The sequence below is a fragment of the Punica granatum genome, chromosome 2 (genome assembly GCF_007655135.1).
Source record: "Punica granatum isolate Tunisia-2019 chromosome 2, ASM765513v2, whole genome shotgun sequence".
NCBI lineage: Eukaryota > Viridiplantae > Streptophyta > Magnoliopsida > Myrtales > Lythraceae > Punica > Punica granatum.
The window spans coordinates 13,263,951-13,336,039 of NC_045128.1; the positions used below are offsets into that span (position 1 = coordinate 13,263,951).

General features: G+C 41.0%; 3 protein-coding genes and 2 non-coding genes across 5 annotated transcripts; 2 read left to right on the plus strand and 3 right to left on the minus strand.

The window, feature by feature from the left end:
- The first annotated feature begins 4,238 nt into the window (after positions 1 to 4,238).
- On the plus strand, positions 4,239 to 6,074 carry LOC116194468 (putative GATA transcription factor 22). The gene is made up of 3 exons (XM_031523281.1): positions 4,239 to 4,520; positions 4,811 to 5,167; positions 5,281 to 6,074. Exons 1-3 carry the CDS (start codon positions 4,344 to 4,346, stop codon positions 5,644 to 5,646), a joined length of 900 nt encoding a protein of 299 aa, XP_031379141.1. The 5' UTR covers positions 4,239 to 4,343; the 3' UTR covers positions 5,647 to 6,074.
- A 12,770-nt stretch (positions 6,075 to 18,844) lies between these two features.
- Positions 18,845 to 18,951, minus strand: LOC116198296. The gene has a single exon (XR_004155235.1). It is a non-coding gene; the product is annotated as a small nucleolar RNA R71 (small nucleolar RNA).
- An 8,237-nt stretch (positions 18,952 to 27,188) lies between these two features.
- LOC116198297 lies at positions 27,189 to 27,295 on the minus strand. The gene has a single exon (XR_004155236.1). It is a non-coding gene; the product is annotated as a small nucleolar RNA R71 (small nucleolar RNA).
- Positions 27,296 to 27,385: 90 nt separating this feature from the next.
- On the plus strand, positions 27,386 to 29,281 carry LOC116193685. Its single transcript, XM_031522427.1, has 5 exons — positions 27,386 to 27,544; positions 27,906 to 28,158; positions 28,272 to 28,371; positions 28,531 to 28,757; positions 28,902 to 29,281. Exons 1-5 carry the CDS (start codon positions 27,386 to 27,388, stop codon positions 29,279 to 29,281), a joined length of 1,119 nt encoding a protein of 372 aa, XP_031378287.1.
- A 13,119-nt stretch (positions 29,282 to 42,400) lies between these two features.
- Positions 42,401 to 49,083, minus strand: LOC116194383. Its single transcript, XM_031523195.1, has 2 exons — positions 46,851 to 49,083; positions 42,401 to 44,071 (listed from the first exon to the last, which is right to left on the minus strand). The coding sequence occupies exon 2, from the start codon at positions 44,067 to 44,069 to the stop codon at positions 42,579 to 42,581; it is 1,491 nt and encodes a 496-aa protein (XP_031379055.1). The 5' UTR covers positions 44,070 to 44,071; positions 46,851 to 49,083; the 3' UTR covers positions 42,401 to 42,578.
- Positions 49,084 to 72,089: the final 23,006 nt, after the last annotated feature.

The following is a 72,089-nucleotide window of genomic DNA, read 5'->3' on the forward strand; positions in this document are numbered from 1 at the left end:
TAAATTTACATTAGTTACGTTTTATAATAATTAAACAGTACTGAATTTGAGAGAGAAACTCTAGATTGTTAATCATCCTTTGATCAGCGTCAAGATCCTCAGAACCAAGTTCGTTTGTTCTCTGTTTGGGACAGACTATTCTCTGCGGCTTCTTTTTCAATGAACCTCTCTTTCCTCTCTTTACAGTGATCGCAGCTTTTAAGCAATTCGTTGTTTGTCTAATGAGAACTTCTAAGCATATAAGGAGAAGGAGACAAAATGAGAAAAAATTCTCATAACTTCATGTAGGAAATCACATTGATGAAAGAATTTTCAATTCTCATCTTTAAAAGAATTCTGTGTTCGATTATACCAATAGGGTAATAACTGAGATCAAATAATGATAAGAGAAAATTGCAGAAAAGGAAAAAAGAAAAGGCGTTTATAACCACAAGGATGCCGCTTTAACGACAATATGAAGATCCTGTAGTGGTGGCGCATTTTACTTGCAATATAAAAGTTTGAAAATCACCGACGCAGCTTGGTTTAAGTGATTCGGTACTTGTTCCCCTTACACAAGGCCACGAGTTCGAGTCTTGCGAATGGAGAAAATCAACACTGGGAGAGTTTTATTCCTTAATGGACCGATGTAGCTCCACTGAATTAGTCGGGGGACCATTGTATTTTCAGATGCCTAAATACATACAAAAAGAAAAGTTCAAAAATTTCTCAAAGTAACTCATTAGCAGAGTGAGGATGATATCTGAACGGACGTTGATAGCAGTCAACAACTGCGAACGCATGGTAATCTCATCCAGAGAAAAAACGTCTTTCCTTTCTTACAATATTCTATCAAAATTATATGCCAGAATCCAATAAATCAACTCCAAGCTAGGGGGAAGCCCTATTTGGTTGGATTAAACGAGTGAAGAAATAATGATGTTTTCTCATTGTTGTTGCGAGTTGTAGCTAAAGCCAGGCTCATTCTTTGGTCAAGAGAAGGACCAAAAGAAGGACCTACCTAGCTCAGCCCCATTTATACATATATAAAAGAGATATAATACATACATATATATAACTACACAAAAAGAAGTAATTTCACAAAATTTTTGTTAGGGATGGTGAAAGGATTTCATAATTTTCAAGAGGACAGATGAAAAGGGGTTATGGGAAGAGGTGGCAAAAACTGTCTCTTGCCTGCAAAAGCACTCAATGACTTTTGGCAATACCAAGGTGGCACATTATGTCCCCATGCAAAATTCTCCTCTCTCTCTCTCTCCCCCGTGAATGCTTCATTCCTTATTTTCCATGTATTGATTCATAATTCTTTATGTTATTTATTATGGGTATTTAATTTTAACCTTCAAGTGTTACGTAATAGGAGGCCCACGTTCGTTTTACATTATGATGCCATATTAGCACCTTGAGAACTTTGGAAGCCTTTTATTAACCGATCATTCATTTTCCTGTATTAGCTATAGAAAGAGTTAATACCCAATAATGAATTTTATAAATATTCTCCAATAAATTTAAATAAATGCTTGCATGTATCTCCCATTTGATGAATTTTTCTTTTTTATCTCGTCTCATTCTTTCAACATATCGTCCACTAATTGAAAATCGAAAAACGCTCACACAATGCACGGGTCACATGACTAATTTATTATTGTGCGAATGTATCTAGTCTTTTACTTGCCCAACACGTGAGTTATAGCTTGAGCTGATACCACGATAATGAAAACATAAATAAATTCATATAGTGCATGGACTTTACCTCATTTTAGGAAGTATTGATCCAATGTAAAACAAAACTGAATGCCATATACATACCGCAAGCATATTTTTTTTTTAATGAAACCATAAGGTAAACTTAGTTTATTAGCTGTGATTAAACCCCATGGCCTTGAAATGCGTTTAATCATTTTTGAATCCCTTCATAACAAATAAAGTTCCCTCATTGACAGTAAAGTTTGCCAATCGATCCAAGCATATATATGCATTATGTTTGTTGTAGAATACCTATGTATGCTGATATATCACAATTTTAAATTAAATATGTAATGTTTGGTACTTATACAAAGAAGGATCACTTTCACATGTCAACTAGGAGTGTCCCTGTCCGAATATTTTTTTTTTTATGATACTCGGACCCTATCCTGTAATGAACATGTTTCAAGAGTTTGGAATTGCACCCTACCCTGTTAAGTCTTGGAACGGGAAACTACCTAGAACCTATATTATACCACATGTTTCGAGTACCCTGTTGGAACTTGTAAATCTTTTTGTCTCGTTAAATAAAACAAAAAATGTTTCATTCATAATCAATAATCACGCAAAACAGAATATCGACATAGAATTTATATTAATCCATGATACATCTACAACAAAGGAATAATATGTCTTATCAATCTATCCACAAAACTAGACATCCGTAATATGATCAGGTCTCACAGAGGTTGTCGAACCAAAGCTGCCGACGATAATGAATGCGAAACTTCCACCGCGAGAGAGAGAGACAAAGAGGGAAAGAAAGTAAAGTAAAATGAACAAATATATCTGAATATAACTTGGAAAAATTATTATTGAGTCCGGGTACCAGTTTCGATTCCGGTTCTGGGTATCCTATATGCAGGAATCAAAATCCGTTTTCATCGGTTTCTTATTTTAATACCCGGATCCTACCTTATTTTCAATACGAACTACCCGGACTCTATCCTAACGTGTAGGTTTCGACCGATTTCAGATATACCCGATATTCGTACACATCCCTAATGTGAATATGAAGAATATTACCGATAAATTAAGAACTTTATGGCTATATATTGAACTACAGAGATAAAGTATGAAACAATAGGATGTACTTGAGCAAGAGCCAATCGAGGTAAATATGGGAAATTCTATACAACGCAATTATTATCTGGCGCGGTCCCTTTTTCTTTCTTCTTCTTGTTTTTTTTTTTTGGGTAGAGGTGCAGTCACTTTTTAACTATGTTAAATTCCTTTATATGTATCAACGTGGGTTAATTTCAAGTAATATGATATTTGTTCCTCTAAAAGCTCAAGAGTTCGAGTACGGCGAAAGAGAACATTCACCTCTGAGAGAGTTTTACTCCCTTAACGATCAAACTCGACTCGAATTAAATTAGTCAGAGCCCATTACACTTTTGGATATCATGGTGCACACTTGAAAAAGAGAAAAAATCTTTCATCTATATATATAAAACTGTATCCCCATAATAAATAGGGTTTAAAAAATAATTTTATATAATATAAGATTATAAAGGTAAATGTTTAAATAAACAATTATAAATGTATTTACAATTAGGTTGAATTAGTAAATGCATATAAATCATTAAATACTTAATAATTTTATTTTTTTGCTAAATTACTTAATAATTTTATTATGCAAGTACATTCTTAACTTAAAATATATAATCTCAAAATTTATTTATAAAAAATATAATATTTAATATAAATATCTATAAAAAATATAAAATAAAAATTTATTACATGCAATAAGTATGTTTAAATATTGAACACTGTTGAATAGTAATAGATAAATTTATTTAAAATTATTAATTATTAAAATAGATTATTTGCACTTTTCTTTTACAAACTACATGGAGGTCATCTATTACAATATTTTAGCATTTGATATTTAAGAAAATGTAATATATTTTCTAAGTAATATCATTTTCTTCATCCATATTTGGTATCATAATTCATTTCCAACTATTCTGAATTTGTTATTATATGCATTAATATTTGAATGCTTTCAATTTAAAAATATATATAACTTAATGAAAATTTCAATCGTAATGTCAAATTTTTTAAAAATTTATCTAAAAATAACAACTCGTAACCCGTACAAGAACACAAAAACAAGAGTAATTCGCACACTCATCAATGAAGAATAAGTTTGCACACTGTAATGCTTATTTTCATTTAAGCAAGTATAAGACAACCATGAGATTTCTCCCGCAACAACTCCGGACTTTCTCGTGTGATGTAAAAATCAAAGAACTAGTTAGTCATTCAACCGTTCTGGAACACAAATACAGTAATTACACATAATAGAATTACCCGGCTTCAGTAGCTAGCTAGGGTTTTGACATATGAGAAGTGACAGGTCTTGTAAAAAAATGTACTATTTTTTCTTTTTCCTTCTGGTCTTGTCCCTTTAACTGATGAGTTTGGCTTTTTGTAGGATCATGTGACTATGGCTGTATTTTCTCTCTATATATGAGTCCATATAGATTTGGTTTCTTTTTGCTTCTCTCTGATCCCTTTTCCTTTGTCTTTCCTAATTAGTTCTTCCTCCACCTTTATAGGAAAACACTAAGCCAATTCTCTTCCTTTTCTTAATGAATCCAAGTTATCACTTAAACCCGCCTTCGACTTTTGTCGATGAGCTTAACCTAGTTCAACCTTTATCTGCTTCATCATCCTATTCCTCGGGTTGCACTTTCTTCAGCTCAGGTCGTCAAGATCTCGGTGGACCTTGCCACCAGGAAATACAATCCCCACAATATCGGCCAGAGGTATATAATATATTGTTTCTCTATACTCTCTTGAAGGTTATGTATCCTAACAGCAATTTTAGAAGCTATTCATTAAAAAAAAAAAAAGAAGCTATGATCCATTTCTCCAAGATTTCGCAAATTCAAAATATTCTTCAATCCATTTTTCATCGATTTGTGTAAATGATCACAGAAAGGTTATTTATATGAATACTCGAGATCTTGAATGCAATTCCTCAGTCTCCAACCCTTCTTCGTATTGATATGAGATGATAAGCTAGTATCCTCACAAAGGACTTCATGATCACCAGGTTGCATCGAATAATTATGAGAGGGACACGACTTGTTTCAGTCCATTTCAGAAAAAAGAAGATAGGACTGAAGATCAAGAGGATCACGATGATCACAATTCACAGAAGTGGCTGCCTTCAAAAATAAGGATCATAAGGAAGATGATGAGCTCAAATCAAGCCGGTGGAAATCGTGTGGCTGTGAATTCAGCTCACAAATTCGAAGATCAGAAGAAAATTCCGTCGCCACCAGCAGTCGAATCCGATACAAGTACCAAAGGCAGCTCCTACAGAAACACCGACAGCACTGTTAGGGTTTGCTCTGATTGCAACACAACCAAAACCCCGTTGTGGAGGAGCGGTCCTAGAGGTCCAAAGGTACATGGATCTTCTTTTCTGTCATTGCGTTTTCCTTTCTGAAATTTTTACCCTGAAAGTAATAAAATTTAATAGAATTATTAGTGAAATCAATCTCGAAATTATTTGTGCAGTCGCTATGCAATGCTTGTGGAATTAGGCAAAGGAAGGCCCGACGAGCCTTGGCAGCAGCAGCAGCTGCAGTGGCAAATGGTACAATTAATCCTCCAGCCACTCCATCCATTAAGATCAAGGTGAAACGCAAAACTAAGAGACAGAAAAATGACAGCAGCAATGGTCCTCAGTTCAAGAAAGGATGCAAGAACAAGCTGCCTCGAAATTCTTCTCCAACCAAGAAGATCAATAATTTTTGTTACGAGGATTTCACTTCGAGGATACTGAGCAAGCACTACTCAGCATACCAAGGGGTGTTCCCTCAGGACGAGAGGGAAGCGGCGATCCTCCTGATGGCTCTATCGTATGGTCTTGTTCATGGATGAGGAAATACATACTTTGAAGTCGTTCCTCGGATCAATCGATATAATTCAGGTTTCTAATGGTCATGTTTACCATGTAATACGTGTGGTTAATAATCCTCTTAGATCAAGTTTCAATAATGATCGATTTCTTGTGTGATTGATGAGATTCTAGGACAAACTTTTTCTCAATAATGTTTTATTAGTTCCTCCCCGATTGGCTAGTTGAGGTGTTTAGAACTAGGATAAAATGTGGCGAGTGAGCATGTGAATTGCTGCCTAGCTAAGAGCAGCTGGGCAACAAGTGGATGTATCACGTGGAGCCATACAGAATAAGAAGATAGTAGAATAGGACGCTAAGGAGTGATGAGACGATTGTACTTTTACGTCTAATATTATACAATTTTTGTCCAAGTTGAATAATATATATATGGTCCAGCGCTTGTCTCCTTCATTCGCCTCCAAGTTTAATTATCATCTTTCGTCTGTATAATTCTCATTGTTCTCATTCTGGACAAGTCTTTTCTTATAGTCGTGTGGAGTGTCAAATGGTGATAAGACTTTTGCTTCTCTGCAATAAGGTCACATCGTATGATATAGAAGATTTGGGCTGTATATATATTTCGCACAACAGATCGTGCATGTGATAGCTCATTCCAGATATAATGTCCAATATATAAATTCAAAGTTACGTTTGGGCTTAACTTTGTGCAATGTGGAAACGTCCCTTGTTGGATTGTTGATGATGGGTATTTGGTTCTGTCAGGGTTGTCCTGTGTGATGTTAACTAGGCATGGGTTCTACAGAACCAATTGTGTCAGGTAAATATGCTTGGGGCTCGCAGGGTTAATAGAGAGGACACTTAAGACTGCATAACCAAGAGATTCAAATGCATAACGGTTGGAGAATAATCTTTAAGGCGTCCAAGGGATTTGATAATTAACTGGAAACCTGAGATTGTGTGAGTTGGCTGATCATCAAATCTAGGGTTGGTGATAATTCAAAGCTAGGGTTTGACAGCAAACCTGAGATAGGGTTTTTGAGGGTCACAGCAGTCATCAGACTCCAATGGATGATAGTAACTCTTGTCGCACACATTGTCCTATTAGATACTCTTCAATCTTGAGGCATCCCAATGAGCGGCAGCTCTCTCTCTCTCTCACGAATACAAGTTTGGCCAGATACTCATCTCTGATCATCCATTGGTCCCGGGTCCTGATCATTGGCTCATCGTGGTACCGAGAAGCCACACACCGAGAAAGACATTATTCATTGGTCAATGGTATATTTGTCCAGGCCATGAGAAGGAAAGTCCAGAATTTGAGGATAATCATGAAGTCAAAACAGAACCTATACGGGACTAATTGCTCTAATATGATTTCATTAGCAAATAAGGGGTCGTCAAAGATGGTAAAAGATGCATTGTGCATATTAATTTGTTCGATTTAACTATAAGAAATTTATACACTTATTTATGTCCACACATAAAGGGCTTCATAATTAGAATTAATGCAATCAAGATAAAATGGCTTTTCTTCTCTCTTCCCTCTTTTGAAGAGAGAAAATCCTCTCTAATTGCTTTTGCATGGGAAAAATCTCTTCTGAATTTGCGATTGTTGCATTCAAAATTGAAGGGATTTCTCTACGATACTTCAATCCGTTTTGAGATCAGTCGATTTCTACAATCATTTAATCTTGCAAAAGATTGAGTTAGAGTATTTCGCTGCTATGGAGAATCATGCTTGTGCGCCAGCAACTCGCCCAGGAATTGTAGGAGCAGAATCAATTTGTGCACATGATGCACCAATTGCATCTTCAAATACTTGCAATTCATCATATGCCATAGGAGATTTCCTTAGAGGATCATGGCGTGAGGTCCTATTTGGTTCCTAAGCCAAAAACTACTCTCAAGTTCTACGAAGCAATGACAATTGATGGGCGTTGAGTTGTCGAGCCACCAAAAAGCGGACGTCGTAACAATTAACTATTTTCACAAGACTGTCCTAGCTGAGTACGCAGTGAAACTAAAGAACAATTATAATATGTTGATTCACGCACAAATGCCAGAAAACAATCTTGTATAACCTGTTAATTCTACGAATACCAGGGAATATAGGCATAAAATTCGTTGATTCAATCAATGCCGAATTTGGGATAATAGAGAAAATACTCTCTTGAAATTTTATTCATCAAAACTAAATTATTTTAGCCCTAGGGCTTACATCGCTTAAATAGGAAGAAACAAAATTGTAACAAAAGAAATAAACTATTTTATGACAAAGAAATAAACTATTTTAGGGAATTGCAATGAAAGAAATAAACTTTTTCATAAAATATGCAAAAACACTCAAATAACATAAAATTGTCTGTTTGAGGCCCCAAAATTTCCCGTTTGGCTCCAGATGTTGTTTCCCTCGAGACAGGGTCGTCAAAATTTTTTTTTCTTGAGATACCGATTTGCCACGTCTTCTGCTGCATCATTCTCCCATGGGAGGAGAGAATTCGCCCTAGGAGTCCAAAGATAAAATTATCCACACAAACATATACATCTTCCATACTTGACCGGAAACCGATGTCAGCCCATGCTCAAGAACGGATTATTGGAAAAAATCCTGACTCAAAATACTCTGCTGCAGTGATTGGTTCGATAGAGACATCTGACATCCTCGTCCTCATTTGTTGATTCGAGGGACGGTACTTCTCAATTTCCTGCTTCAGCCTCGCCTCCAAACGAGAAATTTTGGGGTCTCAAACATACAATTTTATGTTATTTGGACGTTTTTGCATATTTTAGGAAAAAAATTTATTTCTTTAGTTGAAATTCCCTAAAATAGTTTATTTCATTTGTCCTAAAATAGTTTATTTCCTTTGTTGCAATTTCGTTTCTTCCTATTTAAGCGATGTAAGCCCTAGGGCTTAAGTAGTTTAGTTTTGATGAATAAAATTTCAAGAGAGTATTTTCTCTATTATCCCAAATTCGGCATTGATTGAATCAACGAATTTGATGCCTATTCCCTGGTATTCGTAGAATCAACACCTTTCCTTTCTGAATAACGAGAATCCTTATTCGATTAACCCAAAATATATCAACTTGAATACGGGTTGCTTGAAGGGTAGATAAGTCATAGACTTCTCGCATCATTCTCCTCCGCTTGTGAAAAGGTCGACCTCGAGCTTTAGAGGTGTTGTAGATGCCAACCAGAACATGTTGTCGACTTCCTCCTATTGTTGGATCTTCAATAGATATGGGTCAGATTTCCACATGTACCAAATTCGACATTGGTAGTATCTTCGGGATCTCCTCTTCCAATGATAATTCCTTCATGCTCAAAAGTTGCATATCTTCTAATTTTGAATAATCTTTTTCTCTAACTCGAGTTCTCCTTCCTTGTTAAGACCATCAATCTCCTTCACATCTCCTTCGTCAATCTTTTGCAGAACTTCCATCTCGATATTGTCGTTCTTCTCAGAGACTTCCTTAGTTTGCTCCTCCTTTCGGTCGACTGGCTCCAGTTTCTTGTCTTTCTTAGGGATTTCCCTTCTCGAAACATTACTCTTCTTGAAGATTTCCTCTTCTATTGCTGGGCCAATCTTTAGCTTTGTGTTAGGATTTATCTTTTTTCCTTTCATTGTGAAGTTAATCCATACACTCCTCGTATTCCATGAAAAGAAACCTCGTCTTTAGAAATCGCTTCATACACCTCCATGTAAAAATTAGCTCTTTGCCATTGTGAACATGATCTTGTTGCTGCTTTTCAATACATTTAAGAGCTCTTCCTCGCAAACGATAAAGCACCATATCAACTTGATTTTCATTATCTAGAATGTCGTAGAAATCAAGGAATTGATCCACACCTGACAACCACTCCATAAATTTTTCGTCGTATATGGCCCCGTCGAACCTTAGGGATTCTTCTTAGATGATAATCTCCCAGATCCCATGCATGTGTTCTCCCTTCATATGGTTCACCGTTGATTTGGAACTTATAATAGGTTAGAATGCGTCGAATGACTGGTGGCCCACGAGGAACATCTCGATATGCTCTACCTCCATCTTCTTCATCTAAGATGTTATCGTAGATATATGGTCTACGATGATTGTCAAAAATAGGTTGTCTGTTTGGTCGAACGTGAGGTAACTTGTCACGGTCGCGATGCCTCCATTTTTCCCCTTTTTTGTTGGCTCCAAGAGTTAGACCACCGAGCCTCTCAACGACCTCATCGAAACGCTTCTCCAGTCCATCAAAGCATCTATCCAATCGATTGAATAATTGATCTACTTGTTGGCTCAAATCCCTTTGTTGCCACCCCTTGATCTCTCCACCTAGAGGTGTCAGTCCTACGAGCATTGTCGATAGAAACACCGCTTCTCCCATATGATTGGTTGGCCATGCTCTGATACCAACTAACACAGTGAGATAAGCGTTAAACAAAAATTATAGACCAATAATCCTTTACTAGTTTCAGTCACAGAAACTCAAGAGAAAATTTGCTGAAAGCAATTTGATTGATGATAGTCTTCGTAATGTCCTCCCAATTAACAATCGCGCCCCCCCTCCCCACAAAAAAAATATAAGAAACACAATATCCAGCTAATAGGAAGTAAATATAAGAAATTTTGACGAAAGGAAATAATTTATTCTTCCCAGTTTAGGCCCCTTATGACAACAAATTCAGTGCTATAGCGCCAGAAAAAGGGGCCTCAACATCAATGTTACTGTCTTTCGTCTTGCGCCTCAGTGCTTTAGCATGAAAGTTCGGTGCCAAGGCTCCGACTAAACTGATCTGATCCAGTGATTTGGTGCTATAGCAAGAAGAGTTCGGTGCTGTTGCATCAAAGTTACTATCATGTCTTGGCCCCTTGAACCCAACGCTCCATAAACTCTTCCGCTAGTTGCTCCGCATTGATAGTAGTCATTAAAAATTTTCAAGATTGATGTACTTTTTAGAATAATGAAAATTTTGAACAATAACTGTGCGGACCCGAATTTGCTCTCATCAGGGCCCGCAAGCGTGCGCTATCGCACGGTTTGGGAGTGTCCACATTCCCGGGGACGCGCGACGGACACGCGTGAGAATGAGTCGCCACTTACTGTTTACGACCCGACGGTCGAGGGCTGTTAAGTCGCCCGGGTCTAAAGTACGGGGTACACCTAATTGCTAAGGCATTAGTCTGTGCGGAACTGGAAATTCCAAGTTTGGGGGTTCTGCTACGTGCGGGCCTATATCCTGCACGCCCTTTCGGTAGTATAGCTTGCTAGGCTTGCCATTTTTATTTATTTACCACGTGATTTAGGGCTGTGCTCTTCTGACCTGTTTTGACACCGTAAAGTCGATGAATTGATCGATTCGAGTCAAGAATTCGAGAGAAAAGTAAGTTCGCACATCGAGGAAACAGTTCGCTATCCTTACTACTGTTCGTCGGACCATGGTGGCCAATTCCCCGCTCGAACCAAAGCCGCGAAGCATTAAATCTACTCGTCTTTCGAGTAAGTGAATCGATTCGATCAATTCTACGCTCGGACCTCTCGCTCACCGATCGGGGATCCTTGCAATTGAATGAATAAATGTACAGATGAAATTTCTCACAATGTACTCTCAAAGAAATACAGAATACAACTGAATAAAGTAAATGGATCCTCAATCGGTTTACATTGGGTCAATATTTCGCTCCGGCTAACCGTGAGGTTTCAAATGACCGAATACGAAATTAAGATGCGCGCTCGGTGTATGGGGCATTGGACCCCGTGCAATGCGTAACCTACGGGTTCAGGCTTGAACCGTAACAAATCGGCAAGTAATAGCAGAAAATAAAAGAAAACAGTAAATATTGATGAAAACAGACAAACTGATAAATACAAACAATTTGTGTAGTGTCGTATTTACGTGATTAAGCCGATGATTAACCGGGGTTGATTGGCAAACAATTTTCCTAAGCTAGGCAAGCAAAAGAACATGCCAGGATGCAGTGCTAGGTTGACTATGCGTGTGTGGGTTCGTTTTAATATTGTTATGTATAGCGGCATTGTGGCTTTACTGATTATGCAAAAAATGTGTGTTTTGACCCGAGATTTGGAACCTAAAGTCCCGCCTAACCATTTTCTAACGTTTAAGTCGAATGAGTGGTTAGTCGAGTTTTGCTCGTTTTGTGACAGAGATACCGTGTCTAGGTACCCGAATCTACGGTAGGATGACGGAAACACTGAAACCGGACGAAGTGGGCTATGCAAATGACACCTGCACTCGAATGGGCTACCCATCTCTGACCGTGGATCGAAGTGTTTGGATCATTCTAATGCCTAGAGAGTCGGCGATTCACGAAAAGACGGTTATGCCCTTGAACTGTAATGTATGTAAAGTGTTCGTGCAAAATTTGAGATCACATGACGCGAACCATCAAAAGTCAGTAGCTGATGCCGATCGATCCCTTGGGTCCATTAGGATCATGCCGACCCTGAGAGAGCCGAGAAAATGATCATTCCGCCCGGGAGTGGTCTAAGGAAGGTTCGTACACCCGACCCAAGCCCCCTCAAATCGGGTCTGAATTTGAGTCAAGTGCACGCGAGGATTCCCTAGATGCCCATGCTATGCATGTTAAGTGTCTCGATCCTTTCGAAATTGTGGGTTTTAAGAGGGCGTTTCTGACATTTCCTGATTCGTCGACTTGATTATAAATTAATAACTAGTTCGTACGATTTATTTGAGCCGAGTGATTTACTTAGCCGAATAATACGTCCCATTTTCTCGTGTGAGAAATTATTAGTGATTATGACCTTGAGCCTTAGAGGGTTCATGAAGCGATTTGTGACACGAAGACCAAGACGGGTCCCCGAAGGCCAAGAACGCTCGGTCAAATGAGGGTTGATGCGCTCTTGGACCCTTGTGGGCCCGAGATGGTCGCTGATACACAAATCCATGTACATTATTTAAAACTAACGCGTTTAACTTACAATTTATCATCCGATCAATGCCAAACGAAAAATACGGTTGCATGCAATCATATATCAATCATGATTATAACACATATTTTACGAAGCCGGCGCCGCCATGATCACGAGAAACGCATGCAAACATGCAAGCATACACAAACATAATATTTAACGGAATCAATAAAACGACACCGACTCATGGAAGCTGTCAGCACCCCATTTTGGCTCACCAAGTCAAGCAATGCATTTCAGCAGTGATCCAGACCACGGCTAGAGTATTATTATTACAAAAAATGGCTCGATAAAGCAAGAAATCACTATTCATCCGCAAGTCGGCAGAATCAAGCGGATGACATATCCATACGACAGAAGAACAGTCTTGGTCATCAAAAGCCAACAGAGTGACCAGAAAGCTCAACAACATTTCAAACCGGCATTTTCAGTATATCACATGGACAATTCTATTTTCTGATAGTTTGCTCGACCATAGGAAGATAGCCTATATTGGACTCTAAAAATCCAAATCATTGCCAAACAGATGAAAGATGTCTTTAAACGCATTTTGCAAATCATCTGCTCTATACAGAACAACTTTATGTATACAGACAACTTTTCAGTGGAAGTCCAAAAATGCCGGTTTCTTGGAGAAAAGTTAATTCCAAATGTCAGATGCGGCCATGCTCCACGAGCATACAGAGCATGAGCAGTGCTGCAGATTGTCCATTGGAAGCCACACAGACACTTCAAATGACTTCCGAGTGACAAAGCGAGAATTCCCCTCTTCGGAAATGCATAACCGGAGACCGGTCTGATGGAATAGCGGCAAACGAAGTTGACCCTATATTGCCCTGAAAACTCTAACGGACATACGCAATTAAGCAAAACAAACAGCAGAACCCTTCTCAGTTTCTCGAGTAACTTCCGAGGAGCATAAAAGGCCATTTTCAGTGGAAATCCGTATCCTGAGGTCCTTTTTAGGGAAACTTGGACACCGGATGCCTACCCTACACAGTGCTAGCCTTCCCAAGGCTCAATGTCGAATCGTCAGAATGAATTACATAACTCATCTAGACCTCTCGAGCAGTGCTTTAAAGGTCTCAAATGCATTTTTCAAGTCCTTAGAGGTCCAATCTCGATAAACAGAGATTACAATGATCTCTGGAACGCCCAAGCAACTCAGAAAGCAATCTGAGAAATCCAGTTTCGGCCTCCTGGGACGTCTCCGGCTCCACATTTGCATTACCGGTATAAGGGTCAATTGTTCACATTGTCTGACAATTTATGTCAAAATGACCAATGTGAGATGCAGACATGGTTTAGAGAATCGTGATTTGAATCGTAGAATCGTATGATTCTACGATTCAAGTAGGGGCATACGATTCCGAGTCGAGGGTGGAGTTGGAAAATATAGAATCGCACGTGAATCGGGAATTGAATCGCGAAATCGCGGAATCGGGCCGATTCAGCGATTCCGAATTCAATCCAGACTGGTGAAGCCTAGCTCTGATTAGGGCGAAGCATAGGCCTGAGCCCGACAACTTCCTTTTTTTTTTTGCCTCCTTTTCCCTTTCTTCTTCGCCCCTCCCTTTCTCCCCGAGGATCTCGACATTTCTATGCCCTAATCAAACCCCCTCTCCGATTTCTCCGACGATCTGTACTCCTCTATGCATCCATTTCTTCTTGTTCTGGCAGTGAGTCTGTAGTTCCGACTCCGAGTCTCCGACGACGGCGACGAGCTTGAAGCTCCGTGACTTCGTGACCGTGAGTTCGTGTCGTGGTTCCGAGTCCAACTTCCGATTCCGCAGTTGCTTGCTCTGCGCCTCTGCCTTTGCCCAGTGCCCGATCTTTGACCGCCGCCACCGCCCAGCGACATCACCTTCCTCGACCCCCCCTCCCCCTACACAGAGTTTACAACCGCCGTCATCACTCATCAGTACTGTTCGAGTGAGCAAGGGGGACTAGTAGTCAATCAATCCCATTAGTGTATGAAAAATTGAAAAGGGAAGTTCGGGCATACCTTATCAAGCTTCGATATCTTCTTCCAGGAAGCTCAATCCCCTCGGCAAGGTCAGCTCCTATTTCTCAATAAATATGCTCAATTTCCAATTATTTTTCCAACATGCTCATTTAACATTCCCCGATCTTGGCCCTATTGATTTGTTATTTGAACGGGATCACTTGTATCGAAGATTGTGAAATTCTGATTCGCAGTTAAATAGTTACGTCAAGGATTGTGAAATTTTGATACAACTTGTATCGATTGATTTCCTTGAAATTGAGCTAATTGTGCTGAATCTGCTGAATTGTATTTGTAAATTTTTTATCAACAACAACTTGCATTGTACTTGTGCTGAATCTGCTGATGAAATTGCGCTAATTGTGCTGATGAAATTGCACTGATGGAATTGCTGATGTAATTGTACTGAAATTGTGTTGAGGATTGATTTTTTTTTGTTGGTTTGTGATTTTTATTCGAATGAACAAGGATTGATTTTTTTTGCTCAAGAAAGTATGCTATATATATATATATATATATGTTTTTTTTAATTATAGGTAGAATCTTGCAATTCACGATTCGAATCGCGATTCACGATTCGACGACCCTTGACCGATCTTAGGTAGAATCGCGATTATAAAAACCTTGGATGCAGATACAAGATATGCTGTCAGAAGCGATCAATTTCGCTCAGGTCACCTAAAACAAGCAAAACCGGCTCCCGAGCCTCATACGGGCCCGAGGCATTTTTCCACAAAAAGTGCCAATCTTGAGCTCATTAAATACGTTTTCTCGCGTATATCGATAATTCGACGATCAATTCGAACCACGAGTTTCAAATACGCAACCAATCGAGACTCAAGCTTTCTCCCGGTCTCTCCTCTTGAGCCGTGGTGTCCACGGGGCTACCCAAGGGCAGCCGCCCCTCTGCCCAATTTCCATTGTCTTCTTCTCTTGCTCACTCTAAGATCAAAATATCTTGGAGAGATTCAAGATAACACTCAAGCTTCCCATCCAAGCATTAATGCTTCTTGGATCTTCTCCATGAAGAATACTTGGATGACATTCATCCTTATCTTGCTTAGAAAATTCGGATCTCCCTAAGCCTTGCCTTAATAAAGCTTTTCTTCACTTAATTGCTCATTAGCTTTGCCTATACATTGCTCTAAAGTGATTAAACTAATAACTTCTCATCTTGCGCGCTCTCTCTAGCTTTCTCCCTCTAGGAAAATGCTCTCAAATCCCTAGTGATCAGCAGTAATTTTCAGCTCTAGAACCGAAAGCATCCAAGCCAAAACCAAGCCAAAACCTTTAGAGTTTAAGTTGGAATCCATGACGGTCACTATTCCGACTTAAATAAAAAAATTCCCAAACTCCATGGACCACATGTTTTGGACCCAAGGAGTTCATTTCTGAAATCAGATTTTTGGTTTGAAGTCATTTGCTCATCATTTCAGGTTGATTTCATCGTTTCGAGTGAAGACCGTGCTCTCGGGTGAATAGTGACGCCTGCCCATGCGCCCGCGCACCTGCGCGTCCGCGCACGTCCAACTGCGTGTCCAGCTCGCTTGAACGTGCTACCCTTGCACCCGAACATCCTTCTGAGGATTCCACCGAGTCATCTGACTTTCAAACCCTTCCCAGACTCTTTCTTCGCATCCTGAGGCTAGGTAAAACATTCTCGACCTAGAGGAGTTAGGGCTCTTTACATTTCTTGCGTGTTTATGGAGTAATAAGGTGTTTTAAGCATGCTTTGCTCGCAAGTTTACATTTTTATGCAATTTTATGTTATATCATGCATGTTAATCCTTGATTTACGTGCTAGCATGTCGGGAAACACTTGGATTGTAGTCGAGAAGAACATCTCGACCCGGGAAAGGCATGAAAGCTCACGGTTTTCCCTCCAAGGGAGATGACGGAATGCCCTCTTGCTCTTTTCGGGCAAGGAAAGATCTTCTTGACCCGATCCAAGTTCGATTCCCGAGTTTCCTCGTATTTTCCTACATGCATGAAGTCGGTATTATTTTATCGATTCCTTAAATAATATGTTTGTGCATGTTATGTTTGAATGTGTTATTCAAATTATGGCAATACTGACTTTCGTTTAATCGTGTTATTTATCGTGTTTGTTGCATGAATGATTCGAAATGGGACATGGAAACTCCTCGTGACCCAATTTGGGTCATGGTACCTCTCGGCCATCCTTTGGCCATCCTTTATGGGAAGAGACCGAGAGCTCTTGAATCATTTCGGGACAAAGGAGGCTTCCTCTTCTCGTTTTAAGTCCCTTCTCGGATTTCGTGTAATTTGCAATTTCCTTTACATCGCAAATCTCGCATGAGAAAATGTCTTTTTAAGCAACATGCACGGATTCGGGTATCGATGACTCATTTGGGCCCATTTGGTTATGAGGGAAGTTGATAAGGGCATATTATACTCATATTTTATTGTGCAATTCATGTTAAATTATTATTAATTTTATAGAAATTATAAGAAGTCGGTGCTTAATTATGTGTAATTTGATATTGTAGGTCTTTGAGGACTTAGATGGAATTACGAGCAATATTGAGGAGTTTTGCGCAATTTGGAGCCAGCATATATCTTTCGGAAATCTTTTTTTGTTGTGGATATAAATACTCCTCATAACAAGATTAGGAAACCCTAGGGGGGGAGCCATCTTTCACCATTCTTTTAACCTAGAGAGTTTTTGGAGAGGGTCTTGTCTGGAGCCGTCACCTGGATCAATTGATTTGAAGCGAAGAATTGTGGAAGAGATAATTCCTTAAAGGAATTGTTGGGTTTTTGTTTTAGGATTCAATATCTTGAGTTTACTCTGCTGAATATGAATTCTATTGCAATGACTCCTTGGAATTATAATTGTGTTTTCAATTCCATGATATTCTAAGCTTCTTTTGTGGGAATATGATGAAACCCTAGGTAGCTAATATGATGATTGTCGCCATGTTATAGGATTAATAGATGTGTTGATGATTCATGATTGCAATTCCTATAATTTCAATTTTAATTCTTAATTGGTTATAATTGTTAGAAACACTATTGATACGGGAGTTGATATAGTGTTTGTTAGGAATTCTTGATTAGACTAATTAGTTAAATGCGATAGCTGCGTTAATTAGTTTAATTAGAGATTATCCAGGGATTAATGCAATGTTTCTAGTTAGTTATTCGCTAAGACATTAGGGATAATTAATTTAGGGCATTAGACAATCATAGCACTGGAAGGTGTATGATTATAATTTAGAGTCCACTATTAATTAGAGATGCGGGAGCTGATTGATTAATTAGAGGTTTAAGACTTTAATTTTAAAGGCTTGATAAACTCACTTGAATAATCACATAGCTATCAGTCTATATAACATGATGGCAATCTGATTAGTGAAACTAGGGTGGATTCTGTTTTTCCCACTTTCAATTGATATATTTTCGTACAATTCTCTTTCTGCTGCTTTGTGACGATTTAGGTTGATTAGTAGTTAATTAGTTAATTCTCTTAATTTGATTGCTTAGATAATAATAGAATCTAATATAGGTTTAGTACTTAATTAATCCTTGTGGGATCGACACTCTATTCATCACTATATTACTTGATCTGACCCAGTACACTTGCTGGTAGAATTTGAGCTTATTTTTATATATATTTGCAAAGGGACCAAGTTTTTGGCGCCGTTGCCGGGGATTAACTTAATATTAGACCACCTTTAGTTCTATTGTTAATTTAGGCGCACTTTACTGTGTGTTTATTTCTTGTTCTCTTTGCAGGTATTCTATGCGCAGGAGTAGAAGTGCTGAACTTCTACCATTAGATCCTGAGATAGAGCGCACCTTGCATCGGTTGAGAAGAGAGAACAGAAGAAGGGAAGAATTGCAGGTAGTTGAGATGGCAGATGATGACATCAACCGCCAAATACAGGGTGCTGCCAGAGCACTTCGAGACTATGCAGTACCTACTATTATGGGTTCTGCGATCAGAAGGCCCACTATTCCAGCTAATAACTTTGAACTGAAGCCAGCACTCATCCAGATGGTTCAATCAAATCAGTTTGGAGGATATCCCAACGAGAGTCCTGATGAGCATATTGCAGGATTCCTCCAATACTGTAACACGGTAAAGATGAATAATGTCACTGATGATGTTATTAGATTACAGCTTTTTCCTTTCTCGCTTAGGGATAAAGCGAGAGCCTGGTTCAATTCACTGCCACAAGAGTCCATCACCACCTGGGCCGACCTTTCATCTAAGTTTCTCAGGAGATTTTTCCCACCAGCTAGGACTGCAAGATTGAGGAACGAAATCACTAACTTCACCAAGTTCAATGGTGAATCACTTTATGAGGCATGGGAGAGATTCAAGGAGGCAATCAGAAAGTGCCCACATCACGGATTGCCAGATAATCTCCTAATTGAGGTCTTCTATCTTAGCCTGGATGATACATTGAGGTCTCTAGTAGATGCTGCAGCAGGAGGCGCACTGATGGGTAAGAATTATGATGAAGCAAGTGCTTTGATAGAAGAGATGGCCTCCAGTGCACATAATTGGCAGAATGAAAGAAGTAAATCAAGAGTGGCATCAGTCAATGACATGGACACTATTGCTAATTTGACAACCCAGATTTCAGCTCTCACTACCCAGGTAAGTAAACTCACCTCAGCACATTCTTTTAATACTAATCAGGTTGCTTTTTGTGAGTTGTGTCAGGACCACATTCGACTCTTGAATGCATGTCTGGAAATCCCTCGGCTTCACCCAATGGAGAGCAAGTGAACTTTGTCAACAACTTCCAACGGAGTAATCAAGGGCCTTATTCGAACACTTACAATCCCGGGTGGCGTAATCATCCTAATTTCTCATGGAGGAATGAGAATAATGCACTTAAACCGCCACCTGGATTCCAAAAGCAAGGCCCTGCTCAGAATGCTCCACCTCAGCAAAGTCAGTCGAGAATGGAAGAGCTCATGTTGAGCTATATGCAAAAGACTGACACCATGCTACAGAATCAACAAGCCACTATTCGAAACCTAGAGGGTCAGATTAGTCAGATTTCTCAGCAATTGAGTAATAGACCATCAGGGTCTTTACCCAGCAACACTGAAGAGAACCCCAAGGGTGTCAATGCTATAATGCTGAGGAGTGGCAAGGAATTGGAAATAGTCAATAGAAAAGCTCAAACTCAGGAGGAGAGTCCGGAGAAAGACAAAGGTAAGCAAAGGTGGAGGAACCAAGGCAGAAGTCACTAGGGGTGAAACCGTATGTTCCTCCTGTCCCTTTTCCAGGAAGATTGAAGCAACAACAGTTGGACGCCCAATTTGCTAAATTCCTAGATGTTTTTAAAAAGCTGCAAATCAACATTCCATTTGCAGAAGCACTCCAGCAGATGCCTTCATATGCTAGATTCATGAAGGATCTGCTCACTAAAAAGAGGAAGTTTGATGGGAGTGAGCCTGTGATGCTTACAGGAGAGTGTTCTATGATTCTCCAAAAGGACTTGCCTAACTTACCACGCAAACAAAGAGATCAGGGGAGTTTCACTGTTCCTTGTACTATAGGGAATTTTCATTTTGAGAACGTTTTTATTGATTCAGGTGCAAGTATAAATTTAATGCCTCTGTCTATTTTCAGGAAACTTGGACTTGGAGAATGCAAGAAAACTCATATTACCTTGCAACTTGCTGACAGGAGTATCAAATATCCAAAGGGTATTGTTGAGAATGTCCTGGTGAAGGTAGACAAATTCATATTCCAGTCGACTTCATAGTCTTGGAGATGGAGGAGGACAGAGAGGTGCCCATGATCCTTGGCAGACCGTCCTTGCGACAGGTAAAGCATTAATAGATGTGGAACAAGGTAAGCTCATTTTAAGAGTTATGAATGAACAAATAACTTTTAATGTTTATGACGCCATAAAGAAATTTGATGATGGCAAATCATGTTACACCATTGATATTATTGATGAGCTTATCTCTGAGTCTGTGGAGGAGAAAGCAGGTGTGGATACAATGGAATCAGTCCTTAGGGATCTGGACGATTGGAGTGATGATGATGAGCATGAGGAAGAATCTGTGGAGAAGGTATCAGAAATCAAGGCTCGCTACTATGAGGAGCTGGGCACTAGTGCGACAAAACCAGTATCATCTTTGACACAGTCCCCGGTGCTAGAACTTAAACCATTGCCTAGCCATTTAAAATATGCCTATCTTGGAATAGATGATACTTTGCCAATAATTATCTCTTCTTCCTTGACAGGTGATCAGGAGCAACAGCTCCTAAGCGTGCTGAGAGAGCACAAGGAGGCAATAGGATGGACTATTGCAGATATCAAAGGGATCAGCCCTTTGATTTGCACTCACAGGATAATGTTGGAAGCTGAGTGCAAACCCATAGTGCAACCACAGAGGCGACTTAACCCAACTCTCAAAGAGGTAGTGAAGAAAGAAGTGCTTAAACTGTTGGATGCAGGTATTATCTATCCTATCTCAGATAGTAAATGGGTTAGTCCTGTTCAAGTAGTGCCCAAAAAGGGTGGTATGACTGTGGTTAAAAATGAGGTCAATAAATTAATCCCGACTCGTACTGTGACTGGGTGAGAGTTTGTATAGATTACAGGAAACTAAATGATGCTACCCGTAAAGACCATTTCCCCCTCCCCTTCATTGATCAGATGCTAGAAAAACTTGCAGGGCATGATTATTATTGTTTTCTAGATGGTTATTCTGGTTACAATCAGATTCATATAGCACCCGAGGACCAGGAGAAAACCACATTTACTTGTCCTTATGGCACTTTTGCCTTTAGGAGAATGCCTTTCGGTCTCTGTAATGCACCTGCCACTTTCCAGAGGTGCATGATGTCTATATTTTCTGACATGTTAGAGAATTTTATTGAAATATTTATGGATGATTTCTCTGTTTTTGGGAAGTCATTTGAATCTTGTCTGACAAATTTAGGCTGTGTGCTTAAAAGATGTAAGGAGACTAATCTGCTTCTGAACTGGGAGAAATGTCATTTTATGGTAAGAGAGGGTATAGTCTTAGGTCACAAGGTGTCAAAGAAAGGGATTGAAATTGATCGAGCAAAAGTGGAGATAATAGAGAAGTTGCCACCACCCACTTCAACAAAAGGAGTAAGGAGCTTCTTAGGACATGCTGGCTTCTACAGGAGATTTATCAAGGACTTTTCTAAAATCTCTAGACCTCTTTGTAATTTACTTGAAAAAGATTCTGCTTTTGTTTTTAATGACAATTGTTTGCAGGCATTCAATTTATTGAAGGAGAAACTCACTTCTGCACCAGTGATCGTTGCACCTAATTGGGAGCTTCCGTTTGAGCTGATGTGTGATGCCAGCGACTATGCTGTAGGAGCAGTACTTGGGCAAAGGAGAGGTAAGGTATTTCATGCAATATACTATGCTAGTAGAACTTTAAATGAGGCCAAAAGAACTATGCCACAACTGAAAAGGAGCTTTTAGCAGTCATATTTGCATGTGACAAGTTTCGGCCTTATCTGATAGGTTCTAAGATCATAGTATACACAGACCATGCTGCCCTGAAATATTTGTTGCCAAAGCTGATGCTAAACCTAGGCTAATTCGTTGGATTCTACTGCTACAAGAATTTGACCTGGAAATTAGAGACACAAAGGGAACTGAAAATGTAGTGGCTGATCACTTATCCCGTTTGGAATCTGATTGTTTAGATTCACCCATTAATGAAAAGTTCCCTGATGAACAATTGCATGTAGCAGAAATCCAAGGATTACCTTGGTATGCTGATATAGTCAATTACATGGTTAGCAACATCACACCATATGGTTTGTCATCTCAACAGAAAAAGAAATTTTTGCATGATGTGAAATACTATTTTTGGGATGAACCATATCTGTTTAAATATTGTGCTGACCAAGTAATTAGACGCTGTGTGCCTGAAACTGAACAACTTAGCATAATACAACACTGTCATTCTAAGGAAGCAGGAGGCCACTTTGGTGTGGAAAGAACTGCAACTAAGATCTTATCTTGTGGATTTTATTGGCCTAGAGTATTTCATGATTGCAGGAATTACATTATGTCTTGTGCTCCATGCCAAAGAACTGGCAATATTTCTAGGAGACATGAAGTACCACAAAATAGCATTCTTGTAATTGAGCTTTTTGATGTGTGGGGAATAGACTTTATGGGTCCTTTTCCCTCTTCTTTTTCAAATAAATATATTCTTGTGGCTGTTGATTATGTTTCAAAATGGGTAGAAGCAGTTGCTCTACAAAGTAATGATGCCAGAGTTGTAATCAGATTTTTGAAAAAGAACATCTTTTCAAGATTTGGGGTACCTAGAGCCATTATAAGTGATGGGGGATCACATTTTTGCAATCGGCAATTTGAAAAATTATTATCAAAATATGGAGTTACTCATAAAATTGCCACCCCTTATCATCCACAGACTTGTGGACAGGTTGAGGTGTCCAATAGGGAAATAAAGCGTATCTTAGAGAAAACAGTCAATGCATCTAGGAAAGATTGGTCTTTAAAACTTGATGATGCATTGTGGGCTTACAGGACAGCTTTCAAAACCCCCATAGGAATGTCCCCATACAAGATTGTTTATGGTAAATCATGTCACCTACCAGTAGAGCTTGAGCACAAAGCATATTGGGCCATAAAATACCTTAACTTTGATTTACAAGCTGCAGGTGAAAAGAGATTGCTCCAATTGAATCAGATGGCTGAGATGAGAGAGGAAGCATATGAAAATGCTAGGATATACAAGGAGCGAGCCAAGCGATGGCATGATAGGAACATCCTAAAGCGAGTTTTTTTGCCTGGTCAGAAAGTCCTATTATACAACTCTCGCTTGAAGTTGTTCCCAGGTAAGTTAAAATCTCGATGGTCTGGACCATTTGTTATTTCTAAATGTTTTCCCTATGGTGCAGTTGAGCTGAAGTCAGAAGATGACCGCACTTTTAAAGTAAACGGTCATCTTCTCAAGCATTACTTTGAAGGGGAAAATATTGATGGTGATGCCACTACGGTGGATCTAGCAAATTCGGTGAAGAATTGGAAAAGTCGAACTAGCGACTATAAACTAAGTGCTTCATGGGAGGCAGCCCATGTCTGAGAGCTAAAGTCCCTGTTGGCTCTCAATTCTTTTGCTTCATTTGTTTTATTTTGATTTGCTGTTGGTTTGTACTTTATCAAGCACCCACTCATTGGGTAGACTTGGGATATTTGCTATTTGATTGTTTTAGTTAAGATGGATTATCTGCTATTTTTGTTCTTTTTGTTGTTTTCTTTTTGTTTTTGAAGCCAGGGTGGATAACAACTGCTGACTCTCTCTATTGCTATACCAGTTGGAACTCCAATTGCTTCAACTTAATTTTTCGAAACCGGGGAACAAAGTAGTAGTATCTCTTTTTCTCTTATGTTCTTTATTTTTATTTTCGTTTTACTAGAGCTACATTAGAACAGTGAGGACACTGTTTAATCTAAGTGTGGGAAGGGAGATACTAAACAGATGGAGTATAAAATTGAGTATAGTGTTGATGTCTGAATTCTGTGATTTAATTTGTTACTCATGACATCTGATGCCTGTCTTTGTTGATAAATAGTTATACTTCCTGTCACCTTGAATTATAATTGTCCTTAAGTTATCTGGCAATTGTTAGGCCAAATTTTTTTTTTTTTAAATTTTTTTTAATTATTGAAATCTAGAGATTGTACGAAGAATACTGTTGATAGCATTTGTTCAGGAATTGTTTGAAAAAAAGACTCACTCACTTAGGCGCCCTACTCACCACTGTTGTGATTTTTGTACTTAGTTAAAATTAATTAGTCAAATCTTTAGAATCAAATCAAATTTACCTAGTTTTTAGCCCTAGAGTTTGAAGTTTAAGAGTCGGTCAAGTCCTAAGTGAAAAATAAACAGGTCTACTTCTAAGCAAAGTTAGTTAGTATATCCTCTTTTTAATTATTCTAATAGCACTTTAACATTTAGTGAAAGAGGTAGAAGAAGCTTTGTACTTAGTGATTCCTATAAAAGAAGTCTGAAAAGTGTTAGTGAGCATTCAAAAAAAAAAGCAAGCATAGCCTTTACTCCAATGACTCAAGAATTGAGTTATGAGTATCCTAACTTGAATGTTAGAGTGAGGAAGAGTTCGTAGGGGTCCCTTTAAAACCCGGTCACTTGGGTGATGAGCCCGGGATGTGCCGACTCAATGAACTCACTATAACGAGAAGAGCGGAAAGGCACAAGTTCAAACAAAAATTGGACTTGAAAAAAAAAAAAAATTGCTTCTTAAACAGAAAGGAAAAATTGAATGCAAAAACAAAAAAATAAATTAAGACTTGTAATAAAAAGGAAGAAAACCTAGGGACGAAGCAGATACCATATGCTTTCACTACCTTGTTGACTTGCTTAGAGGGAAAATTAGAGGGATTATATGCCTGCTAACAGCTATGAAGTTTAAATGTGTATTTTTCCTTATAGGACTGAGTATTTACTTTTGAAATAGAAATCTTAGGCTAAACGCTTGGATTAAAATTTGCTTTCTCTAGATTAGCTGGTTAATTTCAACTGTAGTACTCTGATCACATGTTTCCAGTTTGGTTTGAGCAGTGGGCACCACAAAATAACGAGTAATAAATTATGAGATATCAAATGCTTAAATCAGTGAATATGAAAATTTGTACTCTCTCTGATAGATTTCTTTCCTTGGTCTTATTTATTTTGCTTGAGGACAAGCAAAAGTTCAAGTGTGGGGAAGTTGATAAGGGCATATTATACTCATATTTTATTGTGCAATTCATGTTAAATTATTATTAATTTTATAGAAATTATAAGAAGTCGGTGCTTAATTATGTGTAATTTGATATTGTAGGTCTTTGAGGACTTAGATGGAATTACGAGCAATATTGAGGAGTTTTGCGCAATTTGGAGCCAGCATATATCTTTCGGAAATCTTTTTTTTTTGTGGATATAAATACTCCTCATAACAAGATTAGGAAACCCTAGGGGGGGAGCCATCTTTCACCATTCTTTTAACCTAGAGAGTTTTGGAGAGGGTCTTGTCTGGAGCCGTCACCTGGATCAATTGATTTGAAGCGAAGAATTGTGGAAGAGATAATTCCTTAAAGGAATTGTTGGGTTTTTGTTTTAGGATTCAATATCTTGAGTTTACTGCTGAATATGAATTCTATTGCAATGACTCCTTGGAATTATAATTGTGTTTTCAATTCCATGATATTCTAAGCTTCTTTTGTGGGAATATGATGAAACCCTAGGTAGCTAATATGATGATTGTCGCCATGTTATAGGATTAATAGATGTGTTGATGATTCATGATTGCAATTCCTATAATTTCAATTTTAATTCTTAATTGGTTATAATTGTTAGAAACACTATTGATACGGGAGTTGATATAGTGTTTGTTAGGAATTCTTGATTAGACTAATTAGTTAAATGCGATAGCTGCGTTAATTAGTTTAATTAGAGATTATCCAGGGATTAATGCAATGTTTCTAGTTAGTTATTCGCTAAGACATTAGGGATAATTAATTTAGGGCATTAGACAATCATAGCACTGGAAGGTGTATGATTATAATTTAGAGTCCACTATTAATTAGAGATGCGGGAGCTGATTGATTAATTAGAGGTTTAAGACTTTAATTTTAAAGGCTTGATAAACTCACTTGAATAATCACATAGCTATCAGTCTATATAACATGATGGCAATCTGATTAGTGAAACTAGGGTGGATTCTGTTTTTCCCACTTTCAATTGATATATTTTCGTACAATTCTCTTTCTGCTCTTTGTGACGATTTAGGTTGATTAGTAGTTAATTAGTTAATTCTCTTAATTTGATTGCTTAGATAATAATAGAATCTAATATAGGTTTAGTACTTAATTAATCCTTGTGGGATCGACACTCTATTCATCACTATATTACTTGATCTGACCCAGTACACTTGCTGGTAGAATTTGAGCTTATTTTTATATATATTTGCAAAGGGACCAAGTTTTTGGCGCCGTTGCGGGGATTAACTTAATATTAGACCACCTTTAGTTCTATTGTTAATTTAGGCGCACTTTACTGTGTGTTTATTTCTTGTTCTCTTGCAGGTTCTCTGCGCAGGAGTAGAAGTGCTGAACTTCTACCATTAGATCCTGAGATAGAGCGCACCTTGCATCGGTGAGAAGAGAGAACAGAAGAAGGGAAGAATTGCAGGTAGTTGAGATGGCAGATGATGACATCAACCGCCAAATACAGGGTGCTGCCAGAGCACTTCGAGACTATGCAGTACCTACTATTATGGGTTCTGCGATCAGAAGGCCCACTATTCCAGCTAATAACTTTGAACTGAAGCCAGCACTCATCCAGATGGTTCAATCAAATCAGTTTGGAGGATATCCCAACGAGAGTCCTGATGAGCATATTGCAGGATTCCTCCAATACTGTAACACGGTAAAGATGAATAATGTCACTGATGATGTTATTAGATTACAGCTTTTTCCTTTCTCGCTTAGGGATAAAGCGAGAGCCTGGTTCAATTCACTGCCACAAGAGTCCATCACCACCTGGGCCGACCTTTCATCTAAGTTTTCAGGAGATTTTTCCCACCAGCTAGGACTGCAAGATTGAGGAACGAAATCACTAACTTCACCAAGTTCAATGGTGAATCACTTTATGAGGCATGGGAGAGATTCAAGGAGGCAATCAGAAAGTGCCCACATCACGGATTGCCAGATAATCTCCTAATTGAGGTCTTCTATCTTAGCCTGGATGATACATTGAGGTCTCTAGTAGATGCTGTGCAGCAGGAGGCGCACTGATGGGTAAGAATTATGATGAAGCAAGTGCTTTGATAGAAGAGATGGCCTCCAGTGCACATAATTGGCAGAATGAAAGAAGTAAATCAAGAGTGGCATCAGTCAATGACATGGACACTATTGCTAATTTGACAACCCAGATTTCAGCTCTCACTACCCAGGTAAGTAAACTCACCTCAGCACATTCTTTTAATACTAATCAGGTTGCTTTTTGTGAGTTGTGTTCAGGACCACATTCGACTCTTGAATGCATGTCTGGAAATCCTCGGCTTCACCCAATGGAGAGCAAGTGAACTTTGTCAACAACTTCCAACGGAGTAATCAAGGGCCTTATTCGAACACTTACAATCCCGGGTGGCGTAATCATCCTAATTTCTCATGGAGGAATGAGAATAATGCACTTAAACCGCCACCTGGATTCCAAAAGCAAGGCCTGCTCAGAATGCTCCACCTCAGCAAAGTCAGTCGAGAATGGAAGAGCTCATGTTGAGCTATATGCAAAAGACTGACACCATGCTACAGAATCAACAAGCCACTATTCGAAACCTAGAGGGTCAGATTAGTCAGATTTCTCAGCAATTGAGTAATAGACCATCAGGGTCTTTACCCAGCAACACTGAAGAGAACCCCAAGGGTGTCAATGCTATAATGCTGAGGAGTGGCAAGGAATTGGAAATAGTCAATAGAAAAGCTCAAACTCAGGAGGAGAGTCCGGAGAAAGACAAAGGTAAGCAAAAGGTGGAGGAACCAAGGCAGAAGTCACTAGGGGTGAACCGTATGTTCCTCCTGTCCCTTTTCCAGGAAGATTGAAGCAACAACAGTTGGACGCCCAATTTGCTAAATTCCTAGATGTTTTTAAAAAGCTGCAAATCAACATTCCATTTGCAGAAGCACTCCAGCAGATGCCTTCATATGCTAGATTCATGAAGGATCTGCTCACTAAAAAGAGGAAGTTTGATGGGAGTGAGCCTGTGATGCTTACAGGAGAGTGTTCTATGATTCTCCAAAAGGACTTGCCTAACTTACCACGCAAACAAAGAGATCAGGGGAGTTTCACTGTTCCTTGTACTATAGGGAATTTTCATTTTGAGAACGTTTTTATTGATTCAGGTGCAAGTATAAATTTAATGCCTCTGTCTATTTTCAGGAAACTTGGACTTGGAGAATGCAAGAAAACTCATATTACCTTGCAACTTGCTGACAGGAGTATCAAATATCCAAAGGGTATTGTTGAGAATGTCCTGGTGAAGGTAGACAAATTCATATTTCCAGTCGACTTCATAGTCTTGGAGATGGAGGAGGACAGAGAGGTGCCCATGATCCTTGGCAGACCGTTCCTTGCGACAGGTAAAGCATTAATAGATGTGGAACAAGGTAAGCTCATTTTAAGAGTTATGAATGAACAAATAACTTTTAATGTTTATGACGCCATAAAGAAATTTGATGATGGCAAATCATGTTACACCATTGATATTATTGATGAGCTTATCTCTGAGTCTGTGGAGGAGAAAGAAGCAGGTGTGGATACAATGGAATCAGTCCTTAGGGATCTGGACGATTGGAGTGATGATGATGAGCATGAGGAAGAATCTGTGGAGAAGGTATCAGAAATCAAGGCTCGCTACTATGAGGAGCTGGGCACTAGTGCGACAAAACCAGTATCATCTTTGACACAGTCCCCGGTGCTAGAACTTAAACCATTGCCTAGCCATTTAAAATATGCCTATCTTGGAATAGATGATACTTTGCCAATAATTATCTCTTCTTCCTTGACAGGTGATCAGGAGCAACAGCTCCTAAGCGTGCTGAGAGCACAAGGAGGCAATAGGATGGACTATTGCAGATATCAAAGGGATCAGCCCTTTGATTTGCACTCACAGGATAATGTTGGAAGCTGAGTGCAAACCCATAGTGCAACCACAGAGGCGACTTAACCCAACTCTCAAAGTAGGTAGTGAAGAAAGAAGTGCTTAAACTGTTGGATGCAGGTATTATCTATCCTATCTCAGATAGTAAATGGGTTAGTCCTGTTCAAGTAGTGCCCAAAAAGGGTGGTATGACTGTGGTTAAAAATGAGGTCAATAAATTAATCCCGACTCGTACTGTGACTGGGTGGAGAGTTCGTATAGATTACAGGAAACTAAATGATGCTACCCGTAAAGACCATTTCCCCCTCCCCTTCATTGATCAGATGCTAGAAAAACTTGCAGGGCATGATTATTATTGTTTTCTAGATGGTTATTCTGGTTACAATCAGATTCATATAGCACCCGAGGACCAGGAGAAAACCACATTTACTTGTCCTTATGGCACTTTTGCCTTTACGAGAATGCCTTTCGGTCTCTGTAATGCACCTGCCACTTTCCAGAGGTGCATGATGTCTATATTTTCTGACATGTTAGAGAATTTTATTGAAATATTTATGGATGATTTCTGTTTTTGGGAAGTCATTTGAATCTTGTCTGACAAATTTAGGCTGTGTGCTTAAAAGATGTAAGGAGACTAATCTGCTTTTGAACTGGGAGAAATGTCATTTTATGGTAAGAGAGGGTATAGTCTTAGGTCACAAGGTGTCAAAGAAAGGGATTGAAATTGATCGAGCAAAAGTGGAGATAATAGAGAAGTTGCCACCACCCACTTCAACAAAAGGAGTAAGGAGCTTCTTAGGACATGCTGGCTTCTACAGGAGATTTATCAAGGACTTTTCTAAAATCTCTAGACCTCTTTGTAATTTACTTGAAAAAGATTCTGCTTTTGTTTTTAATGACAATTGTTTGCAGGCATTCAATTATTGAAGGAGAAACTCACTTCTGCACCAGTGATCGTTGCACCTAATTGGGAGCTTCCGTTTGAGCTGATGTGTGATGCCAGCGACTATGCTGTAGGAGCAGTACTTGGGCAAAGGAGAGGTAAGGTATTTCATGCAATATACTATGCTAGTAGAACTTTAAATGAGGCCCAAAAGAACTATGCCACAACTGAAAAGGAGCTTTTAGCAGTCATATTTGCATGTGACAAGTTTCGGCCTTATCTGATAGGTTCTAAGATCATAGTATACACAGACCATGCTGCCTGAAATATTTGTTTGCCAAAGCTGATGCTAAACCTAGGCTAATTCGTTGGATTCTACTGCTACAAGGAATTTGACCTGGAAATTAGAGACACAAAGGGAACTGAAAATGTAGTGGCTGATCACTTATCCCGTTTGGAATCTGATTGTTTAGATTCACCCATTAATGAAAAGTTCCCTGATGAACAATTGCATGTAGCAGAAATCCAAGGATTACCTTGGTATGCTGATATAGTCAATTACATGGTTAGCAACATCACACCATATGGTTTGTCATCTCAACAGAAAAAGAAATTTTTGCATGATGTGAAATACTATTTTTGGGATGAACCATATCTGTTTAAATATTGTGCTGACCAAGTAATTAGACGCTGTGTGCCCGAAACTGAACAACTTAGCATAATACAACACTGTCATTCTAAGGAAGCAGGAGGCCACTTTGGTGTGGAAAGAACTGCAACTAAGATCTTATCTTGTGGATTTATTGGCCTAGAGTATTTCATGATTGCAGGAATTACATTATGTCTTGTGCTCCATGCCAAAGAACTGGCATATTTCTAGGAGACATGAAGTACCACAAAATAGCATTCTTGTAATTGAGCTTTTTGATGTGTGGGGAATAGACTTTATGGGTCCTTTTCCCTCTTCTTTTTCAAATAAATATATTCTTGTGGCTTTGATTATGTTTCAAAATGGGTAGAAGCAGTTGCTCTACAAAGTAATGATGCCAGAGTTGTAATCAGATTTTTTGGAACATACAAGATCACAGAGCCATTATAAGTATAGATTTGGAAGCAATGATACAATTATTATCAATGCAATATTGAAAAATTATTATCAAAATATGGAGTTACTCATAAAATTGCCACCCCTTATCATCCACAGACTTGTGGACAGGTTGAGGTGTCCAATAGGGAAATAAGCGTATCTTAGAGAAAACAGTCAATGCATCTAGGAAGATTGGTCTTTAAAACTTGATGATGCATTGTGGGCTTACAGGACAGCTTTCAAAACCCCCCATAGGAATGTCCCCATACAAGATTGTTTATGGTAAATCATATCACCTACCAGTAGAGCTTGAGCACAAAGCATATTGGGCCATAAAATACCTTAACTTTGATTTACAAGCTGCAGGTGAAAAGAGATTGCTCCAATTGAATCAGATGACTGAGATGAGAGAGGAAGCATATGAAAATGCTAGGATATACAAGGAGCGAGCCAAGCGATGGCATGATAGGAACATCCTAAAGCGAGAGTTTTTTGCCTGGTCAGAAAGTCCTATTATACAACTCTCGCTTGAAGTTGTTCCCAGGTAAGTTAAAATCTCGATGGTCTGGACCATTTGTTATTTCTAATGTTTTTCCCTATGGTGCAGTTGAGCTGAAGTCAGAAGATGACCGCACTTTTAAAGTAAACGGTCATCTTCTCAAGCATTACTTGAAGGGGAAAATATTGATGGTGATGCCACTACGGTGGATCTAGCAAATTCGGTTGAAGAATTGGAAAAGTCGAACTAGCGACTATAAACTAAGTGCTTCATGGGAGGCAGCCCATGTCTGAGAGCTAAAGTCCCTGTTGGCTCTCAATTCTTTTGCTTCATTGTTTTATTTTGATTTGCTGTTGGTTTGTACTTTATCAAGCACCCACTCATTGGGTAGACTTGGGATATTTGCTATTTGATTGTTTTAGTTAAGATGGATTATCTGCTATTTTTGTTCTTTTTGTTGTTTTCTTTTTGTTTTTGAAGCCAGGGTGGATAACAACTGCTGACTCTCTCTATTGCTATACCAGTTGGAACTCCAATTGCTTCAACTTAATTTTTCGAAACAAACGGGGAAGTACTAGTATCTCTTTTTTCTTATGTTCTTTATTTTTATTTTCGTTTTACTAGAGCTACATTAGGAACAGTGAGGACACTGTTTAATCTAAGTGTGGGGAAGGGAGATACTAAACAGATGGAGTATAAAATTGAGTATAGTGTTGATGTCTGAATTCTGTGATTTAATTTGTTACTCATGACATCTGATGCCTGTCTTTGTTGATAAATAGTTATACTTCCCTGTCACCTTGAATTATAATTGTCCTTAAGTTATCTGGCAATTGTTAGGCCAAATTCTTTTTTTTTTTTTTTTAATTTTTTTTAATTATTGAAATCTAGAGATTGTACGAAGAATACTGTTGATAGCATTTGTTCAGGAATTGTTTGAAAAAAATTGACTCACTTAGGCGCCCTACTCACCACTGTGTGATTTTTGTACTTAGTTAAAATTAATTAGTCAAATCTTTAGAAATCAAATTTACCTAGTTTTTAGCCCTAGAGTTTGAAGTTTAAGAGTCGGTCAAGTCCTTAAGTGAAAAATAAACAGGTCTACTTCTAAGCAAAGTTAGTTAGTATATCCTCTTTTTTAATTATTCTAATAGCACTTTAACATTTAGTGAAAGAGGTAGAAGAAGCTTTGTACTTAGTGATTCCTATAAAAGAAGTCTGAAAAGTGTTAGTGAGCATTCAAAAAAAAAAAAGCAAGCATAGCCTTTACTCCAATGACTCAAGAATTGAGTTATGAGTATCCTAACTTGAATGTTAGAGTGAGGAAGAGTTCGTAGGGGTCCCTTTAAAATAAACTAGGACATTACATCAGTTTGTTTGTAAACATTCAACCGATACATTTTCCATTTAGGTAAGAATGGACCGCTCGCATCCCAGTCTTATGCTTGACGTCATCATCACATCAGCCGCGGACATTATTCGCCTTTGGAGCACGTTTCGCCCAGTTGACCGCGCTTTCCTCCGGCTCATCATAGGAGATTTGCTCCTACTTGTCGATTCTCCCATCGACTGGACGTTGCTCATAACTACTATTAGCTTCTGGGGTATTTAGTGGGCCGTATTCAGCTTTCAGGGGACAGAGTTAGCTCCCACAGTAGAGGAATACGCGGCACTCATTCAGCGACCCATGCCCACTGTCGACATCGTGGTGCCAAATCAGTTGGCCATAATACAGAGTAGACTAGCCATCCTTTTAGGTCTCCGCGATGAAGAAATTCGTTGCGAGCTTTAGTATGGATGGGAGCATGGCATTAAGACTGCATGGCTCATAGACTTCATACACACCAGTGCTCTCAATGCCACGGGAGAATCCTATCAGCGTGACACCTATCATGGGTTCCTTTTGCTCATCTTCGGGACCATTCTGTTCCTGTATTTGTCGAACCTCATAGACGGGGCACTTGCCCAAGTCATCCTCCAAGTGGTAGGAGGCCATAGTTACGTGGAAGTCGTCTTGGCTGAGACCATTCGGTCTCTTGACTATGTACAAGAGGTTCGACGCGGCAGAATGAGAGGATCTCCACATCTTCTGCAGATTTAGCTTTTTGCACACATCAGGTCGTTCTGCTCATCTCACCCATTTTCCCGCATCATCAACGAGCGCTCGCTCATCGTTCGTCTACTCCATGTGTTTCGACCTTCCAATCATGTCTACACCAATTGGAAGCAGTTTATGGAAGGTAACACCCTAGCACAGATTCTGTGGGCTGCTCGTTAGAATCCTGACGGTCCCATGACCATTGGATGTCCTTCAGTTATAGGACTTCCCATGATTAGTCATTTGGGGAGCACACTTATCTTTCCAAGCTGAGTTATCAGACAACTCGGCGGCTTTCAGGATATTCCTATGGAGGCGGACCGCACTCCATACCGGTTCACGTGGGCAGACACTACGGCTTCATTCCCGGATAGGTTTTTATGAGTCTGAGAAGTTCGACGTTTACGGGACACGCGTGTCATTTAGCAGCTTTACTTCCCAGAGCATCCCACCGATGAGGAGCAAACTTTCTTAGCTACCGCAACATACGTGGCGCAATTCCATCTGCAGAGACTCGCACCTGCTCGTCGGCTTTGCACGGCACAAATTCCTCGCACCGCAGGTAGACATTTTAGATGCAGAGAGCTCCGTTCAAGGAGCCATGCGCACGGAGTTACAATCCATCTGGGAAGAGCGAGATTGACTCCGTTGCGAGCTTGTGGATACATATTCAGAGCTCACTGATCACAGAGAGCTTCAGAGGGAGTTAGCTCAGGCTCGTGCACGCATAACGAGCCAAGACAGGGAGATAGCGCGTTTGAGCGCTACGCTGGACCGAGCGCGGGCGAGAGCGCGCAAGGTCTCCCATCTTTAGGTTTAGTTTGTTAGCGCTTTTGCCCCGCACAGGATCCGGGCAGGGCTTACACGGCTACGGGATGTAGTAGTGTCAATTTAATGTTTATGTTCCCTTTTTCAAATGGACAATCTTTGTAAAAATATGAAACGTAAATCGATCTGATGTAATGTCATTAGTGTTTTCAAAGTCATGCATCTCATGCATCCATACTTTTAATTACTTATGTTTTGAAATTTGCCAACATACAGCAATTGTACTCACACACTTGTGAATACAGGTACTAACAATTGGCGTCAAATCGATATCCTACTCGAGCTCGCGTAAGAATGGCAGAAGAACAACAACCCGCCATTTCCGTGCCGGAGACTCCACTAATGTCAACACATTCTCAAACTCTACTGACACAGGCAATGCCATCTCTGACACCCATACGCGTGTCAACAGCCTATTCGGGTATCCCTTTTGGACATCCACCTCCTCCGACAGCACAGACAACATCCAATTTCATTGACTTCGTTCGCTTCACAGCCCTCGAAGGAATGGTGAATCAGTTGGCAGTCAACATGAACACCAATATGACATATCTCATGGCCATGCTTAGAGACCAAAATCGGGCTTCCTCGCGTCACACTTCGCCTCCGGAACACGAGCCAACGGTAGACCTGAACTCAGTGATCCTACCGACCCTTGTTTCGGAGGTCGAGGACACATCATTCTCTGCAATGACATACGTACCGGGGTCCATTCGGTCAGAGATCCTCTGCCACCATCGCCTGCCCCTACAGCGGTTCCTCTGCCACCAACGGCTTTCCTGTCGATGGATTCCGCTATGCACACGCTGCCACCTCTAGCTATTCCAGTTCAGTCTCCGATCTACACCATGCCACCACCAACAATCCCTCTGATCATCAGTGCATAAGCTTCCGCTCCTACCATGGACCATTTCTCCTTCCAAACTCCACAACCACAAATAAGCTTCTCCTACCCAACTCCACCTCCCCTAAACATCCCTCCTACCGAACCGGGCACGCCTACTCAGGTCGCCCCTGCAGTTCCACAGACAAACATTCCCCCTGAAGCAGAAACCGAGCAGGAGAGAAGAATGGAAGAAACCATCCGAGCCCTCCAAGCTAGCACGTCCTGTATTGACTATGGTGACTTCAATTGGACTATATTCCCGAGCATGCGGTTGCCCCCGAAAATCAAGATTCCTGACTTTAAGAGGTATGATGGGACCAAAGGCCTGTGGCATCATATCCGCCATTACCAAAGAAAAATGTTATAGTATTGGGATTACGAGGAATTCACCATCCAAACATTCCTAGACAGTCTCATGGGATTAGCTTTGGATTGGTTCATGACACTGAAAGCAGAAGACATCCCTACATGGGCGACCCTCTCTCAGAAGTTCCTCGACCAGTACAGGTTTTGCGCAGAGTCACCCCCTACTCTCCTCGATCTCAGCATGATGGAGATGATGGAAAATCAAGCTTTCGAAGCCTACGCAGCCAAATGGAGGGGAAAAGCGGCGAAGTACATTCCTCCAATCACCGAGCGACAGCAAGTTCAGCTGTTTCACTCCACACTTAGGGTTGCATATTATTCACACTTGGTGGCTCATACCTCCTCCTTCTCGGATCCGATTGAAGCAGGAAAGAAGCATGATGTGGGCATCAAGTTAGGAAGGATTAGGGGACCGACCAAGAAGAAAGAAGAAGAAGCACCGAAGAAGCATACTGCTGGTACCTCTAGGAGGACCAAAGATACCACTATTAGTTCTATCAATCCGGGACATCAATCACCGTAACAATTCTCAGTGAATTATACTCCTGCATCCTCGGCCTCCCAGACATATGCACATCCAGTGCATTATGCACCTCCCTACCAAGCATAACAGGGCTATCATCTGGCCCCATCGCTCATCATTCAGCCGCAACCGCCACAACAACAAGCCCCAGTTCAAAACAAGGCCCCGACTTCGAGACTTCCACAACCGACGCAGCGGACTCCAGCTTCGCAAGCTCAACAGGGCAATGCTGCCCCATCGTGCCAACGCAAGAAGTTTACATCCCTACCGGCTTCTTTGTCCCACATATACCGGCAACTCATAGCAGGCAATAGGATTCGATCGGAGGCACCTTATCCAAACTTTGATCCAACACTACAGAATCAGGACATTCACTGTGAATTTCATCAGGGCGCTCCAGGTCACACCACTGATAACTGTTGGAGACTCCGAGAGAAGATACAAGATATGATTGACGCGAAGCAAATCTCCTTTAATGAGATTAGGCCATCAAACGTCCAGGCCAACCCTCTCCCCGACCACGGCTCCAGCTCAGGCCCGACTGTCAACATGATCGGTGCCTATTTCCTTGGAGAGGACTAGACCAGGGAAGAAGAGTCGGCCTCCCCATGAGGCTATGCATGTAAATATGTTCCCCGCGTGTCGGCAAAGCTATAAGCCACAAGGCAGAAGATGGATCTTTTTGTTAAGCACTGACTTTAATAAAATCCCTTGCACATATTGTGAATTCCTGTGTTCACGATTCCTACCATCCTTAATTTCTCTCTCATCATTTCTGCATTCTGAAACAAAGCACTTTATTTCCAAGCTCACCGTAAATCCAAAATCGACTTAGATTCAAATTCATCCATGCGATACTTCGAGGGACAGATCCAATCCTTCCGCTGCAAAGGTCGGAAGTGACATCTCCACAAGCAGAGCATGGCCCAGCCCACACGCCGCGAGAGTTAATTGCACGGTCGTGCCTATGACCAAAGAATGGGTTTTACCTGTCCTCCGCCGTCACCGCCGACTAAACACTAGGGCAACACACGTACCATTTCTTAAGCTCACTTTCGCTTCCTTTTAAATGCATTCCCGATCATGATTCTGGCATGAATAAACTCTTCAATGGGCATTAGGACATTCCTGTCGACGCCCTATTAGTTCTGTCAGACTTGTTCGATTCGTCTATGCTCATGGGACTCGGCTCCTCCAGCCTTCTCTAGGACGGCTGGCATACCTACTCGCAACTAGGGAAAACATGCTTATGTGACCCCAGTCACAGTCTAACCACTCCAGAGTGGTGATGACTTGATTCCCGGAAATAAATGTCATCCACACGTGACACCCCATGGGTCATTGGCGGGACAAAAATGGATTTTTCCCATGAGTCCACCCCATATTTCTTACCACATATTCTACTGCATAATCACCTAATACATCATATTCCTTGTCGATTTTCTCAGGGACGCGCCGACCATAGGCGAAGAATGATGCATGGGCTCATGCGTCTACGAGAACTCCTCTCGAGCTTCCTACCTTATACTTTCACAGGGAAGGGGGTTCGGTGCGGAGGTACCCCCTGCAAAGTGAAAGACAAAAGCGACTGAGCAGGTCATACAACACCAAATCAACCCTCTCAGTTAACAACAAGCATTACCTCGAGGCGAAGCACGTCCATCGACTTCGAGAGCACACCTCTCCAAAAGGCACCTGCCAAGGGAATTACAAGATACGGTCAGAGACAACAATTGCACAAAGGTCGGAAGTGACATCTCCCCGGCAGTCGCCTTTTGGCACCCCGATGAGAAGGGTCCAAAGCCGACGGGTGTGTTGAACAAACGATAGAACTGTTAGGGCATTGTCGGGGAAGTCTCGATATGCCCATGCATGGTCACCAAGAGCCTTTGAGGTCCCTTATCAAGGCCTCCGGAAACGGGATCCATTTGCACTGTCAAAGCAAAGTGCTTCACGAGTCACTTAGGTGACCCGAAATTGAAGATCTGCGTGTTGTAACAGCATTTGGTGCTCACCTGCGCCTATCACTTGTTAGTATTTCTCACGTGATTTACTAGTAATGTTAGGATCACAAGTATCACAAGCAAGCAAGAACTACGACAGACTCTGATTCCCGACCACTCGGGATACGTAAGCGCTCCATCCCAGAGCTCGAGTCCTTCATCACACGGTATCCCGCAAAGCAAAGTCCCTCATTGCACGGCCGGGGCATCGTCAGCGAAAGCATAATTGCCCATGCAGCAGAGCAGGCCTTCAGCAAAACACTTTTCAATTAAGCTTTGCACATTTCAATTAAGCTCCATACTTTTCGAATTAAGCTCCGCAAGTTTACCGAGTTTGCTCACTCGTGCTTCTTGCAAATCTGTCGGGCCTGCTTGCCCGTGCATCCTTGCTTTTAAGCTCCGCAAGTTCGCCGAGTCTGCTCACTCGTGCTTCTTGCAAATCTACCGGGCCTGCTCGCCCGTGCATCCTTGCTTTTAAGCTCCGTAAGTTCGCCGAGTCTGCTCACTTGTGCTTCTTGCAATTTTGTCGGGCCTGCTCGCCCGTGCATCCTTTCTTTTAGGTTTTGCAAGTTCACCGAGTTTGCTCACTCATGTTTCTTGCTACATCACTGGGTCGGCTCGCTCGTGCACTCCATCTTTTAAGCTTTGCAAGCTTGCCAAGCCTGCTCGCTCGTGCTTCTTGCTACATCGCCGGGCCTGCCCGCCCGTGCACTCCCTCTTTTATGCTTTGCAAGTTCGTCGAGCCTGCTCGCTCGTGCTTCTTGCTATATCGCTGGGCCTGCCTGCCCGTGCACTCCCTCTTTTATGCTTTGCATGTTCGCCGAGTCTGCTCGCTCGTGCTTCTTGCTACATCGCCAGGCCTGTCCGCCTGTGCACTCCTTCTTTTATACTTTGCAAGTTCGCTGAGCCCGCTATCTCGTGCTTCTTGCTACATCGCTGGGCCTATTCGCCCGTGTACTCCCTCTTTTAAGCTACGCAAGTTCGTCGAGCCTGCTCACTCGTACTTCTTGCAAAACCATGGGGCAAGTGCCCATTGTCTTTTGCACCACACTTTTCATTAAGCCCTGTTGTTTCTTTAAGCTTAGCACTTTTCATTAAGCTTTGCACTTCTTATCGAGGCCACTTCATTTCGACATGCATTTTCTTTATGCGCCTTCCTGTTTACTGCAGCTTGTCTATGTCTTAGTTCATTTCTTTCTCCTTTGCATTAGGCACAAAATCCCACATATCCAAAGCAGGAGGGAGAAGACTGTCATTGGAAGTTCTATATTGATCATTGCTATCAAATTGGAGTGCTTCTGAAAGTCTTTGACTACATCCTCTACTCGAGCACGCAATCAAAGAGGGGCAAGCTGTCAACACCCCATTTTGGCTCACCAAGTCAAGCAATGCATTTCAGCAGTAATCCAGAGCAAGAAATCACTATTCATCCTCAAGTCAGCAGAACCAAGTGGATGACATGTCCATATGACAGAAGAACAGTCTTGGTCATCAAAAGCCACTAGAGTGACCAGAAAGCTCAACAACATTCCAAACCGGCATTTTCAATGTATCACATGGACAGTCCTATTTTCCGATAGTTCACTCGACCATCGGAAGATAACCTATATTGGACTCCAAAAATCCACATCATTGCCAAATAGATGAAAAGTGTCTTTAAACGCATTTTGCAAATCATCTGCTCTATACAGAATAACTTTATGTATACAGACAACTTTTCAATGGAAGTCCAAAAATATCGGTTTCTTGGAGAAAAGTTAATTCCAAATGTCAGATGCGGTCATGCCCCACGAGCATACAGAGCATGAGCAGTACTGTAGATTGTCCCTTAGAAGCCACACGGACACTTCAAATGACTTCCGAGTGACAAAGCGGGAATACCCATCTTCGGAAATGCATAACCGGCGACCGGTCTGACGGAATAGCGGCAAACGAAGTTGACCCTGTATTGCCCTGAAAACTCTAGCGGACATACGCAATTGGGCAAAACAAATAGCAGAACCCTTCTCAGTTTCCCGAGTAACCTCCGAGGAGCATAAAAGGCCATTTTCAGTGGAAATCCATATCCGGAGGTCCTTTTTGGGAAGACTTGACGCCGGGTGCCTACCCTACACAGTGCTAGCCTTCCCAAGATTTAATGTGGAATCGTCGGAATAATAACCGAACGTGAATCGACTGGAACTCGGCCATTTTTAATTTGTATTTATTGTTTTCGAGAGCAATGTAAAGATTTTATTTTGTACATTCATTCTGTAAGAATTCCAGTCGGTAAGCGAATGGTCCGAGAGTCCAATTAATCGAATCGGTCTAATGCTTGCCCAAAAGAACGTAAATCCAAGAACTCGCGGTTCTGGTTCACGCAGGGATTCAATCTCCATGGTTCGATGAACTGTAACGCAAGATTGTGAACCAATCCCCCGACACACTGGTTTACTTCTTTTTCGACTTCTCAACCAACATCGTTTAATTCATCAAATTTTCGGTGTCAAAACGTGCGAGCCGAGCACAACTTAATCCACGCGGTAAATAATAAAACATGCAAGTTTAGCAAATCAGAGTACCGAAAGGGCGTGCGGGATATTGGCCCGCACGTAACATGAACCCCTGAACTCGGACTTTCCGGTTCCACATGACCAATGCCTTTGCAAAACTAGGTGTTCCATACCCCTAGACCCGGGTAACTTTTCCGCTCTCGACCTTCGAGTCGTAAAATGATAAGTTGCGACTCCTTCTCACGCGTGTCCGTCACGCGTCTCACGGCAAGGTGGACACTCCCAAGCCGCGCGATCCAAAAGTGCGCAATGCGGGCCCCGACGAGAGTCCACATTCGGGTCCGTACAGAAGCGGAGAAACATAAAAACACGTATTACCACGTCATATACGCATAATAAACGAGATAAGAACATGCACATTGTCAGTTGGGGGCCCAAGTAAGACGGGTTGGAAATCCCTTCTTTTATTAAAAAAAAGTCCAAGGACTGGATCGAATAATTTCAAAAGGACTGTGATTGGTTTGAAAATTCAGCCAAAATACCAGGATTGACTTGGAACAGCTCAAAAAGTCAGGGACTGCTTTGAAAGTGTAAAATGTTGGCCAGAGGCCATTCTGGATTTGTTAAAAAAAGTAAATGCGAGGTGTCAAAACCTGAATGTAGTAAATGCTGGGCCGGGGCCCGAACGCAGTAAATGCAGGACCGATGCCCGATATGGGGCCGAAGCTCAAAGGTGGGGCCGAAGCCCAAAGTGGGGCCGAAGCCCGATGCGGGGCCAAAACCTAAAAGCGGGCCCGAAGCCTGATGCGGTAAATGCGGGGCCGGAGCCCGATGCTGGGCCAAAGCCCAATGCAGTAAATGCATGCTCGATAAGAAAGTGCAAGTGATGCAAAAGCAAAGGTCAATGCTGAGGAAAAGTGCAGGGCACTGCAAAGCGGTGACTCTGATTTTTCTTGCGATCTTGCTTTGGGGAGCAAGGATGGGGACTTAATGTTGAAATCCCAAGGAGCTGAATGAGAGACGTTTGTTGTCTCAATTGTGGTCGCTCAATATTCAGGCTGTCTTCTTGTTGGGAATTTCCTGTAATGGGAAAAGAAAACAATGAAAGAGCATAAACTGTTCAGGATTTCAATGCAAGAGTGTAGGGAAGCGAACTGGCCTGGTGGGCATCGTGCGAGCGTGCCGGGGGTGTGTGCATGGGTAAGGTGGAGGCATGCTCGCACGTCACGGAAAGATGCACTCGGTTGTGCTGATGGATGTGCTCAGTTGCGCGAAGAGATGGATACGATCACGCGATAACGCTTGATTGCGTGAAGTTAGAGAGATGCTAGCTTTGCCAAGGAAGGTGCATCGGTCCTCGAGCCACGGCTCGCCTTGCCGTGGGGGAAGAGTAAAGATCGCTGTTAGTCTACCTACGAAGGAGGTCTTCACTCACTTGTATGGTGAGATGTTAGTTGTTATGCAAAATAATAAATGAGTAGGATGCATGCGATGCGTGAGTTTTCCAAAAGCTAATGTTGTCATTCACATTGACTCGATAAGTTCAAAGTACAATGCAAGTTTTGAAATTGAAGTCCTAAGTCGATTTTCCAACGTGCCCGAGGTGCAAGCGACCGTCGCCATGGAAAGTCCTAGTTCGAGGGTCTGGCAGGGGTGTCTATCCTAGGGTGTATATGTACCCCCACGAGCCCTTTTCCTGGACCTCTCCACAGCGGCGTTTGCTCGTGCCAATTCCTGATCGCGCCTCTGTAGCTCGACACGGGTCTGGGCGAGCTCTCTCTGTAGTTGACGCTGATCAACAAGCTGCTTGTCCCTCTCTGCGACTTCTCGACAAAGACGATCTCTTTCGGCTCTGAGATGAGTGAGCTCGGCTTGGATGGCCATATTCGGAGTGGGAGTTGCGCCGGGTGACCCGCCATCTCTGACTCGCGGAGAGTTGACGAGATCCTCGTGTGCTGCTGGACCCCATCGGTAGAAGCGAAGGATGTATTCTTCTGTAACCTGGAAATCTCGCTCATCAAGGGTCGGATGCTCGGGGAAGTATGGAAGCTCGGTAATCACAGTTCGCCATGCATCCAGGATCTGTTCGACGTTACTTTGGTGATCTGGGGGTGTCTGATCCTCCCGCCAAGTATGTTCAAATCTAGTTCGAGTTGTATCCTCGGGGACCGTTTGTAAGCCACCGAGCTGCCTCACTACTCGCGCCGGAAAATAAGTAGTGGACCCCGCATGACTCATGAGTGGGACTCCATAAAAATCAGGACACCTAAGGGCCATGGGTCCGGGTGGCATCCACGCGGCACGCCACTTGAAGCCCCTAGGTGCTATTTCACGAAAAATTTTGATCCACTCAGAGACCTTGTGTTCTTCCATACGCAGGAGGGGTAGCAATCGAGAAATAATTGACTCTGGACCATTAAAATACATAATCGAGCGCACCAGACGCAGAGGGTTTGCGTGACTTTGGAGCCAAATTTGTAAAAGCATAGGGGATCCTCTTATCCTTCGGTCGCATGTTCTCAAGACGCGGTCGAGGGACCGAATGGTCTCAGCCACGAGGGCTACCTCATAACCACGCCCTCCGACCACTTGGAGGACAACGCTGGCCAAGGCTGCATCGATGAGACTATGTGAGCGAGGGAATAAGAGGGTCCCAAAAATTAGCAATAGAACAGCATGACATAAATCTTTTCGAAGAAAATCCCCCTGGACCCTATGCGCTCGGGACTCAATAAAAAAGAGGAGTTTCTCGATTGCAATCTCCGTGCTGCCGGAGTATGCGAGTTCAGCATTCAAACGAGTCGTGGGAACCCTGAGTAGGCGTGAGACTAGGGTTGATCGGGCAGTGTGGAAATTGGGTTCTACAATGCCATGGACAACTGCGGTTCGACCGATGAGTGTTCGGTACTCCTCGATAGTTGGCGTGAGCTCAGTACCCTGTATGTCGAAGACGGCGTGACTTGGGTTCCAGAATGCGATGGCAGCTTCGAGGAAATTCCAATCAACGTGCCGGGTAGCCAGCAAAGGGATATCCCCTACGAACGCAAAGATGTAACGGCAGTCGACTGGGCGTAATGCTCTCCATATACGGGTAATCTCCTCGAGCAGTGGTGTGACTCTGTCGAGGCGCGGGCAGGAGACCGGGCGTGACATCCCTTACCAAGATGAAAGGAAAATCGACTTAAGACTAGTCAATACAAATGACACCTAATTTTGAAATTGGATGATGCATGCATGTAGAAAATAAAAATGCCCACGGCTTAATAAATAGTATACATAGCACATCTCTCTCAAGAACAGAAAAGATTCAAGTTGGCGCGCAGGCCGACTCAAGGACTATTGTTGGAGTCGGGTTGGAGGATGGCGTGGAGCTCCTGCAGAATGCATGGTTTTAGTACTACAGGGACCGTGCTACGTAGGGATGGGGGCTCCCGATTCAAGGGTGTCAATTCCTTGAAATCGAGCGGGATCTTTGGGGGCCTAATCGACGGTCCAACCGTGAGACGTACCCTTACTCGGAACCCCTATCTAACCTGTGTTTTCTAAAATCGGTCGTGGGACGCGACCCGTAGGTACCTGAATCTAGTATAATATGCAATGCGAATGCATAAATGAAAGTGCGTAAAGTAGATAAGCGGGAAATTACAGAAAGCGGTAAATAAACAAGCAAACAAAACAAGCGAGAACGAGCCCGAACCCTCTATGTGTCCCCAGTGGAGTCGCCAAGCTGTGCGCACTCGAATTTCGTCTCGTCGGGGCACGCATGCGTGCGCCTATGCAACGCGGCTTGGGAGTGTCCACCTTCCCGGGGGACGCGCGACGGACGCACGTGAGAAGGAGTCGCCACTTTCCATTTTACGACCCGAAAGTCGAGGGCCGGCAAGTTACCCGAGTCTAGGGGTATGTGATACACCTAGTATGTTAAGGCAATGGTCTGTACGGAACAGGAAATTCCGAATTTGGGGGTTCTATTACGTGTGGGCCTATATCCCACACGCCCTTTCGGTACTCTAACTTGCTAGGCTTGCCATTTTATTTATTTACCGCATGATTAAGTTTCGCTCATCTTCCGCGTTTTGACACCGTAAATTCGAAGAAACACTCCGACCGTCCGCTCTCCGATCGGGATTCTTATAAGAATAAACGTACAACATAAATCATTACATTGTCCTCTCAAATAAATAAAATACAAATTACAACAATTGAATCCCAGTCGGTTCGCGTTCGGCCATTATTCCACTCGTGCTCACCGTATGGTTTGGAAAAGACCGAAAATTAAATTAAATGCGCACTTGGTGTATGGGGGCATTTGACCCCGTGATCGAAGGTTATGGGCGTTGGACCCAGTGTGAATCGAGTCCTAAAGGATCGGGCTCGATCCGCATAACAAATAAGTGCAAAAATGTAACAAGCAAGCTCAAATAAATAAACAATGGGGTTTCTTGTTATCGCCGAATTTACGTGAATTAACTGATTATTAACCGGGATATGTTGGCATACAAATCTTACCTTAAAACAAACAAACAGGATGATAGATAGGGTATGTAGCATTCGGCATCATTTAACGGACTTGACAAACATGATGTCCATAGTCAAGTCTCGAATGTGTGGGTTATTTTTAGATTATTTTGTATCATGGCAATATGGCTTTTACAGATTAAAAGTGTTTTCACCTAAAACCCAAAACCTAATCCTCTACTTGACTATTTGCCCATGTTGATTATGCCGAGTTTGAAATTAATCCGTTTTTCCATGTTTTAACCTGTTCTAAACACAAACCTGCACTAGAGTGATGGCAGAACAAGAACCGGTAATCATGCCCTTGAATCGGTAAATATGTGTGTGCATGAAAGTCAAGATTACGTTGTATGTATCTCGGTGCTTTTGAAATTGTGAATTTTGAAAAGGGCATGACTAACAGTTCTTGAACTGTCGGTGCGATTACAGATTATTAATCAGTTCGTGCGATTTATTTAAAAGAGTCAAGTGATTTAATTTAGCCAAATTTAACGTCCCGATTACCCCGTATGTAGAATTTTAGGTTAATTAGAAATTTACCGAATGCTTTGGTCTACGAATTTCGAGTCGTCGAGAGAGCCATTAGTTGACCATCCGATAAACTCTAATTTCCGACATGGTCACATAATTACAAAAATGAAATATTTAAATGGGGCACATACATTGTCGGTGGGTGATCTAAGTAGAAAAGGGCCGGATATTTTAGAAAATGTCCAGGGACTGAATTGAAAAATTTTAAAAGAGCAGGGACTGATTTGAAAATTCTAAAAAAATTGGGGATTGATCTGAAAATTCTAAAAGATTGGGGACTGATTTGAAAATTCTAAAAGATTGGGGACAAATTCTAAAAAATGGGGAGTGTGTAAAAAATTACTGAAAGTGTCCTAGGGCTTATTTGAAATGAATTTGAAAATCGGGACTGATCTGAAAAATAAAAAATGGCCCCAGGACTAAACTGAAACAACTCGGAAAGTTCCTTGGGATGCTTGAAAAATTCTGGGAATTTCAGGACTGATTGGAAAATAGTAAAATGACTGGGACTTGATTGAAAAGAATTTTTGAAATTCGGGGCAGATCTGAAAAGGGTGAAAAATGTTCTCGGGACTAAACTGAAATGATTTGAAAAGTTCTTTGGGATTCTTAGAAAAATTCTGGAAAATTCAAGGACTGATTGAAAAATAATAAAATGACCAGGGCTTGATTGAAAATGATTTTGAAATTCGGGGCAGATCTTAAAAAAAATAAAATACGTCCTCTGAATTGAAATGTGACAAAACAGAAAGTTCGTAAAATCGAGTTCGGGACAAATTCGATCACCCACGCGACCCAAGAACACTCATTTCACATTATATCCATCAAGCAAGCAATAATATTTAGGAAAGGAACCCTAATCATGCCACTAAGTCGAGAATTTACCTAGTTCGGAAAATTGAGGGACTTCTCTGTAAAAATAAAAAAAATCGCCGGATGGATCGGCCGGATCGGATCGGACCGGACCGCCCGAAGGAGAAAACCGCCTGGAAGAGCGCTGGGCCGGACTGGGGAAGTTGGGCCTAGCTGGGCTTGGGCTGGGCCTACAAAAAAGGGAACTGGGCCGAGGCCCGTTAGCCGAAGGACGATCAGGATCGGGGGCAGCGGCGGTGACGAGGCTGCCGGCGGCGGTTCGCGCCTCTGGACGCCGCGACGATGGCACGAGAGGGTGCGGGAGATAGCTCTGGGTACCGCCGGTGCTTCGCCGTGGTCGATCGGGATCTCACCGGCGCTCAATCAGTCGGAATCGGGGGGAATTAGCGCGGTTTCCGGCGAGGGTTTCCGAATTTTCCAATTTCAAAATTCCCCGAAACGAGAGCCAATCTTTCGATCTCGTTTGCTGGGTCTCCTCCCTCCTTATCTGAATTCCATTTCTGTTTATTTAATTGCAATTTCTTCCCCGTTTCCGTTGAGATTTCAGCCGATTTGGAGAAAATCGCGGAAAACCGCGATTTGGGGGCAGTTCCGGGCCGGCGGGGATCACGGGCAGCCGGCGAGCGCTGCCCGGCCTGCCCGATTTTTTTTTTTTTAAATTAGGGCCGGCGGGTCCCGGGCAACCGGTCAACGCTGCCCGGCCTGCCTGGCCTTGCCCGAATCTTTTCTTCTTCTTCTTCTTTTTTTTAATGTATATATAATTTAATTTAATTAAAATTAATTTAATATTTTTTTAAGAAAAGGCGATAAATTGGGAAATGACAATTTTGCCCCCCTCGGAGCCGATGGACCGAAATTAGGTGCTGACAGGGCTAATATGAAAAACGTTTAAAGAGTAGCAGGGACTGAACTGAAACAGATTGAAAAGTTTCCTGGACTGATCTGAATCGTCTGGAAAGTGCAGTGGTTAGGAAAAAAATACTAAAAATAGTCCAGGATTTGATTGAAATGGATCAGAAATTTTAGGACTGATCTAAAAAAGTGAAAAATGATGCAGGAACTGAACTAAAACACATTGAAAACTTTGTAAAATCGGGTTCAGAATAATCTTGCTCATCCACACGATCCACAAACATTCATTTCACGTCATCACCATTCCAGTGAGGATTGAATCAAGCCACTAAAGGGAGTCCTAAACATGCCATTAAGTTTGAAATTTTTGTACCTCACCCAAGCAAGTGTGAAGACAAGCACGTAACTTTTATAGCCGATGATGAACCGAACCTCAACCAAACCAGCCGAGACCACTACAAATGCGGGGGGAAACAAAACTTTCGAGGCTGTGTTTGTTGCTTCATGCTGTTCTGTCCAGCCGAGAGAGAGAGAAAGGAGAGGAAGATGGGGCATGCGTGCTGGTGCAGTGCTGGTCAGGAGGAGAGGAGGAGCCGCAAGGAAAGGAGATGGAGTCGAGAAGAAGGAAAGGAAAAGGATGACCGCTAACAGAGGAGAATGGGGCCGATGGAGGTGATGGGAAATTGAAAGTGCAGGAAATAGAATAGTGAGGATGATAAGCAGAGGCAGGCTGTTGTTCTCTAGCTTCGTTGTTGTCCAGGGACTGAGAGCGAAGAGAATGAGTGGGAAGCATAGAGAGGAGAGAGAATGAAGGTGAGAGATTGCTCGTGGTGGAGATGAGCAGAAGCCGAGTTTGTCTTTATGGAAAAATGGTGATGAACGTCAAGATGCGTTGCTGGTGGTCAGATTCGAAGGCTGCAGAGGAGTCGAAAATGATGATGACCATGGTGATGTTGATGAAGTGTAGCAAGGGAAGTGGTCACGGACGAGGAGCTTGAAGTCGGCCATCGTGATTCCGATGTCCTGCAAGGAAGACAAAAAAGTGTGGAGACGGAGAACGAAGAGGGCAGGAGAGCCAAGAGAACGAGAGAAGAGTGACAGCTACACTTAGCTCTACATGAGGGGCATCGAAGCTGAGGGCGAGCTCGAGGAAATGAAGCAGAGGAGCTGGGGACTCCGAGAGAGGGAGGAAGGTCCTACACTACTGGTGATGGTCTTCGAACCAAAGAGGGAGCTGCTAGTGCCCTTTTTTTTTTTTACTGAGAGAGAGGGGATGGATGGATGCAAGGGATGGTGAACTGCTGTTGGCTGCAGAGGATCTGATAAGTTGCAGAGAAATTTGCCATAGAAGAAGCTGATGGCATGAGCAGGTGAGGAAGAAGATGGCGTGGGGAAAAGGGAAAGGGGTGGAGTACACTCCACCTTGCTCAACCAAAGCAGAAGAAGCAAAGTTGTGACCAGTGGTCCCTGGGAATGACCTGAACATCCGAAATATTTCCTTGATCTATACACGAGTTAGGCACATTCTCGTAAAATTTGAAGATCGTTCGATCTCGGGAAGTACCCGAAACAATTTTTCTTCAACAGCTAGCCAAAACCAGGGGATTTGGTCATGATCCGTGAGGAGTTCTTCAATTCTGTACTAATCTAACCTAAAACATATCCCATTTTTTTAAATTTTTTGAATCTTCAGTGAATTGGGAATCCGTTGACTTTTTTTTTCGTTGAATGGGAATCCATTGACGTTGGCCATGCTTGAAAATACAAAGAATGGAATTTTATATGGATTTTCTCTCTTGACTGGCAGAATCTGTCCCGGTTTAACTGTTTTACTCATGGTGTGCTAAAAAATTCATAACTTTCTCTCTTTATTGAATCTCGGGATGAGTGACCCATCAAATTGAATCTAACTCGATTTCCTAGGTCAAGCACATGAGATTCGCCCTTTTAGGTTCAATATTGATCGTGATATGATGCGTTGAATCCCATGCTCAAGCTACTGTATTCACTGTTTGGGCACCCTAGCTCCCACGAATTTTATCTCTTTGCTCGAATGGGCTCTCGATGTGATTTTTGTGTTGAAATGTCCCTGACTCACCAACCATTGATCTAAAAATACCAAACTTGGCTCTGGGATCCATGCAGATAGTTGTACTCACCGAAGAAACGATACAAAGATGTGAGTTCCTCTTTGTCCACTGCCTTTGGTTTGAAGTTTGATAAGTCGTGTCTTACTCTTCGGGATCAACTGTGTGTGATGCAAAATTCTATATGTTTCCCTCGCCATTTTTGTTAGAGTTTTGGAATCCTAGTCAGGAGCTTTGCTAATGTCTTGTCCTGGAGTCGGTGGACCAAAATGGAGTGCTGATAGTAACTAAAAGATCTGAATAATAATACAAGATATTATAATAATTTTAATTAATTTAGGAACAATTTTGTTAATAATTCTCTTATTTAAGGTGTATTGAATTTTTATTTACTATTGCAACAGTACGCGCGTTGCACGTGCCTTGTATGTGTTTGTCCTAATGAAGACAACTTTTGCAATGCCTATGACAACTATAGTACAATGTATACCACAGATTGTGAGTACATCTACATGAAAAGGAATAAATCCTCAGAACATCTATTCCTTGGTTAAAAAAATTAAGAACAACTAATATAGATGGGGATTGTTGCAGCAATTTCAAACATGAATTTGTGCCTTAAGTGTTTTTAGTTTTTTCACAGAATGTGGCAAAACTATAGTGCGATATCTTTATGTTGTAGTTATGCCAGGGAGAATCTTGGCATTACAAAGTAGCCAAGAAATTGATGAATCTGCTCGACAAAATGTAAGAGCCGTGAACATTATGTTGAACTGTCCTAAATTCCTACTTTATTAACTATAAAAAAATTCGACAATGAGTCGAACTGGGATAGAGAAACAAACAGATGAAGGGAATAATCCTCAGTCTTATTCGTCTTGATCTTTCTGTCACAGGTCAATACATATATATAATCTTCCTGTCATGTGCGAGGAAGAGAACTCAAAAGGAAAAGAAGAATAAACAATGCAATTGAATGTTCTAGAATAGGGAGAATAAGGAAAGATAAAATTGTCAGTATCCTATCAAATCTTTCCTAATCGAGCTGAATCTTCATCACTCCCCCTCAAGTTGGAGCATGGATAGTAGTAATGCCCAACTGGCCGAGTAGAAATTGAAATTGTTCTCGACCAAGAGCCTTCGTGAAGATGTCAGCTATCTGAAGTCGTGAAGGAACATGACGTGTGATGATTGACTTTGCCTGTACATGTTCCCTGACGAAGTGGCAATCAATTTCGATGTGTTTTGTCCGCTCATGAAAAACCGGATTTGCAGCTATGTGTAAAGCAGCCATATTGTCACAATACATCGTCATTGCTGATGAAAGAGTCACACCAATCGAAGAAAGCAAAGAACGTGACCATAATAACTCCACAGTAGTAGACGCCATGGAACGATACTCTGCCTCTGCCGAAGACCGAGCCACAGTACTCTGTTTCTTTGTTTTCCATGACACCGGACATCCACCAAGCGTGATAAAATACCCCGTGAGAGATCTTCTCGTCATCGGGCAAGCGGCCCAGTCAGAATCGCAATATGCAATTATAGATAATGAAGACGGCCGTCGCAATAAAAGACCATGTCCTGGGCTCTGTTTGAGATAACGAAGAACTCGAAGAGCTGCATCCCAATGTGCTTGTTTTGGGCTTTGCATAAATTGAGAGAGGATATGAACTGGATAGCTTAGCTCAGGTCGAGTGATGGTGAGATAGATCAGTCATCCAACTAATCGACGATAACATGATGGGTCTGACAAGTCTTCACCCGATTCTGAGGTAAGTCTCAGATGCTGCTCCATTGGAAAGGTTGTCGGCCTAGCTCCAAGCATCCCAGTCTCCTGTAGAATATCAAGAGTATACTTCCTTTGGCAGAGGAACAAACAGTCAGGTTGTCGAGCTACTTCAATTCCCAAGAAATATCTTAGTGTGCCCAAATCCTTGATACTAAAACAATCATCCAAATATTGCTTGAACTTGGTACATTGAGCAGGATCATTGCCAGTCAAAATCAAGTCGTCGACATAAACAAGTACGATAAGTATGACATCGTCCTTGTTGAAAGTGAATAATGAATAATCATCTGAAGATTGAAGAAAATCATAAGACTTTAGAGCAATCGAGAATTTGGCAAACCAATTACAAGATGCTTGCCGCAATCCATACAACGACTTCTGGAGGCGACAAACTTTAGTACTTCCTACAGAGGTCAACCCTGGAGGTAATTTCATATAGACTTCCTCCTCAAGATCTCCATGCAAAAACGCATTATCCACATCCAATTGGAATAATTCCCAATTCTTATAAAGGGCCACAGTAAGAAGTACCCGAACACTCACCAGCTTCGCCACCGAAGCAAAGGTTTCATCAAAATCCAGCCCTTCAATTTGTGTATAGCCTTTTGCGACTAATCGTGCCTTATAGCGTTCAATAGACCCATCCGCCTTCCGTTTGACTTTGTATATCCATTTGCAACCAATTGCTTTCTTTCCTGTAGGCAAATCAGCGATCACCCAAGTCCCATTACGTTCAAGGGCAGATAACTCTGCCTTCATAGCCTCCTTCCAATGTTGATATCGCATAGCTTCTGAATTGCTTCTGGGCTCAAAATCTTGATCAATTACCGACAAGAAACATCGATAATTATGCGTTAATCGGGAGTAATCAAGATATTGTTCTATGTTATAGGACAAACCTGGGGAGGATTTGGAGTCGGTGGGAGCTGCTAATGGAGGGGGTTTAAACGCTGCAAGTCGACAATCGTAATCCTTCTGCCAGGCCGGAAGTCGACGATTGCGTTTCGGTTTTCTCTCTGATTCGTGGTTGCCCGAGCTCTCTGCGACTGCAGTCTGAGACTGTCGACTGCCATCTGAACCCAGTGAAGTATCTGTCTTAACACTCCGGTCTAGCAAGTTCTGTAACATATCTGAGTCAGGTGGAGAGGCTGAAGAAAAACTTGGACTCATTTCTCCCCCGGAAGTGGATGATGGGCTTGAACCCATGTCACTTGCTAATGTCCCTTGATCATTGTCTTGATGAGCCCCACAATCTTCATTTTCTAATGGCCTCGGCTCCTCCACGGTCTGGTCCACTTCTTGCAGCCTTATACCTCCCATAGGCTCTCCCCAGTTCACCGGTTTTCCTGAGCCCAATTCTGATTCAATTGTGGCATTTTGATCCTTGCTAAACGGGAATACTTCTTCATGGAAAACCACATCCCGTGAGACAAAAATTTCTTCAGTCTCAAGATCATATAATTTCCATCCCTTTTGACCATATGGATATCCCACAAAAATACATCGACGTGCCCGACTCTCAAATTTATCAGCAGGCTTAGGTCTCTTTGAAGCATAACACAAACAACCAAAAACTTTGAGATGATCAAGTCTTAATGGCTTTTGAAAAATTACCTCAACTGGAGCCTTTCCCGATAACAACGATGTAGGTGTATAATTAATCAAATATGCCGCTGCAAGTACACATTCCCCCCATAACTTGATCGGTAGAAGTGCATCAAATCGTAAAGAACGTGCCATTTCTAGCAAATGGCGATGTTTTCTCTCCACACGCCCATTTTGTTGTGGCGTATCTACACAAGACGTTTGATGGACTATTCCATTTGCATGATAAAAATCACGCATCACTTTAGAAGTGAACTCCCTACCATTATCTGATCGAAAAATCTTGATCGATCTCCCAAATTGGTTCTTTATCATATTATAGAAACCAACCACCCATTTATAAGTTTCGGTCTTGTCGGTCATCAAATAGACCCATACACAACGACTATGATCATCAACTAGAGTAAGAAAATACCGAGCACCCGATAAAGAGGCTACACGATAGGGTCCCCAAACATCTCCATGAATTAAATCAAAACATGTCTTAGCATTGTTCAAACTTTCAGGAAAAGGACTACGTGAAATCTTTGCACGAGCACAAGCATCACAAACAATCTTCTCATTTGTTTTTACGGAAACACCGGGAATAGAGTGCAGAACTTTACTAGACGGGTGACCCAAGCGCTTATGCCACAAGAGTTGTCCTTCCTTCTTTATTGTCATGTGAGCTGATGCAGGTTCCCTTTGCTTGAGCCAATATACCCCCCTCCAAAGCTCACCCGATCCAATCACTCTCCCCGTGGCTCAGTCCTGTAATTTGCAAGATTGAGAACAAAAAGTTAACACACAATCATGGTCTATCGTCAATTTCCCGACCGATATCATATTGCAATTAAGTCCAGGAGCAAATAACACATTCTTCAATTTGAAATCATTCAAATAAATATTGCCACTTTTGGTAGCAAATACCGTCTTGCCATCAGGAATTCCGATCGAGATAGGATCCGTTAAGTCCTTGACATCCATGAACAATTCAATATTCCCTGTCATATGCATTGATGCACCCGTGTCTAAAACCCAGTCTGTTAAACAAGACGGTAAAACAATATTACCGGCTAATTGCTTCGAAATGGCTGCGTGATCACCAAAAATTGTGACTAGCTGACTCAGTTGGTCCTCTGATATTCCTGTGATAGTAAGGTTCCTCCCAGTTCTGCCTTGTTGTGTGATGGCATGGTTACCAGTCGCTTTGCTTGTGTTGAATCCCTGGACGGTTTCAGCCGAGGCAAAGTGAGCTTTATGCCCCTTGTTGCCCTCTGTTTTCTGGCCATATGGTTGCCTCGATGAGTTCCCTTGTTTTGTCCAGTTTCTTCCCTTTCCTTTGAAGTCTCGATCTGCAGGATAACCATGGAGTTTCCAGCAGTCCGACCTATGATGTCCAGTCTTCCCGCAATAATCACAATGGACCCTAGGTCCTCTTCCCTGTGTTGTATCTCCTGCATAGTATGCGGAGGAGTCTAGATGCTCATTTCGTCCTCCTTGTGTCATCGACCAGCGCAATTCTTCATCCGCAACTTGCGCAAAGGCTCGGTTCAATGTAGGCAAAGGATCCATATTCAGAATTTGTGATCGTACCGTTGCGAAAACTTCCGTGTCTAGACCCATTAAAAATTGATGAAGCTTCTCCAACTCCTTATTTTTGGCCATCTGATCCACAGCTCCACAGGTACAGCCTCCACAGGTGCATTCTGCTGTCTCCAGGTATCCCTCCAGCTCATCCCAGAGCGTTTTCAGCTTTGAATAATAATCAATAACTTGCTGTCCCGATTGCTTCAGGTTACATATACTTGTTTTGATCTGTTGAACTCTAGGAGCATTACCTCGTGCAAACTGTTGCTTAATTTCGTCCCACATCATCTTTGCATCACTGGCATGAACAACTGCTCCTTGCAAGCTCTTATCGAGCGAGTTGAAAATCCATGAGCAAATCATCGAATTGTTAATCTTCCATAGCCGGAACTCTGGGCTCATCGGGTCAGGTTGCTTCAATGAGCCATCAATAAATCCGATCTTGTTCTTAGCCTCCAAGGCTCTAATCGTGGCCTTTGCCCAGGTCTGGTAGTTCTGTCCATTGAGAACCACAGGGACGAGAGCTGCGCCTGGGTTATCCGAGTGACTCACGAAATAGGGTGAAGTCACGTCTATTGGCTTCTTGTCTGCCATGGCTCTGATACCATATAAAAAAATTCGACAATGAGTCTAACTGGGATAGAGAAACAAACAGATGAAGGGAATAATCCTCAGTCTTATTCGTCTTGATCTTTCTGTCACAGGTCAATACATATATATAATCTTCCTGTCATGTGCGAGGAAGAGAACTCAAAAGGAAAAGAAGAATAAACAATGCAATTGAATGTTCTAGAATAGGGAGAATAAGGAAAGATAAAATTGTCAGTATCCTATCAAATCTTTCCTAATCGAGCTGAATCTTCATCATTAACAGCCATAGAAAAGCATTAGAATAGAATCAGCAGGATAGAAAAAGCATCTTCACCACGTTTCTGAATTATAAGCTAAGTAGGCAAAATCAACCAAAACAGAACTTTCAGATCCCTGCCATCCTCACGAAATACAAACAATCACCACATCATTGAAAACAGTTGTTCTTTGGACCTGCCGACTTTGCCACGCGAACTTAGCTCGATTAAATGACCATACAAGCCACTATACCCACCTACACAACAGAAGTCTCCCCGTGACCTTTTCAGCTGTTCATCCACCTAAATCTCACTCACTACAAGTTTGCTTCTCCCTTCTAATATGTAGCAGATACTTCAAACAGAGCCCATTGCAAAATTACGATCTCTATACAGGACTTCGAGCAAGTACAGACTACTGGCACTTACAAAGGTAGGCTTTTTCATTTTCAAACGACATGCGGAATCTAGGCACGGGGAAGCCCCACAAATAAAGGCATGCTTGAGTCAAACATTTCGCACGTACAACACAGTTTCCTCATCGACGAGACTCGCTTACACTCAATAGAGAACCAAGCAAAGCAGTTATCAACAACAAATTCTAAACCTGTAATAGCGTCTATGCCTTGATAAACGCAGGCCTTGGACCAAAACTTCTCAAGCCCACACTCAAATGAAACTTAACTCAAATCCAGGATTACTAATATCGAACTGAATCGAGAGACAAAAGCATCAATAGACTGAACTTGATAAAAATGAGCTCAAACTGAGAATTACTATAAGATATTATGATTCCATTAAGATGTAAAGATGACAATACAATACACAGAGCGAGAGAAAGAGAAGGAAGGAAAGAAGCATTAACTGTAGCCTATGATTCGATTGCCGGGGCCTTCGGCGACGTGAAAGTAATCCGACTATCTCGCCAAGTAAGTAAAGTACAGATGCCTCATGAAGCCTCACACCCTCCGGTCTTGCAGGTGTTGATGCGCATACTGATCACGAGGCCATTCTATGTTGGTTTGAGAAATCCATTGCCCAGACCCCATTTCAAGTTGAAGCACAAGCTGTTCTCCTTGCGTTATGAATAGCGCTCTATAAGTGCTTTTCTAGGTACTTTGGATTGAGAGCGATTCCCTCATTTTAGTCGATGCAATCTCCAATCTCTGGCTGCCCCTTGGGAAATTAGGATGCTTATCACGGATATTGTCTCTTGTTTTAATTTATTTTTAGAATGCATGTGTCCTCTGACCCTGAGAAATGGTAACCTTCGTGCACACAGTCTAGGCCGTTACGGCTTTAGGTCAAAGTTTGCTTCCTTATGTATCCTCGAAGGTTTACCTGGATATCCCTGTATTTTCAATCTCTTAGTAATGGTATCTCATCATTTATCCCAAAAAAAAAAGAAGAAGATATACATGTAATTTGGATTGGCTTATCTACTTTTCCTTGCATGGCCAGCGATGTATACATGTAATTTGGATTGGAGTTCTATTACCCAGCCTATAGAAAATAGTGGTTTGAGTTTGCGTAATTTTGATCTGTTCAATGTTGCACTTCTTGCTAAGATTGGGTGGAATATGATCGCACATTCAAATGAACTTTGGTCAAGATGTCTTAAAGGCAAGTATATGGGCAGAGTTTTACCTGAGTTTCAGTTCTCGTCGAGTCACGGGGTTGCTTGGATGCTGGGCAACCGTGTCGCGACAAGATTTTGGGAGGATGCGTGGATCCCGGGGAGTCGACCCCTACTGGAAATTTTAATTCACAACATTTTGGAGCAGTTTCGTAATTGACTTGTGGCCAATTTTGTTACAACAACAGGAAATTGGAGCTGGAATGTCTTTTGCCCTATGTTGACCCAAATTGATACACTGAAAGTGGCTGCCAGCAAGCCTCGTAGTGCAGAGGACGGGGCAGATCGTATGTACTGGAGCCTTGAACTTTCAGGTTCTTTCTCACTGAGGTCTGCTAACTGCCTCCTGGCTTCCAACTCTTGGGGAGCTTAAAAACCGATATGGAGAACTATCTGGAAGTGGTCGGGACAACAGAGGATTCGACAATTTCTATGGCTTGTTGCTCATGATCGGCTACATACAAATGCTTTCGGAGCACGTTGTTCTTTGTCTCCTTCTGGATTGTGTCATCGATGCTGTCAAGATGACGAGACTACTCTTCATGTCCTCCGTGATTGTCCAACTTGTCGGATTTGGAATAGCTTTGTTCCAGCTGAGAGAGCTCCCCAGTTTTTAACTTTTCCCCTTGAGGTCTGGCTTTACTAAAATCTTGTTCCTAGTATGAATTCACCCCACTGGTCGTTGTTATTTGGGGTGGGCTGCTGGCTCCTTTGGTCATGGAGAAACAAGGAATTTTCGAGCAGAATTTTGTCTGTCCAGCCGAATCTCTTTCCGTTATCCGCAAGGTTGTTGATAGTTTTCGGATTGATACTGAAGTGTCAAACCGGATTGTTAGCAGACCTGCACGAGAATGGAAATGGATCAAATGGCTCTATCCTCCTAGCAGTTGGGTGAAGCTCAACACCGATGGCACATCTCGAGGGAACCCGGGAGCTGCAGGAGCTGGAGGATTAATCCGTGATGATAATGGAAGGTGGCTCGAAGGATTTGCCCAAAATGTTGGCTATGCTACAGCAACGATAGCTGAGTTATGGGGTATTAAAGTCGGCTTAGAACTCACTTGGGCACTTGGCTTTTGAAAGGTTATTACTGAGGTTGATTCACAGGTAGTGCAGCGTCTGGTTTTGGTACAAGGAGAAATCGTGCCTTCAGTTGCACCCTGGTTCAAGCAGTTCGAAACCTCCTTGTTAAGATTGGAAAGTTTACGTTGTCCACACATTCAAGGGAGGCAATTCATGTGCTGATTGACTTACTCAAATGGCGCTAGGTCTCTCGTGGGGTCTCCACATTTTTTATTTTTCATCTGAGAGTATTAATACTCTTTTGGATGATGATATCTCTATGGTCTCCACACCCCGTTCTTGTGTAATTTAATTTTGCATTTGGGCTACGGCCCCATTCCACCGAAAAAATAATATTTTGTTACTTAAGTTGATATATTAATTTTTTACTTTTATGTGGTCTTAAATAGTAGAGTTAGGGTCTTGTTTTATTTTTTAAAAAATATGGTATAGGTAACTAATTACTCTGCACTCTTTTTTGAAATAGCAACCTTTTCAAAATCTTTATTTTCACGTGCGAATTTTATTTTAAATATGCTTGTAAATTAAAGCAATAAGTGGGTTGTGACAGTTTATACATGTTTAATTAGTTAATTTAGAGTATAAGTTATTTTAATATCTATTTTCGTATTTGCTTATTAGATCATTCAATATTTACCAAAAAATATTTAAGCATAATTATTGCAGATATTGATAGCATTCATGGCGAAGGGTATTCAATGTATGTTTCTTAGTAGCTTGTTGCTTATAATAAGTTAAAATCTCTTCACTAATCTTATCTTGTTAAAATTGATAAAACAATCATCGCCCAAGACACAATAGGACACAACAGAAACGGACCCTCTCTCCCCTTAAGATTTGGCTTAATCGCCATTTTCGATTCCTGCAAGGATTTGCTCCATTTATGGCTACACCATTTTTCGACCATGAAATGCTTCCTGGCAGGGGCGAAGCCAAGATATTAGCTGGGGGCAATTGTCCCCTCTAAACTTTAAATTTTTTAAAAATTTACCCCAAAAGTATGTTTATTTTAACATTTTTGCCTCCCTTGCTCTCCTGAACTTTGAATTTTTAAAATTTTATCCCAAAATTATATTTATTATAATATTTTTGCCCCCCCTGGACAGAAATCCTGGCTTCGCCCCTGCTTCCTGGTCTTTCAAAGATGTATAGTGTGATTTGTGGATTGATAGTTGTGTAAGAGAATATAAAATTTGGTATGAATAACACCATTGTTGTCCATGGAGAGAGGAATTGGAAACAAAGGGGAGAACACGAAATAAGGAAATGAGATTGTTAGAGAGGTAGATGCAATTGGGAGAGAAAAAGAATAGAGATATAGAGAGACAGTTATTAGAGGAGAGAGAGAGACAATTACATAGAGAAGCCGGGAAAGGTTATGAGTGGCAAGCTATGAAAAGTGGAAAAGGCAATTAATTTAGTGTCTCTTGTGAAAATGAACTATTTTTAATACATTTTTACATAATAATGTAATGCGTCGCTGCTAGGGTAAAGGGATGTGACCTTTTTCTTTCGCTCAAAGAGTTGCGACTGCGTTGTGTATATATATATAGTTTTTATTTTGTTTTTTAGCTTGACTTAATGTGGATAACATTTTAAAAGTCCAACATCAATGAGAGTATAAATGGAGAATGGGGTTGTGAGAATTTTGGAAGTAATCGATCGAAGATTAATTAAAACAGAAAGTTGGAGAATTACAGAGCAATACTCTTAAAGTACGAATGGTCGAATTCCTATTTCTTTCATGAATGAGTAAAAATCTTTTTTTTTTCTGTACAGGTATAGTTAGATTGAATTTTTGGGAAATATAAATATAACTCATATATGGGAAAGGTTAAGATAGTGATACAGTCCTTCCAGTGGTCATGAAAAGATACCACTAAAACTGTTCATGTCTATATAAAAGAAATGGTAAATTTTTAGAAAAAGAGTAGAGTAGGAATTATGAATGCAGTAAAATGGAAAATATGAAAGGTGGAGAAACACCTTTTGAACTCCATTCTTTTGTATATGTAATAGATATGATTATATATCAATAATAGTTGTATTGTTATTTTTAGAATGCAAAGTATCAAAAAATTTGGAAGGTACATTCATAATCGCACATAGCGCGGGCCCAGATTCTAGTAATACATGATAATCCACATTTTCAACGAGTCAAATCTAGACTATCCATAAGAGTAGGAGTTTCATGGGAATGTTGGAACATGACCTCACGGGAATTTAAATTTGGATAAATTGCACTGCACTATATGATTTTTTGACTTTTCTACGAGGAAATACAATTTCCTTTAATTTAATCAATACAATTTGCAGAGGCCAGCTGCGATGCTACGGCTATTTGGAAAAATACATCAGATAGCTCATTTTTATCCATTTTTGCATGTTCTAACACAATATTTAAAATATTGACAACATCTAACACGAGCTTTACCTTTCATATGTGCAAGGATGTTAAGAAGATGGTGTCACAACAGCTCTTCATCATTTTTTTTTATAGAAAGTTGACGTTGTGCAAGGTGGAAATAATTTAAAAATGTTAGTGCTAGTTCATATATAGTAAAACTGAGGCAAAATATTTTGTCTTGTGAGAAAAGTTTAAACGAATCGTGTGGTATGATATAATTTACCCTTCAAATTTGTAATTTAATTTATTGTACAGACAATTGTCAATTAGTAACTATTAGCCAAACCCTCGAGTAAATTCGATTATTATCGTTAGGCACAATATGCACATGGCTTAGTTTTTCTTCTAGTACATGCACAAAAAGGATGGAGCCAATGTGTTAGCTGGGGGGCAATTACCCCTGAGATTCTCCAAAATCCCATAATGTATATATATATATAGATAACAATGTATTTATAGCCCATAAGTAATGTAAATTGTCCGAATTATTTGAAAATTGCCTTTATCCAAGTATTTGCTCCCTTGACGTGCAGTTCCCAAAAAAAACAAAATAACTTGCCCCTGAGAATTTTTTATCTTGGCCCAAAATAAAAAAGATTAGCTGCCATATGGATCCCCATTAAGCCCACCAATAGGAGCCCACCACAAATTAAAAGACTCATCTTAATAAAAAGTCAATTTTAAGGGCATATTTGGTTTCAATATTCTATCTTAGAATCACAATTCTAACTTAATTCTACCAACTACAAAACAAAATAACTCATACAAATTCAAAGAGTGGGCCCCATTTATACCACTTTTTTCCACAACAAAACAACATAACTCATACAAAGTCAAAGGGTGGGTCCCATTTATTCCACTCAAAATCAAAATCAAAATTTGATTTTAAAATCCTATTATGAAATCAAATGCAACCTAAGTGTTTGAGCGGGAAGACAAAGAGAGAAGAGGCTGTAGAGCCACATAACCTGGAAGGTTGGACGATAGAGAGAGAGACAGACAAAGAACAACGCCATAGAGAGAGGGACCGAGGGAAAGATCAGATTGCAAGTAGAGCAGTAAACTATAATCTTCTTTGTGCCCTCTCCTTCCTCTCTAAATGTAAGCCTATGATGTTTGATATTTGCTTTTCTCAATCCTCATACATCCCCAAAACCCCATTATCACAGTTCTAGAGCTTTCTTTTGGATAATGCATTTGTGTCTAATTCATCGGAAATTCCTTGAGCTATCGGTGCTTGAAATTGATTGGACAACTTGTTTTGTTCTCGTGTAAATATCTAGTGAGTATAAGAGTAAAGATTGAATTTTTTTTTGGTTCTCTATTTAGATTGAATTTTTTTTTCTTGTGCAGTTATGGATAAGTATCTCATAAGAAAGAAATCAATAGTAGAAGAAACATGAACGGCTAGAGCGATTGATGATTGCTTAAAAAGAAGACATGTGGAAATCAATTTGAAAGATCTCCCTTCGGATCTTAGGCTAAGGAAGAAATTTTTTTATTATCATCCTAATGACCGTGATAGAATTAGAAGGCATTATTTGCTACAAGGTACATGTCAACCGAAAGGACATGATTTTCCTCAGAAAAATTTGGCAATATATTCCGGTGCTTTGTTCCAAAATGGTTTGAGGAGCATAAAAATTGGCTAGAATATAGTTTTGTGAAAGATGCCACCTATTGTTTGTGTTGTTATCTTTATTGGCCGGACATTGGAGCGTAAGCAAGCGGTGAATTATTTGCATTGGAAGGATAGACAAATTTGAAGAAAAAAGAAAATTTCAATAAGCATGTTGGAGGTTCGGATAGTGCCCATAGCAAAGCTTAGAGAATATGCGAAGATTTGATGAATCAACAACAACATATCCAATTTGCTTTTCAGAAGCAATCGGAACAAGCACGGAAAGATTATCGACTTCATCTGACAGCTTCACTTGATTGCATTCTGATGCGTCAGAAGACGTGTCAAATCGGTATCTCAAGAAAAACAGGTTCTGACGACCCTGTCTCGAGGGAAACGGCTTCCAGAGCAAAACTCACAGCCTTTGGCTATGAAAAAACGAGATTTAGATCGAATTCCACCGTTTAGGGCCTCAAACGGGCATTTTTATGTTATTTGGACATTTTTGCAATTTTAGGAAAAGTTTATGTCTTTTGTGCAATTTAGGCATTTTTTATTCTATTTAAGCATTGTAAAACACTAGAATTAAGGGAATTGGTTTTTGATCAATCAATAAAAATTGGAGCTTTCGTGTTCTTTGCCCAATTCTCGAATTTGATTCGAGTTGGATGCCAATTTCCTAGGAATTCGAAGAATCAATAGGGATTGAAGGTCATAGTTCTGGTATTCTGCGGAATCAACGGGTCTGCGACGGGTTACTCCCGTGTACGCTGCGTCAGTTGGTATCAATGGTGCGGCAAAAGACGTGGCAAATCGGTATCTCGAGAAAAATAGGTTCTGACGACCTTGTCTCGAGGAAAACGGCTTCCAGAGCAAAACTCACAGCCTTTGGATGTGAAAAGACGAGATTTAGGCCGAATTCCACCGTTTAGGGCCTCAAACAAGTATTTTTATGTTATTTGGACGTTTTTGCAATTTTAGGAAAAGTTTATGTCTTTCGTGCAATTTAGGCGTTTTTAATTCTATTTAAGCATTGTCAAACCTAGGGTTAAGGGAGTTGGTTTTTGATCAATCAATAAAAATTGGAGCTTTTGTGATCTTTGCCCAATTCTCGGATTTGATTTGAGTTCGATGCCAATTTCTTAGGAATTCGAAAAATCAAGAGGGATTGAAGGTCGTAGTTCTGGTATTCTGCGGAATCAACGGGTTTGTGACGGTTACTCGCGTGTACGCTGCGTCAGTTGGTATCAGAGCTACATTCATTCTTGGATCAACGATGCCGCCTCGAAGAGCAGTTAATCAACGCCGTGCTGCAAAAGAGGACGAGTTGGATCAGAGGATCGAGCAAATCATGGATGCCCGATTGGGGGCGGCGTTGGAGCATAGGTTGGACGTGATGGTGGATCGCCTAGCCGAGAGGATGGGAGCGCTAATGGAGGCCCGACAGGAGGTCAATCCGAGGCGCGGTCGAGTCCTTAATCCAACTGCCGACTTGGAGGATGTCGAGTATGATTCCTATTCTGAAGGGGACGCGAATATATTTATCGAGGATCCGTTTGATGACGCATTGTTTTTAGCGGGAGGCGATGGAGAGCCTGAGTTCGACGAGGATGATGAGGGAGATGACGAGGGTTATGATGAGAAATGGAAATTCGATGAATTTGAGGGGAATGATGTGGGTGTCTTTGCTTCTGTGAAGTATGATGAGGACGACAAGGAGGCTGATGCGGTCTGGGAGGCCATTGACAAGAGGATGGACTTGCAAGGAAAAGATAAGAGGAAGGCGAGGCTGAAGCAGGAAATTGAGAAGTACCGTGCCTCGAATCAACAGATGAGAACGAGGATATCAGATGTCTCTATTGAACCAATCACCGCGGTAGAGTATTTTGGGTCAGAATTTTTTCCAATTATCCGTTCTGGAGCATGGGCTAACATCGATTTCCGGTCAAGTATGGAAGACGTGTATGTTTGTGTGGATAATTTTATCTCTAGACTTTTAGGACGAATTCTCTCTACCCATGGGAGAATGATGCGGTAGAAGACGTGGCAAATCGGTATCTCGAGAAAAACAGGTTCTGACGATCCTGTCTCTAGGGAAAGACCTCTAGAGCAAAACTCACAGCCTTTGGCTGAGAAAAGACGAGATTTATGCCGAATTCCACCGTTTAGGGCCTCAAACGGACATTTTTATGTTATTTGGACGTTTTTGCAATTTTAGAAAAATTTTATGTCTTTCGTGCAATTTAGGCGTTTTTAATTCTATTTAAGCATTGTAAAACCCTAGGGTTAAGGGGGTTGGTTTTTGATCAATCAATAAAAATTGGAGTTTTCGTGCTCTTTGCCCAATTCTCGGATTTGATTCGAGTGGAATGCCAATTTTCTAGGAATTCGAAGAATCAATAGGGATTCAAGGTCGTAGTTCCGGTATTCTGCGGAATAAACGAGTCTGTGACGATTACTCGCGTGTACGCTGTGTCACATTCGCTTTCTTCTATTTCAAGATTTGGCTTTTTGTGGCCATAATGAAACAGAAGCATTGCATAATCGAGGCAACTTTCATCAGGTAATCTATTTCCTTACTAGTCACAATGATACTATAAAAAATGTCGTCATGAATAATACTCCAAGAAATATAAAAATGATATCCCCCGATATTCAAAAGGATCTTGTCCGTGCTTGCGCTATGAAGATCATTAATGTCATTCTCCATGAGATAGGGGACGAATTCTTTGCTATATTACTTGATGAATCTCGTGAAGTTTCGGTCAACGGACAAATGACAGTTGGTCTAAGATTTTTCAATTTGGAAGGGCGTGTTGTTGAACATTTTCTTGGTATTATTCATGCAAATGACACCACCGTTTCCTCATTAAGAACGGGAATTGAGGTTCTTTTTTTGAAGCAAAATTTGAGCTTATCCGAAGTGCAGGGGCAATGCTATGATGAGACAAGTAACAAGCGAGGGAAATTTAATGGACTCAAAACTTTGATCATGCAAGAGATTCTTCTACTTATTAATTATGTTCATTGTTTTGTTCAATAACTTCAACTAGCTCTTCTTGACACGGTAAAGAAAAAACCGCAAGTTGCTGTATTTTTCAATTCAGTGACTAATATAACTACTCTTGTTGGAGCTTCATGCAAGCGTAGATATCTTACTCGAGAGAAGTAACAAAACAGAGTCTTGAAAGCATTTAAAATCGGTGAACTCTCTATGAGTAACGGTTCAAATCAAGAGAGAAGTCTTCAAAGAGGAGGTGATACATTTTGGGAATCTCATTATAGATCATTGATGAGTTTAACTGTCATATTCTCATTGGTTATGGAAGTTCTTCAAATCATTAAGAAAGATGGCTCAATCGCAGATCAAAGAGGTGAAGCACTTTCCTTATTGAGTGTTATGCCAACTTTTGAATTTGTGTTCATCTTGCACTAGATGAAGACTATCTTGAGAATCACGAATGAGTTGTCTCTATAAGAAATAATTTACCCATAATAAGTAACAAAATTGAACGATAATTCGAATAGCAAGTTGTATGCTATAAAATTAAATGAATATCACTAGTATAAGAACTTAGAAAATCAAACCGATACTAGGACGAAGCAGGAAGATCGGAAGACGCGAGAAAGCCGAATCCTGTGTATCACACAAACCCCATGAAACAGATTCGTCCCCTCAGTGCGTGCTTGAGGTCACGTGGGCGTCTATTTCCTAGGATAAAACGGCATCCAGTGCAGCTAGCAGCACGAGCTATCCGCACCTCAGCGAACCAGAAAATGAAGCTGAACACTCTCACTTAACTATTCAATTCTCTTCTTTTTGTTTGTCTTGTTTGTCTTGTGTTCAGGAAATGAGGGGAATGTCCAATTTATAGACAATCAAAGATGGTGTCCTTTCAATTCGCACTCGTTCAATTCATAACAATTGATGGTGCCTTTTCCCAAATTCCACGAACCACCATTCAATACATTCATTTCATAAATTTCTCATTCACGAACCACCATCCAGTAGATTCATTTCATTAATTTCTCATTCACGAACCACCATTAATTTCATTATTTTTCCAACAATCCCCCACATGAATGAGAATTGTTTGTATTTTCGCTTACTAAAAGTGTTTAATAGTTGAACCCCATATAGGATAGATAGGTGTCACCACCCTTGAACCCTCCCTTGAGAAATGCATATACTTTACTAGTTGTCCAGTATACATGATGTCCTTAAACTGTCCTACTATTTTGTGTAAAGATGACACACACTTCACATAGGAATCAACTAACTTCCTTTCGATTCTCATTGTTGTGTCCATTTTGGCCATGGAACACTATCCTGGTTCTACGAGAGTTTCTGAAGAATTAAGTCCATAGAAATTCTCCTCTGAAGCGGCCCCACTTCTCTCTCACATAGGTGATTTCGCATATCACTAAAGCAATTTAGATTGCTAGCCTTATCCGTTTTATCACTGTTTCATCAAGGAATGGTCCAGGGATTTTCTCCCCCACAGTGATTTAATTTGGTTCTATAACTTGGTTGTCCCATTGAACCTAGATCTTGGGATCTCCAGTCAGCTAGGTTGGGTGTCCGCTATAAAACCTTTCCTCTAATGGACTTCAGACCCATCCCCCTTGACAACTTCTCAAACTGCTCTTTATTTAACCATTTGGTTAGCGGATCCGCTATATTGTCCTTTGACTACATAGAGATAATTTCAGTTGAGATCAGTTGTCTAATGGTATTATGTCTACGATGTATATGTCTAGACTTATCAATATACATATTACTCTGTGCCATTCCAATTGCCGTTTGACTGTCACAATGGATACAAATTTGTGGCATAGGTTTTTCCCATTTAGAAATGTCCTCTGAAAATGGCGCAGCCATTCAACTTCTTTTCCACATTTATTCAGAGCAATAAACTCAGATTCCATTGTGGACCTAGCAATAACAGTTTGTTTCGAGAACTTTCATGAAACTGCTGCACCTGCTAATGTGAACACATATCCATTAGTGGATTTTGAATCTGTTATATCAGATATCCAGTTTGCATCATTGTACCCCTCTAGGATAGCTGGATATCTAGTATAGTGCAGCCCGTAATCTCGAGTGTATCTATGGTATCTAAGTACCCTAACAATTGCCTTCCAATGGTCCATACTCAGATTACTCGTACATCTGCTGAGTTTACTAACCGAGTATGCAATATCCGGCCTAGTACAACTCATCAGATAAATCAGACTCCCAATGACCCGCGAGTATTCTAACTGAGAAATACTCTCTCCTCTATTATTTGATAGATGAATATTATTGTCTATTGAAGTCTTTGAAATTCTAGAATCATTTTTGATAAATTTTTCCATAATTTTATCTATGTAGTGCGACTGACTCAAAATTAGTCCATCGATATTCTCATGATTTTAATTCCTAAAATCACATCAGCGAGTCCCATATCTTTCATGTCAAATCTCGAATTCAGCATATTCTTCGTAGGTTTGATCATTTTGTCATCACTATCAATAATGAGTATGTCATCCACGTAGAGACATAAAATGACATAACCATTTTCTATCTCCTTAATGTATACACATTTATCACACTCATTGATCTTAAATCCTTTAGAAATCATTGCATTATCGAATTTTTCGTGCCACTGTTTTGGCGCTTGTTTCAACCCATACAATGATTTGACCAATTTACAGACTTTCATTTCTTTTCTTAGAGCCACGAACCCCTCTGGTTGGCCCATATAGATTTCTTCATCTAAATCTCCATTTAGGAAAGGTATCTTCACATCCATTTGATGAACTTCCAAATTACACAGTGCCACAATTGCAAGTATCATATAATGTAATTTATTCTCGTCACAGGAGAATAAGTATCAAAATAGTCCAAGCATTCCTTTTGCCTGTATCCCTTAATTACAAGCTTGGCATTGTACTTATCAATGGATCCATCTGCTTTCATTTTCCTTTTAAAGATCCATTTGGATCCTAAGGGTTTACAACCAGTGGGGAGATCCACTAATTCCTAAGTGTGATTTCGCAGAATCGAATCAATTTCACTTTTGATTGCCTCCTTCCAGAGAGGTCCCTCAGAGGAATTCACTGCTTCAGCAAAGCTTTGTGGTTCATTTTCTAACAAATATGTCAGAAAATTATTCCCAAATGATTTTTCAATTTTAGCTCTTTTGCTGTGTCAAGGTTCAAGCTATTGATTTGAACCTTGCCTTTCATGATCTATGTCATGAAGTCCATCATTCATAGTGTGTGAGGTTCGTTTCGATGAACTCGATGCCTCATTCAATTTACATGGAAATACATCTTCAAAGAACGATGCATTTCTTGATTCCATTATCGTGTTCTTGTGTATATCGGGAATCTTAGATTCATGCACAAGAAATTGATAAGCACTACTGTTATGTGCATAGCCACTAAAGATGCAGTCCACCGTCTTAGGACCGATCTTTACTTTATTTGGTGTCGGAACGACTACTTTTGCCAAGCACCCTCACACTCGCAAGTGATCGTAGGATGGTCTCCTACCTCGATATAATTCATAAGGGGTATTTTTCTCTTTCTTTCGAGGTACCTTATTTAATATGTAATTGCTTGATAATATTGCTTCGCCCCACATATTTTGTGGTAATCCTAAACTTAATAACATCGCATTCATCATGTCTTTCAACGTGCGATTTTTGCGTTCATCAACACCATTTGATTGAGGTTAATAGGGTGCAGTCACTTCGTGTATAATTCCGTGTTGTGCACAGAATTCCCCGAAAGGCGTTACGTATTCGCCTCCTCTGTCATTCCTCAATCTCTTGATTTTCTTATTGAGTTGATTCTCAACTTCATTTTTATAGAGAACAAATTTCTCTATGACCTCATCTTTGCTATTCAACAAATATACATAATAGTATTTTGTGCTATCATCGATAAAGGTAATAAAATAATTATTACCACCTCTTGTTGTTGCGAACTTTAAATCGCATACATCATTATGAATTAGATCAAGTGGCTCGGTGTTCCTTTCAATTGTTTGAAAGGGTGACCTTGTCAATTTTGCCTCAACACAAATTTCACATTTGTATTGTGAATCAATTTGGAATGTAGGTATGTGATTCAAGTTAATTAATCTACGCAAAGTATTATAATTAACACGACCTAGTCTTCCATGCCACAAATTAGGAGACTCAATCAAATACGCAAAAGAACCATAATTCTTATTGATTATGGTCATTACATTGAGCTTAAAAAGCCCATCACATACATATCACTTTCCTACGTACATTCCAGACTTAGACAAAATAACTTTGTCTAACTCAAAAACCATCTTGAACCCATGCTTGTTCAGCAATGACTTGGAGACTAAATTCATCCGAATCTTAGGTACATACAATATGTTGTTCAGAGTCAATTCCTTTCCTGAAGTCATCTTCAAGACCACCTTGCCTTGATCTTCAACAGCAGAATCGATAGAGTTTCCCATATAGATCCTCTCCCCAGTGACCAGTTCGAGCATAGTGAACAGGTCTCTGTTTGAGCACACGTGTCTGGTGGCACCGGTATCAAGCCACCATTCCTTCGGGTTGGACCCAATGAGGTTCACCTTTGAAACCACAGTAGATAGGTTGATGTCTGCCATATCTCGAGCCATCTCGTTAATCACGTTTGCTTCATGGTTCTTTTTCCTCTTTGGAAGCCTGCAATCAGCAGATCTGTGACCTTTCTTATCACAATTGAAGCATTTTGTCCTGAAACTTGGGCTTGAAGACTCTTCCATTCGTACCCAGCTTCTTCTTTCCTTTTCTGTTCTTGGAGCTTTGCCCTTGCTCCATGACATTTACCTTAGCAGCAGTAGGAAGGATGAGATCCTTTTCGAAGTTCCTATTGTTTTCTTCAATTCGCAGCTTGACAATAAGATCCTCCATCGTCATCTCCTTTCGCTTATGCTTTAGATAATACTTGAAATCCTTCCAACCAAGAGGCAACTTCTCAACGACAATAGCCACTTGGAAGGATTCACTTATAGCCATCCCCTCAACCTGAATCTCATGCAAGAGCACTTGAAATTCCTGCACTTGACTCATTACAGTCCTTGAATCCACCATTTTAAAATTGAGGAACTGTCCGATGAGAAATTTCTTCGCACCGACATCCTTTGACTTATATTTACACTCCAAGGATTCCCATAGCTCCTTTGCCGTCTTAAACCCCTAATAGACACTATACAGGGAATCATGAAGACTGTTCATGATATAATTCCGGCAAAGATAATCGGAGTGCTTCCAAGCGTCAACCGCACTGAGAACCTGTACATCTGACTCCCCCACAAATAGGGTTGGAGCATTTTCAGTCAAGAACCTTGCAAGGTTCAAAGTCGTGAGGTAGAATAGCATCTTTTGCTGCCACCTCTTGAAGTTCAACCCATTGAACTTCTCGTGCTTTTCGACATGGTTCACCGGAACCATTGAGGGAGTAGCCACGTTTTGACTAGCCAAAAGGTTAAGCAACATAGGAGCAGGGCCGGAGCCAGTAGTCTGGCTTCCGTTAGTCGCATCCCCATCATTCACTGACGCCAATCAAATAGTTCAAAATAGAAATATATGTTTCAAGATTGTAAGAAATAATTTACCCGTAATAAGTAATAAAATTGAACGACAATTCGAATAGCTAGTTGTATGTTATAAAATTAAATGAATATCACTAGTATAAGAACTTAGAAAATCAAACCGATACAAGGACGAAGCAGGAAGATCGGAAGACGCGAGAAAGCCGAGTCCTGTGTATCACACAAACCCCTTGAAACAGATTCGTCCCCTCAGTGCGTGCTTGAGGTCACGTGGGCGTCTGTTTCCCAGGATAAAACGGCATCCAGTGCAGCTAGCAGCACGAGCTATCGGCACCCCAGCGAATCATGAAAATGAAGTTGAACACTCTCACTTAACAATTCAATTCTCTTCTTTTTGTTTGTCTCGTTTGTCTTGTCTTTAGGAAATGAGGGGAATGTCCAATTTACAGACAATTGAAGATGGTGTCCTTTCAATTCGCAACCGTTCAATTCATAACAATTGATGGTGCCTTTTCCCAAGTTCCACGAACCACCATTCAATACATTCATTTCATAAATTTCTCATTCATGAACCACCATCCAGTACATTCATTTCATTAATTTCTCATTCACGAACCACCATTAATTTCATTATTTTTCCAACAGTCTCTAGCATTTCAAGATATTGTGAATGCTCTAGCTTTGGTTAAAGTGACAACAACGTTTGCAAGATATGCGGGATGAAGGGTGAGACTCTTTGTCAGCACTTAATTTCGGTCCATTGGCTCCGAGGGGGGGGGCAAAATTGTCATTTTCCAATTTATCACATTTTCTTAAAAAAAATAAATTAAATTAAATTAAATTAATTTTAATTAAATTAAATTATATGTGTATTAAAAAAAAAAGAAAAAGAGAGAAGATTCGGGAAGGCCAGGCAGTGTTGACCGGCTGCCCGGGACCGCCTGCATTTAAAAAAAAAAAAAGGTTTCGGGCAGCCCGGGCAGGGCCGGGCAGCGCTCGCCGGCTGCCCCCGATCCCTGCCGGCCCGAAGATCCCCAAAATCGCGATTTCCGCATTTTCTAGAAAATCAGCCGAAATCTTAACGGAAAAGGGGATGGAATTGCAATTAAAATGGACAGAAATACAATTCGGATAGGGAGGGACAGGAGACAGCAAACGAAATCGAAAAATTGGCTCTCGTTT

What these genes read in the sequence shown, in the direction of transcription:
- LOC116194468 (XM_031523281.1), top strand. Translation starts at nt 4,344, where the DNA reads ATGAATCCAAGTTATCACTTAAACCCGCCTTCGACTTTTGTCGATGAG. An exon ending in CCCCACAATATCGGCCAGAG is followed by an intron (nt 4,521 to 4,810) that starts GTATATAATATA and finishes CATGATCACCAG; the next exon opens with GTTGCATCGAATAATTATGA. An exon ending in GCGGTCCTAGAGGTCCAAAG is followed by an intron (nt 5,168 to 5,280) that starts GTACATGGATCT and finishes TTATTTGTGCAG; the next exon opens with TCGCTATGCAATGCTTGTGG.
- LOC116193685 (XM_031522427.1), top strand. Translation starts at nt 27,386, where the DNA reads ATGGGTAAGAATTATGATGAAGCAAGTGCTTTGATAGAAGAGATGGCC. An exon ending in TTTCAGCTCTCACTACCCAG is followed by an intron (nt 27,545 to 27,905) that starts GTAAGTAAACTC and finishes ACCATGCTACAG; the next exon opens with AATCAACAAGCCACTATTCG. An exon ending in CCTGTGATGCTTACAGGAGA is followed by an intron (nt 28,372 to 28,530) that starts GTGTTCTATGAT and finishes GTCTATTTTCAG; the next exon opens with GAAACTTGGACTTGGAGAAT.
- LOC116194383 (XM_031523195.1), bottom strand. Translation starts at nt 44,069, where the DNA reads ATGTCACGCCCGGTCTCCTGCCCGCGCCTCGACAGAGTCACACCACTG.